A 59377-nucleotide genomic window follows, 5' to 3' on the forward strand; every position below is an offset into this window, starting at 1 on the left:
TGCATTTTTTCAGACACATGGCAATAAAATGAGTAATCATTTGTAAATGTAGCTGATAGTCACTGCATTTTTTTCACAATGCTATCTTCAATTTTGTTTATAAGTAATAAACAAAACGAATATTTAATTAATTTTGTGAACTATTTTTAGTTCTTAACATAAAATGAACTATTTGCGTTTTTATTTGAATATATTTTGCTGGTATTGTCATATTATCAATATAAATTATGGCAAAATGAATTTAGTAAACTTTGCGTTAAAAGGTAAAGGGAAGATGGTCTGGCCTTTTGCTTTTCGGAGAGTTCATATTTAAATGAAACTTGTAAAAACTATTTATTTGTCCGAAAACATACATTTTTTATTTATCGGAAAGATGTAATATTCGGCATAAAGGGTTTTTTGTCAGTCTATTGTACCACCAGATTTGTTCATGTAGTTACCTGTGTTATTTTCCGATGATTGTGTCATGGCTCTTGGAACGCTTTTATTTATAGCTAGGTTAGATGCGAACAGCTGATTTGTGTAGCTTTTTAAAGAGCTTTTGGGGAGAAATCTCTTTTTGGAGCATTTATATTTTATATGTCTGGTGGATTTAGTTAGAGTGCGTGGATCATACGATTGTTACTTTGTGTCTTTTTGGTTGGTGGCGGTATATGTTTAGCCAAAAGCATTGATCACCGAACAAGTTGTTACTAATTAATATTTTTACGTTATTACAGTGTTGTTGTTTTTATTTTAATAACATTACAAAAACAATACCACAATGTTGATGCAACAAGCAAGACGTATGTTCCTTGCCAACAGTATCTGCAATAAGAATATTTCCTTAAAGGTAAGTAAAAGAAAATCGTGCGTGATGGAATATAGATATACATTTATACATATCCAGTGCGTAATATTTTCTTGGTGAGGAAATGTGACAACGAAGACAAACATCCACAAGGGGGTAGGAAACTGAATTGAAAATTTGATTTGATTAGTCTATTGAAATCAATTACAGCATACAATGTTTTGGTGTTAAAAGGAGATACAAATGTTAAACGGCCAAATACACAATATAATAAAATTCCATAGAAAAAAAATTAACCAACTTAGATCCATTCCTATTTAACTTAGGTCTACAGGCCGTTCGATTATACTTGTATAGATTAAGAAAATATGCATAAGAAGGAATGTTGTTGCATAGTAAAGAGACCTCAGTTCTAATTTTTCATTTTCTTGTATTTTTGGAATATATTATAAACCTGTTCAGTTTGTTTTTGCAAATATCTTTTATTTTATCTATTTTTGTGATATTTGTAGAAGAATAACATCATTTATTAATGCATGATTATCTAAAAAGTTGTTTAATTTCCACGTGTGCTATATGAAAATAATCAACACATTTATTCCAATGAGAGAAAAAGCAAAAAAAAAAAAAAACTTGGGTGAATGTTAAATACAAAGTTAGATTTAAACAACAAACAAGTAAATATGCATATCAGGAGGTAGTCGACCTGTTGTAGTTACATAATAAAAAATATGCATTAGAATTTCTCGAATTAAATCTTATTATTACACCAACATTGAATGGAGTTACCTATATTATGTTTGTTTTTTTTTTTGGTAATTTTTATAGATATAATCTGGTAAGATTATACTTGATTTGTGTAAAATTTCCAGTCAATCAATATTATATTTTATAGGCTACAATTTTCACACATCTTTACTTATGATTTATTGTGGAAAGTGAAGTGCGTACGAGTGAATTGGAATAGTGAGGTCTATTGCAAGTGTGCAAAAGCAATGACTATTTATAGGGTCACCCAGTAAGTCCAGCTCGTAATCAAGTTTACTATCAAAATACATTAGCATAATTTGAATTCAAACATAAAAATATTTTTTATAGCGGAAAAAACGTAGAATACATTACTTTTATACCCTCCACCATAGTATGGAAGATGTATTTAATTTGACATTGCGTTTGTAACACCTCGAATTTTAGACCCAACAAAGTATATATTCTTCATCAGCATAAAATTCTGTGTCGATTTAGCGATGTTCGTCCGTCCGTCTGTGCAAACCAACCCAACTTCCGAACGAAATGAATTACGTTGATAAAATTATCTTGGCGAAGCGCTTGCTTGAGGTGATCGACACTTTGGTATTTTTTAGTGCTAACTTTGCTTTCCAAAATACTCCAGAACCTCATTTTGTAACCATTATTGGGTGGCGAGTGCTGAGTCTGCGGCCAAAATGTTTGCCTGCCCAAGGCCTTAAAACACCCTCCAGAATATTTTCGCGATAATATTCGGCATTTATTCTGATGCCACGGTCGATTAATACGAGCGGAGAGCGACCATTGGCTGTTGTGGCGGCCCACACCATCATCATGACCGGCGCTTTAGTTCTGGTGGCCAATCGAAGGTGCACATTTTTAGCTGACCTCTTTGACAAGTAAACCCATTCATTTTGTTTGTTTACAAACTGCTGCATCGGAGAAAACCAAATTCGGCAGTTCACTACTTTCTGCCAAGCGAAGCAACTCTTTAGCTCTTTTGAGTCTATTTTCTTTTTGTTGCGGTGTAAGTTCTTGCACTTTTTGGAATTTCAATGGCTTTACCCCGAGCTCATTTTTCAATATTTGCCCAATGGAATATTGCGATATGTTCAGCTCACGAGCCATTTTTTGGCCACTACGACGCGTGTTTCGACAAGGTTGCTTCTGTACTTTTCGAACCATTTCTGCTGATGTTGCTGTTTTCTTCCGTCCACTTCCTTGTATCACGGTAACGAGCGATGCTACGAGACACAAAATATTTATTAACATTTAAATGCTGGAGTGCTCTAACGATAGTCACTTGTGGTTTTCCAACCAAATGTAAAGAAATCACATTACCACGCTTGAATTCTATCACGAATAACTTTTTTTTCCTGAAAATTCTCACCAAAATTTTTTGTACGCTTGTAAACAAATAATTAGCTATCACTGGCATAATTTTAACAGCTGTCGGACGAGTGGCTTAGCAATGATAGCAGTCTGAAGTTGGTTGCAGTTTTTTATCTCACTCTGTACATTTTAGATATTCTTGATCAGCATAGAATTCTGTCCGTCTCTGGAAATCACTCTAGCTTTCAGACGAAATGAAGTAGGTTGATAAAGTTTTACTCAAATGTATATTATATCTGCAGAACTTTTGGTATTGAAAATGGGCCATGTTGGTCCACGTTTTGGCATAGCCTCCATATAATGATACCTCTCTATTTTCGATATTTTGGTGATTTAACCTACATTATTCACAGGAAATGTTTCAAATTTGGTATTTAAAGTTAATGGTAAAAGTAATGGATGCTACAACCTATGACAGAAAATTGTCTTTGCAGGTCCATGTTTTGTGGTAGACCCCATATAATAGTACCTCCCCATATTCGGTATTTTGATGATTTCAGCGACATTATTCACCGGAATTATTTCAAATTTTGGTATTTGAATATAGTAATGACTTATGACAAAAGCTGACTATGCAGGCCCACGTCATCGTATAGACCCTAATATAACGGCTATTTTTTTGAAATTTGCCAAATTCGTTGCAAATGCGTATTAAAAGTTCGGCCCGGATGAACTTACAGCTTTCTTACTTGTTTATTTTAATGTGGCAAATTCAAAGAATAGAATTTCGAATTGTGAGCATCAAGTTCAATATAATATTAAATGGTCTACAATTGTCAGATTAATAATTTGTTTGTGGAAATTGAGTCTTGTAATCTCCAACTGTGTGTCCTTATAAATAGTCAGGTCGCATTTATTGCCCGACCCAGATGAAACTTTGCACAAATTATTTGTTTGTCCCAAGGAAATTGGAGATAATTGGTCAACATTTAGATATAGCTCCCATATATATCTTTGTCCGATTTGCATTTTATTGTGCAACAAACGTGTAATATCAGCCCAAATAGTATGGAATTTTGCACATACGGTTAGGATGATTCACACTACCAGTGCGACGAAAGCATATGATTAGGCTGACATAAAGGAAGAACCTTTGTCTCCTTATGTAAATGGTCCAGTAAAGTCATGATCAGGCACGCTTTCGAAGTTATCAGGTCGGCGTACTGGCAGGTCTGAATAATTTTCCTTCACGTTACACTCGTATCCGCAGACCACAAACCAACCTATCGCTTTATAAAATGTCAACAAGATTTCCTTATCTGTACCTAAATGCTGCCGACTAGCGCCTTGAGGACATTGTTTCAACTTTGTGGCTAGCGCGGACGACCTCAACTTGCTGTCGAATGTGAACCTAAGAACTTTGAGGTAGTTAGTGATCGGCCCGTTGATTTAGTGGCGGATATTTTCATATTTCTTGCGTGGAAGTGGGCGACATGCTCCGCGAGATTGAATACTTAAAGATAGATGAGGTACTTGTTAATCGCGTATACGGTAGGTCTAACGTGTGGTGAGAATTATATTTTAATCTTTTCACAATAAGTTGGTGATGAAATGTTTTAGATACACTTGCCTAGTTGCGTTTTCTGCAGTCACAATAATTTTGTAAAAACCCTCAAACCCTAGCCGAATGTTACAACACATGTTATGTTTTGTGTTTTTATTGGCAGTGTTTATTTATATGATAATCCTGCCATAGTTTTGGGTCATTTTCAGTTTTGTTCCAGAGCCTGCAAGAATATACAATGACCGATTTTCCTTTTATAATAACTAAACTTGTTCAGAGGATTAATTTCGAAGCGAATAGGAAAAATGCAATAGACTCTTATTGTGACAAAAAGACTTTAAAAGACCTTAAAAGACGCACATGTTAACATTTTCTAAAAATTATCACATATGTCATGTAAAGTGAAGGAAGTTACCAATATACTCCAAACCTGGCACGTCGCAATATTTATATCGTATTTATTTAGGTCCGATACGAAATGGACAATATTGGCCCATTCCTTGAGAAATCACTCCATAGAGGGTAAACAGTTTGAATAATCATAACAGAAGTCAAAATATATTTAAATAGTCGAACATTGGCTGCGGGTATGCGTCTGTCGGCAGAACCGATTGATACTTTTTAACTCGTTTTATCCTAAATTTGTAGAATGTATTTCCTATATTGAATTTGATATATTTTCAAATTATTTTCCTTGTTATTAAAAACAATACAAACAAATATATACAAACTGTGTATATGTTTTGACAGAATAGGGACTTCAGCAGAAAAAAAAATAAAGATGCAGATTTAATCTACCTTCTGTTATTGTACCATTAATTCCACTCAGATATTTTTTGAATAAAATTCCTTCAATGGTGCCTGTTAATATTTTAATTTTTCAGTCTTAAAGATTACATTGAATTGTACAGAGTTGCTTTTATTTTTCTTTTTACAAATCAAGCCAAAAAATTACAGCTCTTTCTGCATATTCGTCGTACAAATTAAAGATAATAAATAAAATCGAAATTAGGAAAAAAATTAAGAGACCGGGATTGGAAAAATTATTTGTTTCCTGAAGTCACAACGACATGACTAAAAAACCAAAAACTCCTTCCAGCGAAAATCAGGATGCCGATGAAGTCAATAACAACCATGAAAATGTACTTATCGATAATAGCTTAAATTAAAAAATTCTCAATTCCTACACTAAAATGTAAAAAAAAAACAATACGTAGAAACCTTAACATTTTGTCTTGTTCTTTTTCGAAACTAATTCAGTAAAAAAAAAATTGGATTTTAATGAGAAATTTTAAATAAGACATTTTAAATGGAAATCATCTCAGTGCGGTGGGACTATAGAACGTGAATGTTAAATTGGTGATAAGAAAATTAAAAAAAACGATTCCCTTGAAAATATTATATACTAGCTGGCCCGGTCCGCGTTGCCGGCCCATAGTTTTTGTCTATTATGCATATTTGTCAAAGCATGATTATTCAAAGATATGAATGTTATAAATGTTCACGTACTGGTCGATTAGTTTTTAATTTTTAGTCAAATGAGCAGTAATTTGGAATTTACTGTACTTTGTACAACTCGTAATTGAGGGCTAATTGATTTAAGAATAGGCAAAGTTAATTACTTTTTTGAACCCATTAGCACCTCAGATTGTGCATTAGAGTCCTCATAAGGCCCCCTAACCATGTCGGTCTGTTTGTCCGCCAAAAGGTGGACTTGAGGGGGTACTATTACATGGAGAAAATTCTAAAATTTGTAGATATGTTGAAATTTTTGTGTAAGATTTTCACCCCCAAATACACATTTTTAGCCAAATCCTTTGAAATATGGTAAAATGCGAAACATCGACCTACATTGAAAACTTTCTTCACCCCTTATAATCCAGGATGACAAATAGAGGCCAAATCTAAAATATAGCAGAACAACATAGCATGTCAAACTGAAAAAAATCACGTGATTTAAATAAGTAAAAATAGTTTTATCCACCTCATAATTGAGGTCAGACTGATTTCAGAATAGTCAAATATAATTACTATTTTACATCCATTACCGTAAGATGGGAATTAATTTTATTTGCCATTTAAATTGTAAGTTGGAGTCCATATTTTTCATCATAGTATAATTTAATGACGATTCAACAAATATTCGGTCCCGTGCTACTTTCTTATATTTGTAATTTGTTCATGTTTTCACAATTTATTTCATATAGATGTATATCCCAAATCTACGTTCCCAACCAATATTCTCTTGGGGGTTACAAATTCAATAGAATACAAATTTTTCTTTTCTGACCACACATTAGTTGTGAAAGTGGACTTGGGGATACTCCAATGTGGGGACTTTACATGAATAAATTTCTATGTGGCAATTATCTGTACGATGGTTCCTTACCCCAGGGTAGCATAAATAAAATTTTTTAGTGGTCAAGACCAATATGGGCCCTACTCCGAAAATTTTATGCGAAGAGGTTCTCTACCCCCCTTAGAAACAAAGATGCCAAATAAGGGCCAAAAATAGAAGAAAATGGCGAAGACTCCAAAAATGGCTTAAATCATACGATGATTATTTATGATCGATATCATGACCTGCTAAAGCGATTTAAGGTATCTTAAATGTTCAGGCAGAATTTTTGGAAGGATAGAAATCCTTTTCTTACTAAAAGTCCCATTCGCTCTACTATTTTGAACCCTTTATATTTGGCATTTTACTGATTGTACTCCCAAAAATTTTTGCATTTTGAGCTCTCATTGGACGGATTATTGTCACATGAAAGAAGTAGGGCCACGCTTTGAAATAAGCCCCATTAGTCTTTTTCGGTCATTTTTGTTTGTTTAAATGTCTGCGCATCTTCCAGCTGATTCACGATGTAGGCCCTGGAGTTGAAAGGTAGATGTCAGTTACCATCGTATTTCGCACTTATTTAATTTTTTTGGTGAAAAATTGTATATAGTGAAAAATTATTCTTTATTTTGTTCACAAAAAATCCACTGAATTCAATATGTATTACAAATTGAAAAAAAATTGACAAAAGAAGAATAACAAATTGAAAAAATCTTTAACTTGTTCGCTGATTTTTTACAGCAACTGTTTAAAGATCCTTACAAAGTTTGTCAATAGAATGTACTTTTATTTTAAAATTCAATTCCATTGGAATTTTTTTTTCGATATTTTCCCGTTTTGAGAATTGTTGCAATGAGATCTCTTTTTTCGTGTTTCTTTTTAACGATTTTGAAAAAGTAATTTTCTTTTAACTTTGGTGTGACCGCATTAAATTATTTCGGTATCATCTATTCCGTTTCGCCACCACATAATTCGGTACTACACTTCCATGTAACCCGTTATCAATTTCAGTTCTCAAGAAATCAAGTCAATTAAATAAATTGGTATTAATATTCGAATTCAAAAATAAAATATAAAAAACACTACAAATGTACATTAGAAAAAAGTAAGCCAAAATGGAAAAAATCATGCAAAATAAAACATTACTATTGTACATTTCAAAAGTCAAAATGAAAATGTTAACATATCACATTTTTACGCGATTTTTTTGGATATTATCCTTTTCGGATAAGAGACAATTCCGAATTTGTATGAATCATTAAAATCAGTTCAGCGGTTCTTAAGTTATAAGCGTAGTAACTAACACAACATTCATTTATATATATAGATGTTGTTTATTTTGAAAGAATATCAATGACCTACTCAATAATTTGACTGGCAATAATCATTTTCGGGTACTTTGGAGTATTCCAGAAAGCAAACAAAACGTATGTACAATAGCCTACATAAGGTCGGTCAGGAAGACTTTTTTTGACAAAAAACTTCGTAGTTTTTTCCCTATTGTGATTTGGCTTTCTTTGAATTTCAAATCACAAATATGTTTTTAACAGAAACCGTCACGTTGCTCTGCGGTATTTTGACCCATTCCCGGCAAAGCGCTTGCTTGAGGTGATCGACTTTTTGGTATTTTTTAGTGCCAACGGAGATTTTGGTGGCCATTGTGCGCTGGAAACGAAGCGAGGAACCTCATTTTGTAACCAATTTTGGGTGGCGCGTGCTGAGTGCGATGGTGCTGAGTCCAGTTGGGATGTCCAAGGTTTGTTGCCAAGATGTTTGCGTGCCCAACGCTTTAATACACCCTCCAGAATATTTTTGCAATAATGTTCGGCATTTATTCTGATGATAATATTAATACGAGCGGAGAGCGACCATCATTTTGTTTGTTTACAAACTACTGGACAACGAATGTTTTCTCATCGGAGAAAACAAAATTCGGCAGTTCACCACTTTCTACCAAGCGAAACAACTCTTTAGCTCTTTTGAGTCTATTTTCTTTCTGTTGCGATGTAAATTCTTGCACTTTTTGGAATTTCAATGGCCTAGGGTAAGGCTCATTTTTCAATATTTGCCGAATGGAATATTGCGATATGTTCAGTTTCGATCAAGTCGCTTCTTTACTTTTCGAACCATTTCTGCTGATGTTTCTGTTTTCCTCCGTCCACTTCCTTGACGTCGGACTACGCTGCCAGTATCACGATAACGAACGATGGTACGATACACAAATGATTTATCACATTTAAATGCTGGAATGCTCTAACGATAGTCACTTGTGGTTTCCCAGCCAAATATAAAGGAATCACACTATCACGCTTTAATTCCATCACGAGTAACTTTTTTTTCTGGAAAATTCTCACCAAAATGCTTTTGTATGCTTGTAAACAATATAATGAGCTGTTACTGGACTAACAGCTGTCGGACGAGTGTCTTAGAAATGACTGCAGTCTGAAGTTGGTTGTAGTTTTTTCATCTCACCCTGTATATGATTTGCTTGTCTACAATATTTGGCTATATTCTTCAACGAAATCAGCATAAAAAGTCAGAAGTTCGCCTTTTGTGTATTTTGGATATTTTTAACGTTTCGGTAGAATGGAAATGTTGGTATTTTTTCACACAAAGTAGTGGTCCATTCTACCCGTAGTCCTAAACTCTAACTTCATGCGAGATTTTGTGTCCTTTGGTTTCTATTTGTGATAAAAATCACACGGCTGCAAAATCATGAACATTTTTAGTTGTTGGTCCATTTCACCCCCTAAATATATTGCGGACAAGATAGGGCTAACATTACCCTTTTGAAAATTTTCATGAGGATCGGACGATAATTGCAATCTGCATATAATAATCCCCACCTAAAAATTAAATAAAAAATAACAATAAAAAATATTACAAAAAAAAAAAAATACTATAAAATCAAATCAGTCAAAATAGGTCCAGCCATTCTTGAGATATAAGCATTCTGGCTAACACCCCTTGCCTTTATATATACACATTGCATATATTTCCCTAAATATATCCGATATATTTACGATCGGAATCTCCGTAAGGGTCAGAATTGACATTTTCGTCTATTTGTGATTTCGCCGGGATTAAAAATACTCGCGGTTTAATGGAAAATTTTACTTTTATTTTACACAAATGTTTTGGTCTATTTTACCAACTAAATATATCCGATGCCATTTTTATGCCAAGAAGGCATTCTAAATTGACAAAATTTGTCAAAATCGGTCCAGCCATTCTCGAGATATAAGCATTATAGCTAATACCCCTTGCCTTTGTATATACACATTGCATATATTTCCCTATATATATATCCGATATATATAGAATAGAATATATAGAATAGACCTTTTCGTCTATTTGTGATTTCGTCGGAATTAAAAATACTCGAGGTTTAATGGAAAATTGTACTTTTATTTAACACAAATGTTATGGTCTATTTCTCCAACTAAATACTACCCGATGACCATCCAAATTGGAAGGCTTCTGCCCAGTCCTAAGCTCTAGCCCATGCTAACTTCCGCGTCGATTGGTCTACATATAATATACTTTCCTATGTATTTCGAGGTGTTACATTATTTTTGACATAATCAAACTTATAATACCCTCAAACACTTATGTTGTAGGGTATACAAATTATAATTAATAAATATGTTATATCCACAAATAGTACTTCAGTAAATAGAACAGGAAAATTGCTTCCGTAATGTAAGGGATATCGTATAACACTTTGTTAATCATGTCCAATGTAATTTCTATAAAAGTTATAAAGTTATACTTACTCACACAGTTCCCCACCTGTCACAACAATGCATCTGATCTTTGCCTACAAATAACAGATAATGTATAGCGCGTGCAACTAAATTAATGATCGTGAAATTTGATTAATTCAAAAAAAAAAAAAAAAAAAAAACGTCTGGCGATGTTATCTACAATTGAACGAAGTATTATATTAATCTCAGCATATCAACAGTCGTAGATAAACTAGTGTGGAAAAATTTTGTGATAAGTCATTTAGACAAAAAAAGTTTAACATAATAGACAAACTATTCGTCAAAACGATTGATAAGGCCTTGATTTAACTATGTAGAATTGTGTTGGCGTTTTTTTTAGATATCAGTTATTTTGTTGTTGTTTTGAAAATTTTGAAATAACTTTTATTAATATGGGTGAAAATAACACAGATTATTAAGAAGCAGGCCACCCAGAGCGACTTTTTTCAACCAGTTGAGAAAATCGCTAGTTATAAATGCATTATTCTACCACTAACTACAAATTTATTGAAAAGTCATCTGGAGATTAAAAAGCGAAGTAAACACTACTGGATATTCAGATGACTTTTCAACCAATTTGTAGTTAGTTGTAGAATAATGCATTTATGAACTAACTATAAGTTGGTTGTAAAATCATCTAGAAGTCAATCAATTTGAATGGAAAAACAGGCCTAAAGAAACAAAGATGACTGGTTATATCAAACTACTTTGCAATAACTCGCATAATAAATTTCCAAAAATACTTCGATATAAATGCAACGTACAATAATACTTAAACAAACAACAGCGCAGCCAGGTTATCTGTAAATAGCACTCCTCCTTCAAATAGAAAATAAAAAATTTGATTATCAAAAAAAAAAAAAACAAGTAAGCAAAGGCTACAGTCGAGCGGGGCCGACCGTTGAATACCCTACAACACTATAGTAAACGATACAGTTTATATAGGCAAGATACTCGAAAGAATTCCACAAGATATTGTGACAATTAATAAAAGAAAACCACCACGTTTCGTTTTCTAATTTTCGAATAATAGCAACTTTAACTAATTTGCTCATTTCCTATTTATTGGTAGGTGTTGCACTTAAATGGTCTTCCTAGATCTGGAACCAATATTTCCCAAAGACCTATAATCTCTCAGAAGTGGCAAAAAATTAACATTTATTATTGCCTTTTGACTGAAACGCATCTATATGAGATACAGACATTTGACTATATTCTTCAACGAAATCAGCGTTAACGAAATAGTCAGAAGTGTGTCTTTCCTGTATTTGTGAATTCTCCAAAAAGTCACCGGAATGGACATTTTCGTATTTTGTCTACAAAAGTTGGCAAACTATTTCACACATTGAATATTTTTGGGATGACCATCCAAAACTGCTTGGTTTTGCAATGTCCGGTAACCCCCATAATTACGACCTGCTGACAATTTTGCAGTTTTTTGGTCCATTTCAACCCCTAAATATATGGCGATCATCTTCAAAAAGAATAGGCTTTTATTCTGACCCTCATCTTATCTCCATGCAAAATTTCGTAAGGATCGGGCCATAAATGCGATCTGTATATGATATCCTGATATTCTAACTACTTAGTTTTGTTAGCTGTAGAAATATTACCAAATGTTCAAATCAAAATGAAAATATGCCAAAAATATGACAAAATTGAAAAAATATGAGAAAATTTTACAAAATCAATATTTTCATCTTTAGCGAGATATTTTTATGCGATTTTTTTCGACGTTTTATGTTTCCTGCCAAGAGGTCATTCTGAATTAATGAGAACTGTCGAAATCAGTTCAGCCGTTCTCGACATATAAGAGATTTTTCAAGCATATCTTCTTTGGTAAACATATATATCGCACATATTTTGCTATATATCCGTTTTGTTGGATGTTAACATCAATATAAAGATCAGAAGTAACCTTGTCATGGCTTTGTGATTTCGCCGGGATTTAAAATATTAGCGGTTTAATGAAAAATTTTGAATTTTTTCAACAAAAAAGATATTGTCTATTTTACCCGCTAAATATTATCCGATGACCACCCAAATAGGTAGGCTTCTTGCCAGCCCTAAACTCTAGCTACATGCGAAATTCCGCGTCGATTGGTCTATAATTGCGACCTGTAGAGCAAGTGCAAAATCAGGATTTTTTTCAGTTTTTGGTCCATTTCAACCCCTAAATATTATGCGATCATCACCAAAAGAAATAGGGTTCTATTCTGACCATAGCCCCACCTCCATTTTAAATTTCGTGAAGATCGGACCATAATTGCGACCTGTAGAGTGATTACAAATTAACATGGACAGACGGACAGACGGACAGACGGACGGACGGACATACATAGCTAGATCGACTCAGCTCGGCGAGATAGGAAGATCCATATATACTTTCCTATGTGGGAAATCAATATTTCGTGGTGTTACATAATTTTTGGGCCAATCAAACTTATAATACCCCCAACACATAGTGTTGTAGGGTATAAAAATACATAAGTAAATAGATGAATAAATAAAAAAACTTTTTGAACTATTTGAACATATTTTTACCTGATTGAAAATCGGCTTAAAAGTAATTGGTTAATAGTTAATTTAAAAGTAACTAGTTTATATTTAGTTTCAAAGTAATGCAGGAATGGACAATTGTCCACTGCATAGCTCATCCCCACGTTAAAATAGTTAAATAGTTAGGCGTAAAGGAAATAAATAAAAAAATAACGAGTAGAGGTTTTTTTTAAACTAATTTTTACTTAGTTTTAAACCAATTTATTTCCCCGCAGGGCAGGGAAGTTTGTAATTTTGGAGCACGAGACCTTATCAACTCAACTTCGTTAAAAATCACATAACTTTGCGATAGTGAAAATGCGTGAAAAGAAAAGGATAGAGAGAGAGCGGAAAGGTGATAGATATTGGCAGAGAAAAAGGGTGGAGAAAAGCGTCGAATAGAGTCGTGTTTTAACTCCGGCGCCGCAATCAGTTACAGATGAAAATGGGATCCGTGTCTGAATGTTCATTGATATCATGAGTCGAATGTTCCCCCTTAGCTCGTAGTCTTTCCCTTGACAGGACTGTGTCATAATAGGTGTTCAATCGTTTCATTATCTTCCTCATCCTCACACAGTCTGCGGTATTCGACGTTAGAATTACAGAGTTACGAATGCTACGGTGGACTATTAATACCCCTATTGTTATCCGTAAGATAGGAGAGGCGGAAGAGTGGGGTGGGATCTTGTAAGCTCCCACTCAAAAACGAGGAAGATATATACTCACCCATATCCGAGTGACATTGGAAACTGATTTAAATTGCTTCCGGTCTATTCATCCCTGTTTAAAATCAGTATCTCATTTTTATACCCTCCACCATTGTACGGAGGGTATATTAAGTTTAGATCCCATAAAGTATAAGTGGGATAAAAAACTGTAACAAAATCAAACGCCATAATTTTTACATTTTTTTTAATTTTATTGAATGAAAGCAAAAAATGTTGGAAATAGCATCAAATTTTAGAAGTTTAGATTTGTTTGGAATGGTCACCTTTGGCACGAATTATGGCCTTCAAACGGCCAATGAAACTGTCACACGCTGCCCAAATATTGCTCTGCGGCATTTTGGCCTATTCCCGGCGAAGCGCTTGCTTGTGGTGATCGACACTTTGGTATTTTTTATTGCTAACCTTGCTTTCCAAAATGCTCCAGACACAATAGTCCAACGGGTTGGTATCCGGAGATTTTGGTGGCCATTGTGCGCTGGAAATGAAGCGAGGAACCTCATTTTGTAACTATTTTTGGGTGGCGCGTGCTGAGTGTCTAAGGTTTGCGGCCATTCTGAAGCCACGGTGAATTAATACGAGCGGAGAGCGTATGGAGGCCCACACCATCATCGGAGAAAATTAAAATCGGCAGTTCACCACTTTCGGCCAAGCGAAGCAACTCTTGAGTCTATTTTCTTTCTGTTGCGGTGTAAGTTCTTGCACGTTTTGAAATTTCAATGGCTTTACCCCGAGCTCATTTTTCAATATTTGTCGAATGGAATATTGCGATATGTTCAGGTCACTAGCCATTTTTCGGCCATTGCGACGCGGGTTTCGATCAAGTCGCTTCTTTACTTTTCGAACCATTTCTGCTGATGTTGCTGTTTTCTTCCGTCTACTTCCTTGACGTCGGGCTACGCTACCAGTATCACGGTAACGAGCGATGATACGAGACACAAACAATTTATTCACATTTAAATGCTGGAGTGCTCTAACGATAGCCACTTGTGGTTTTCCAGCCAAATATAAAGAAATCACACTATCACGCTTGAATTCAATCACGAATAAATTTTGTTCTGGAAAATTCTCACCAAAATGCTTTTGTACGCTTGTAAACAATATAATGATCTGTCACTGGAATAATTTTAACAGCTGTCGGACGAGTGGCTTTGAAATGACACATGTTTTTTTCGAACACAAAAATTCTTGATCTGTGTTCCAAAGCATTTTTAAAATGACATATGTATTTTCCCTCATTTTCAGCTTATTGCATGTTACTCCACCAGCGGTAGATCAGCAAGTAATAAAGTTTATAACTCGGCTGAAGAAGCTTTGGCTGATATGAAAGATGGCGCCCAAATTCTCTTTGGAGGTTTTGGTCTTTGCGGTATTCCCGAAAAACTAATTGAAGCCATCACAAAGATGAATGTGAAGAATCTTACAGCTGTTTCCAATAATGCCGGTAAGTAACGTCAATCACTACAACTTTAAAAAATAATTGGCAAATTTGTTTTTAATATTTTAGGCATTGATAACTGCGGTTTGGGCAAGCTGTTGAGAACACGACAACTCAGCAAGATGATTCTTTCATATTTAGGCGAAAATTCTGATTTGTCTAGTCAATATTTGGGAGGTGAATTGGCCATAGAAATAACACCACAAGGTACACTGGCTGAAAAAATTCGTGCTGCTGGTGCTGGCATTCCTGCGTTTTTCACTGCAACCGGCTATGGCACATTAATACAAGAAGGTGGTGCCCCCATTAAGTATGCTAAGGATGGTACCATTGAAATACCCAGTAAACCAAGGATTGTACAAGAGTTCAATGGCAGAAAATACGTAATGGAAGAGGCTCTTTATGCCGACTATGCTGTTGTTAAGGCACATGTTGCTGATACTATGGGCAATTTGAGTAGGTTATTTCCTGAAATTTCCATTATAGCAACAAAATTTTACTAATGCTGTTTTTTTTATTATTTTTAAATGTAGTTTTTAACAAAGCTGCCCGCAATTTCAACGCTCCAATGTGTCGTGCTGCTAAAATCACTGTTGCCGAGGTGGAAGAGATTGTTCCTGCTGGTTCTTTGAATCCTGATCATATTCATGTTCCCGGTATATATGTAAAACGCATCGTCAAGGGCACCAACTATGAAAAACCTATTGAAAAAGTACGCATCACAGAGAATGGTGATGAAAAATCGAAACCACCATCTGCCGCCCAGCTTATCCGTGAACGTATTGCCAAGCGTGTGGCCGTGGAATTCCGTGATGGCATGTATGCCAATTTGGGCATTGGCATTCCTGTACTCTCCTCCAATTATATTCCCAAGGGCATGAATGTTTTATTGCAGTCCGAAAATGGTATCTTGGGATTGGGACCATTCCCCACAAAAGACAAGATTGATCCTGATTTGATCAATGCTGGTAAAGAAACTGTAACTGTTGTACCTGGAGCTTCCTACTTTGGATCTGATGACAGTTTTGCCATGATTCGTGGTGGTCACATGGATTTGACAATTTTGGGTGCCATGGAAGTATCGGCTACCGGTGATTTAGCTAACTGGATGATTCCTGTAAGTAGATCTCGTTTGCCGAATAACAAAAATTATTAAACTTGCTTCAATATGTTCTAAAATAAAACATAAATTTACAAATTTTTAGGGTAAACTAGTTAAAGGCATGGGAGGTGCCATGGATTTGGTAGCATCCGGCAGTAAAGTCATTGTTTCCATGGAACATAATGCCCGTAATGGTTCTTCTAAAATCAAGGATACTTGCTCATTGCCTTTGACTGGCAAAGAGGTGGTCGATTTAATTATTACAGAAAAGGTAGGTTAAAAAAATGGGACATTGCAGATGATTCTCTACTAAAATTCTTTTTTTTATAGGCTGTTTTCGAAGTTGAAAAGGGTGTTGGCTTAACACTCATTGAAGTAGCTGAAGGTCTAACCGTCGATGATATTACCGCTTGTACTGAAGCTAAGTTCAAAGTTTCACCCAATGTTAAAAAGATGTCACAAATAGGAGAATAGAATAGATATGGAAGATAATCTTGTTGCGTTTAACAATATTAACCATTACCTCAGATCATTAATTACCTAATAACATTTATATGCAATTGTTTGTTTTTTTTAACATAATTGATTATTTTTATACAGCCAGACGTTGTAATGTGTACAAACTGAATCAAGACAAATTAATAATTCAGGTGGACAATGAATGATATCAAAATATTTAAGATGATTTAAGATATAACTAAAGTGATAGAGATGATTGCATTTATTTTTTTTAATATACATGTAATCTAATTAAAGAATATATATATTAACAAATGTTATGTTTTATTTGTTTGTCATGATAAAAGATTTATAGATTGGGGGAAATTTTATTAACTTTACGATTGTCACCAAAAGATTTCAGTAAAACCTATAATACTCTGGTCAAAATCCAATGCAATATGCGGGATCTAAAGTCAAATAATTATGTATATTGAGTCAAGAAATAATTCAAAGGCATTCTAGATCGTATATTCACAATAACTTCATGCATGGTACATTTTACCATAGCTATTTCCATGGTATAACTAAGAAGGTAAAGTCATGCAATTATATGTTTACAATTTTTTTTTCAAAATTATACCCTTGACATCTCATTGTCAAAATGTTTATTCATAAATACCTTGTATATACACAAATCAGAGATGGGAACCGATATTTTATTCAGTTAAATTTGACAAGGTAAATTACAGAAAATTTAGAGCTGGGAATGATTATTTGAAATAAGGTTACCTTGATTTCATTGTATTTATTGCATTTTAAAACTGATTCAAAACATAGTATGCCTTTAAATGCATTTCAATGAACACAAACTATCAATCAAGACAAGCAATGGAATGTAATAGATCATTATCTATGCCCAGATTTTCTATCTTCCACCTTCCAAATTGTTTACGTCTACTGTTTGATAAAATGGGACATCTGCAAAGTGGACGTTAAATCGCCTATACCTTGCTTCATCTTCACATAGTCTATAGTAGCCAGGGACACTGTTGTCCCATTTTGAGGTCAAATATCTCATACTGCAGTGATCAGTCGTATGCGATTCGTAGATCAGACCTGTTAAGTGATAGAAGGGAGCCTGCTCTTATTATCGGCCAGATAGTCTTAGTTTCTTTACAACCGATTTCCATGTGTCATCTTCTACCAGCTTCTTCGATGGAAGATTTTTAAGTTGTCATCTTGTAACCCCCCGTATAAATGGAGGTCCGCCATTATCCCAGGCGTCCCTAGCAGGTACCGTTGCGTCAATTGTTAATATTATTACCTTCACCTATTATATTCCGACTTATTGGCAGGTCCGATTTTTTGGTATTCGTGATGACCAAGGCGATGTCGATGCAGACTAATCTCTACCAGGCTTAGAACAGACTCCTTGTCCAAGTAACTTCTTCGCAACCCTATGCTTAGCAGCCCCCTTCAACTTCTTAGAAGTTCTCTCCCGTCTTCTCTGTGGTTACTTTGAGAAACACAGCGCAGTTTATAGTACTTAGATCAGCATTCTGCTTCTCAACAAGCTACAGGATCTCCTTTAACTTCATTCTAAAAGGTGGAATCAATTTCGCATGTGATCTCTGAGTCAAGCACTGTGGCGACCTTGTTGTCTTTCCAAAGTGATTTCAGACCAATAACTGTGGCAATTATGAAGTCTAAAAATTCCATAATGTCGCAAGTAAGAACCCTGGCTCTCCTGCAGCTCGCTGTTTCTGCTTTGGATTGCAAGGTTTGTGCGAAGTATTACCGACAGGATCAACTTTACCATTATTGTGCTTGACGCCACCCAAGCATACGTGATAGACTGTTTAACCGTCTGCATCGTCACCATATCCTTCGCCTTGGATTGATGCCCCTCAGTTGACCTCATCACAACCACTGGCTGAGACGGGGACTTGCCCGGCATTGAGGCCACTACATTCGGCGAGATAGGCTATATTGATTTGTAGGAAATAATTGACCGAAATTGACCCAATTGACCCTTGATTTGGAGGGTGATACCTAGGGTTTTGAAGCCTCATAGGACATTGCTCAAGGTGAGCAATGGTTTCCGGCAGTCTTTGCCTTTTTTGGGGATCCGGCTTATGGGAAGTTCTGTTGGGATATGTCCTCTCGAATTTCCCAACGAACTTCTGGTTTGCTCTGATTAGCTGCAATTTCTTATAAGTAAGTTTCGATGGATCCCCATCGACATGTCGACTATAGTAATTTACCGCTCCTCGATATGCATTTTTATTTCTTGCCTGCCTGGATTTTGTGCTTTTGGTGTCGACACTTCCATTTGATCAATGGAGATGCAGCTCTATGCTCTGCCTATCTCAAGTGCCTTCTGCTTGTCGGTGTTTGCCGGCGAATTGGTGTTAGGGCCGCTGGTACTACTCAGGTCGAATTTTATGGGAGTCAACCCCCGATTAGAGGTCGAATCATGGACTACAGTAGCATTCGTGTCCTTTGACTCAGATTTAATGGTCCCATATGTGCAATAATTTGGGAGATTGCTTACTCCTGTCGGTAGAACTCTGTTGCCTCCCAAACTTCTCGTCCGTGTCGTTCTGCTAGTTGAAGGCAAAAGTGTAAGTGTAAGTCGATTGTAAAACGAGGGCGTGTTGCATCTATTTCTTTTTCAGATGAAAGCCGCCGCCGATCATGTCGGCTCAAATTGGCTAAAGATTAGGGTACATAAAACGCTTTTTATACCCTCCACCATACTATGGAGGGTATATTAATTTTGTCATTCCGTTTGTAACTCCTCGAAATATTCATGTCAGACCCAACAAAGTATATATATTCTTGATCAGCGTAAAATTCTAAGACGATTTAGCCATGTCCGTCTGTCTGTCTGTCCGTCTGTCTGTTGTAATCACGCTATCTTTCGAACAAATTGAGATAGAAGGCTAAAATTTTGCACACATGTATTTTTTCCCAGTAGGCAGGTTAGGTTCGTAAATGGGCCATGTAGGTCCAAGTTATCATATAGCCCCCATATAACGGTACCTCCTGATATTCGGTATTTTGATGATTTTAGCGACATTATTCACCGGAATTATTTCAAATTTGGCATTTGAAGTTTGTAATGGATGCTACAGCCTAAGACAGAAAATTATCTGTGCAGGTCCACGTCTTCCTGTAGCCCCCATATAACGGTACCCCCCGATATTCGGTTTTTTGATGATTTTAGCGACATTGTTTACCGGAATCGTTTCAAATTTGGTATTTGAAGTTCGTAATGGATACTACATCCTAAATCAAAAAATGAGCCATGTAGGTCCACGTCTTCATATAGCCCCCATATAACGGTACCCCCCGATATTCGGTATTTTGATGATTTTAGCGACATTGTTTACCGGAATCGTTTCAAATTTGGTACTTGAAGTTCGTAATGGATACTTCATCCAAAGTCAAAGAATGAGCCATGTAGGTCCACGTCTTCCTGTAGCCCCCATATAACGGTACCCCCCGTTTTTTGATGATTTTAGCGACGTTATTTACAGGGATTGTTTCAAATTTCGTATGTGAAGTTCGTAATGGATACTTCAGCCCATGCCAGAAAATTGTCTGTGCAGGTCCACGTCTTCGTATAGCCCCCATATAACGGTACCCCCCATATTCGGTATTTTGACGATTTTAGCTACATTATAAACAGATTTTTCTTCAAGTTTCGCATTTAAATATTGTAATAATTTATGACAAAAGTTGCCTATGCAGGCCCACGTCGTCGTATAAGAATTCGGTATTTTTAAAATTTTAACAGAATTTTGAACGGGTTTTATTTTTTGGAAATTGCCAAATTTGTACCAAATGGTGGAGGGTATTAAAAGTTCGGCCCGGTCGAACTTACAGCTTTTTTACTTGTTTTGACTGGTTTCTTCGAAAAAGAACAAAGGAACGTGAGGCCAAAATTGAACTATGTCAATACAAAACTCCTTTGTTCCTCAACGAAGAAGCCAGCCCTTGACTAAAGCCAGTCAAAAAAGCGTTTTATGTATTCTCACCTTAAAAATTCATCCCTATGTTACTAGCCGTCTCCGAAAAAGTTGTTCCGCTTCGGTGTCTAGTGGAAGCTGACGATTCTGAATTGCTGTCCGAGTCTGACCTCAAGATCGTTTTAGATGTGTTGGGGGTAATCTTCGTAGTTATAGCTTTGTTTACTGAGGGTATCTAGGCGCCCATACCAGCATCAGTCGAAGTAGAATTGGTTATATTTTGTTGGTGTAGTTTCATAATTTATTGTCCATACGTCATTGCTTTATGAAGGGACTGAGATCGACCTTGACATAGCCTTCGTACCATGGGAAGGACTCGGTATCTAATCCTATAGGGTTGGGGTACATAAGCAGATTGGCATCATGGCTATGTATATTAATGCCAAATTATAAGGGAGATCGACAGTAGGAATCGTCACAAAATATGCTATGCGAAGACTTCACGCTGACTATGTACCTACACCTTAATATTCGTTAAGGCACATAGGTATCAACAAAACAGTAATACCGATGGGAAACATAGACGCATAGAACCCCAGCGTCTTCATGTTATTCGAACACAATGTCCCATGGCCTCTGCGCGAACACAGTAAAATTATAAAAATTAAATTAAACACACATTTTTCTTTTTATCATCCATTTATAATTTAATTTGTTTAAAAAATTGTTGCAAATTTGTTACAGATTTACATATCTTGTGCATTATTCGTACATAAACGGCATTTTGTCGGCATAGTTGTCGGCACTACACTACCCTCTTCCATTAACCAATTGCCTTTGAAACATTCTTTAATGTTTTCGATTGTCGTGCCAGCCGCATCTGCTTGTTAAGATGACGAAAAATGTTTGCCTCCATTTCCGACTCAGAACGACACCTAGCACAGAATTGTGAGGTCATGACATGCAGAGGACTGCGATAGTATATATCCTTGTTCATGTTGACACCGTTCTTAAAGTGGGCCCAGAAATGAAAGAAAATTTCCAATATCATCACAATGACAGCAGCATAAACATTGAAGAAGAATAAAGTCGGCAGCAATAACATGCGATAATTGGACTTGTTATAGCCCAATATGATGTCCTAGAAATAGAAATAATAACATAAATTATGTATAGAGATTGTATACACCAATACGAAGGCAATTTAATAAGATATAAGTGCAGTTTTACTTTTTTGTACAATCATTTGCTAGAATTCAATACGGTCCGTTCAATAATTTTGAAAAGTGTAATACAAATTTAAATTTTTTCGGTCGCAAATGCTAACCTTGTGTAATCATATAAACAGGGTGAAATAAAAAAAAAAACTGCAACCAAGTCAAACGCCGTAATTTTTACATTTTTTAAACATTTTTTGAATGAAAGCATAAATGTCGGAAATATCATCAAAGTTTAGAAAAAGTTTAGATTTGGCGCGAATTATGGCCTTCAAACGGCCAATGAAATCGTCACACGCTGCCCGAATGTTGCTCTGCGGTATTTTGGCCCATTCCCGGCGAAGCGCTTGCTTGAGGTGATCGACACTTTGGTATTTTTTAGTGCCAACCTTGCTTTCCAAAATACTGCAGACACAATAGTCCAACGGATTGGTATCCGGAGATTTTGGTGGCCATTTTGCGCTGGAGATAAAGCGAGGAACCTCATTTTCTTGGATGGCGCGTGCTGAGTGCTATGGTGCTGAGTCCTGTTGGAATGTCTAAGGTCTGCGGCCAAAATGTTTGCGTGCCCAAGGCATTTATTCTGATGCCACGGCTGTTTTGGCGGCCCACACAATCACCATGGTCGGCGCTTGAGTTCTGGTGGCCAACCGAAGGTGCACATTTTCAGCTGACCTCTTCGGCAAGTAAACACGATCATTTTGTTTGTTTACAAACTCGCATTTCTTGCACTTATTTCAATATTTGCCGAATGGAATATTGCGATATATTCAGCTTACGAGCCATTTTTTGGCCACTGCGACGCGCGTTTCGATCAAATCGATTCTTTACTTTTCGAACCATTTCTGTTTTCTTCCGTTCACTTTCTTGACGACGGGCTACGCTACCAGTATCACGGTAACAAGCGATGATACCAGACACACACACATTTAAATGCTGGAGTGCTCTGACGATAGCGACTTGTGGTTTTCCAGTCAAATATAGAGAAATCACACTATCACGCTTGAATTCCATCACAAATAACTTTTTTTCTGGAAAATTCTCAACAAAATGCTTTTGTACGCTTGTAAACAATACAATGGGCAGTCACTGGAATAATTTTGACAGCTGTCGGACGAGTGGCTTAGAAATCACAGCAGTCTAAAGTTGGTTGCAGTTTTTTTCATCTTACCCTGTATTTATAAGCATAGTACAATAAAGAGTCAGAAAAGCTTCGTAAAACTAGAAAAATGCAGCCCTGAGAATATGACTGCTTCATGTCAGAAATAAATTATATAAAGATTTATAAATGTAATTTTATAAGGTATAAGAGGCAGTAATACGCTCAGCCATGTGGCTAGAGAGGGTATATATCATTTGATACGCTCAAGACGTGCCTAGTCGAACTAACGGTTTTATACCCCAGGTCTCTTTGGATCAAATCCATTTTAGGACATTTGGAGTCGTTCTAGTGATGTCCGTCCATCTGTCTGCCTGGCTGGTGCGCACGATAATTTAGTCAAACTTAGATCAATTAGGATCAAATCCATTTCAGCACATTTGGAGTCGTTCTAGTGATGTCCATCCGACTGTCTGTCTGGCTGATGCGCTCGATGACTCTCGAAGGGGGTATCCGCTTTGATCCAAACATGGTATTTCGTAATATTTTTGTCAAACTTAGATCGAATTCGCAGATGGGCTACATCGGTCCACTCCTTCTGGTGCCACCCCAACAAAAGGTCGAAATTTAAAAAAAATGTATTATCTGCACAGAAAGAGAAACGATAATCCGATTTTACTCCAACTTTCCAAATCCTAATATTTGCGTCAGTACTAGGTCAGGTGGGAAAATGGACAATGTCGGTCCATTCCATCAAGTACCTCCCCCAAAGGGTGAAAATTTAAAATAATTTAAACTCTCGTAAAATGTGATGTAAGAGTCCGATTATAATTACACACATCACAATATTTTTATTAACCCAAGGTCTGGTGTGAAGATGAAATATATCGGCCCACTCCTTCTGGTACCTCCATCACAGAGAATCAAAAATTTGAATAACAAAAGACGATCATAAAATCCGACAACAATAAAATCCGGTTCTCTTCATATTTCACACATACCATCATTTCTACTAACACAAGATCAGCTGTGAAGATGGGATATATCGGTCCATTCCTTCTGGTACCTCCCCCACAAAGGGTGGAAGTTTTGAATATTTATGAAGCTCATAAAACATGAACTTAACATCCGATTCCATTCAGACTTGGCACATCTCAATATTTCCCTCAACACAAGTTCTGTTATAAAAATGGTAGAGATCGAACCATTCCTTTTGGTACCTTCCCCCATAGGGTTTAAGATTATGAAAATACACAAATCACAGATCGGAGATTTTCAATGAAGTTAAATTTGACAGGTCAAATACTGAAAATGCAGAGATGGAAATGCTTATTTGAAATAATGTTAATCTTTTCTAAGACAGTATGAGCTATCAATGTTTAACATGTGGTCTGTTCCAGAATTGCAATAATGTAAAAATGTTTACTACGATAAACCATTTTTCATTTACGTTATCGAAAAAACAAATTGCAAAATTATTAGATTTTTGCGGGTTTGGAGCAGAGTATGAGAAGGTAAAGTTATGCAATCATATGCTCACAATTTGTTCAAATGTATACCTTTGACAAAGAGCAAAGACGCTCAGTTGTAGAAGTGGAAAAATGTAAAAAAAATTCTACAATAACCGATTTTTCCTTTATGATATCGAAGAAAAAATTGCAAAACTAGAAGACCTATAGTTTCATCACCTACACAAATTTGTCGCGCTAAATCATTCTCCAAACTACTATCTTACTTCGCAAATACTGATTTAATTAAATACTCTTTCCTTCATTCCCTGCTTTTCTCCCATATATGTCACAGTTGTACATTCAAAAAAAAAAAAAAAAAAAAAAAAAAGAAAAATCAAGTTAAGAAGCAGTTTTTATTTATTTATTTAATCTATTAGTCTATGGATAATTCCTTACAGACTATATATGTACATAACAAATAATTGTATAATTAAAATTAAGAATTTAAAAACATTATTATTTTACTTTTTATAGTATTAATATCCATTGTAAAATCGATAAAATTATAAAACGCGTTAAAATCTTTTGAAATTCTTGTTAAAGGATCAGCGTTTGCATAGCTCATCCTGGAGAATTGAATTGCTAGTGGTGCATAGTGGCGGGTAGTACGTTGAGGAACATTGAAATTTATGTTGTTAACAAGAAAGCCAGCAGAAATATCACCCATAATCACATTATAAAGAAATGAGACATTTAGCATTTTTCTACGGCTTTCCAGAGTTGGCAGCTTGATCAGTGAGAGTCTATCAGTGTATGGTGGAAGATTATCATATGAAAAGTTCAAACTTCGTAGACAGAAAAGTAGGAATTGTTTTTGAACAGACTCGATGCGGTCGCTGTGTGTTTTATAAATTGGATCCCATATGACCGAAGAGTATTCCCAAATTGGGCGAACAATTGACATGTATAAATTTTTTGAAACATAAGGATCCTTAAACTCTTTACTCCAACGTTTCACAAAACCAAGAACTGATTTTGCTTTGTTTATAGAAACAGAAATATGAGATTTAAAGTTAAGTTTACAATCCAATACAACTCCAAGATCAACGAATGTATCAACTTTTTCCAGAGAATAATCACCGAGGGTGTAACAAGTATCCAATAATTTTTTTCTTGTGAATCTCATAAGTTTGCATTTCGAATAATTAATTTCCATAAGATTAATGTTGCACCAGTTAACAAACGAATTCAAATCATTTTGAAGCAGCTGATTCTTACATATCTCCGAAATGCTAAGAAACATTTTCACATCGTCGGCATACATCAAAATATTTGAAAATTTTATAGATGAAGGTAGATCATTTATAAATAAAGAAAATAGGATTGGTCCTAGATGACTTCCTTGTGGGACTCCAGAAGAAACCATAATACTCTTCGAAATGGCGTTTTTAAAACATACTTTTTGTGTTCTATTTTGTAGATATGAAAAAATCCATTCGGAACTTCTATTTGTAAATCCAATGTTTTTAAGTTTTAATCGTAATAATTTATGATTAACTTTATCTAATGCCTTGGAGTGGAATGATATACGATGTTTTCCAAACCTCAGGAAAAACAGCTTGAGTTATGGAAGCATTGAACAATATGGTAAGAGGATAAACAAAAGCATCGGCGCACTTCCTTAGGATGCAACTCGGGATATTATCTGGTCCAAAATCATAGCTATACTTTAAAGTTTTCAGTCCATTTAAAACCATAGAGCTGTTTAATAGTGAAATAGATATTGATTGATTAGTATTAATTTCGAAGGGGTAGTTGTTGCCGCTAAATGTTTTAGTAGAATATGTTGTACTGAAGAAGTCTGCAAACATGTTAGATATAACATTTATATCACAGGATTCAGCATCATCATACTTTAAATTTGGTGGAAAATCGGTGGATTTGCGCTTCGAATTGACAAATTTGAAGAAAGACTTCGGATTCTGTTTAAAGTTGTTTTTGAGTTTTGTCAGATAATTTGAATAGCAAATATTATTCATAGTAGTATATTCAGACCGTGCTACAGAATATCTTCCGTAGTCAATGGAAGATCCTGTCTTTTTGTATTTCTTATATTGTTTATTTTTCACATTTTTAGCCTTTGCCAAAGCTGTAGAGTTCCATGGTGGCCCAGAAAGCTTCTTAATTACATATTTCGGTACGCTAATATCAATAAAATCGTATAGCTTTTTGTAAAAAATATCGATAGCACCATTTAAATCGTAAGTGCTAGACAAAAGGATATCCCAGTCTGTGTTATGCATAAGTTCACGTAACTGCTCAAAGTTTGTTTTCGAAAAACATAAGGATTTCTCACTTTGAGTCACGGGTATGATTTGGTTTCCAGTAGGAAACGAAACATTAATTTTGATAGTTGGATGGTGCTGGTCTTCGGGAAATGTTAACGGATCAATTCGTTGAATGTAACATTCATCCACTTGATTTACAAATATCAGGTCCAATAACTTATTATAGGTGTTACGGATACAATTTATTTGAAAAATACCAAGATCAAAAAGTGTATCGAAGAATAATTCATAAAATTTGTGTATATTTTCGGGCAGCAGGTATTTATCCCCAGGTAAAAAATTCCACAACATGTTTGGTATATTAAAATCGCCAAGTATACAAATTAGATCCTCTGGCTTAGTTTTTTGTAAAACTGCTTTTAATGCATGGCTATGCTTTTCATAAATTATTTGCGGTGATGATGGAGGAATATATGAGCATGTTATAAACATTTTTTTCAAATTGTTTTTTACTTCGACAGCAATGAACTCAATATCAAGGGAAGAATCAAGATCCAGTAATTGGCACGAAAATATATTGGAAACAGCTATGAGCACTCCACCGCCGTTGCTTACACGGTCACGTCTAAAGATATTGTATTTATTTGACAGAATTTCCGAGTTTAAAATACGTTCATTTAACCAGGTCTCAGTCATTACTAAGATATGATGTTCAAAGGTAAAACTGTCAACATACAATTTCGATATTTTAGATCGAATACCGCGGACGTTTTGATAGGCAATAGATAATGTATCATTACAAAAAGTGTTTAGTTTTTTGAAAAGTTAACAGAGTTTTGATGAATGTAACCATTATTATTAGGCATTTGTCTTTCTCTATATACGTATTCACGAACTATAGTATGTTTCGGCCAGAACTCAGGATCAATAAGACGAGTATACATATCATCAGAGGTTGTAATTTTGAATGATGCAATTGAACGTTGTTGCGAAAAATTGAATTTATGTATGTTAATATCATTAAATTTTCCAATTTTAGATATGATGTAACGGTCAATTGTCTCAGTAGTGGTATCCGCTGGAAGTCTTGAAATGAAAATGCTTCTTTTTGGTGGGACGGCAGTAAGGATAACCTCAACAGGGGTTACGTTATAAGGAGAAGAAGGATTGACGACTGATTCAGGATCATGGTTTGTTAGGTGTTCAAGCCTGGTAGGAGGTACATCATTAACGGAAGTACTGTATGAACTAATTGGATTATTTGACGTAGAGGGATTGGATGAAGGAAGATTAGGTATAGGTGATGAATTGCTGGAAGTAGAATCAAGCAAAATACCCTCCACCATTTGGTACGAATTTGAAAATTTTCAAAAAATAAAATCCATTAAAAATTCTATTAAAATCTTAAAAATATCGAATATAATCGTTATATTGGGATCTGTACGACGTAGACCTACCTAGGCATTGTTTGTGATAACCATATTCAAATTCGAAACTTGAAATAAACAATTCCAATTTCACAGTGAATAAAGTCGCTAGAATCATCAAGATACCGAATATCGGGAGGTACCGTTTTATGGGGGCTATATGAAAACGTGGGCCTACATTCCTTCAATTCCTTCCATGCGTGATTACAACAGACAGACAAACAGATGGACATCGTCTGATTAAGAATATATATACTTTGTTGGGTCCGACATGAGTATTTCGAGGGGTTACAAACGGAATGACAAAGTTAATATACTCTCCGTAGTATGGTAGAGGGTATATAAATAAATAAAGAAAAAAACAAATATCCCATAATTTATTTATATTACTATGGAGATCGCATCCACTTACATTAGAAACACCTTCCATATTGATGAAGTCATCACGATTGTAGGTCTTTGTTTTACATTTCAATTTCGGTTTGACAGTTTGTACCGTTGATGCTGGTGGCTCTTTGCTAATACTGGCGCATGGTTCCTGATATATCTCTTCACTGCGACCGAGCATTTCCTTTTCGAATTCTTCGCATGGTGAGCCACGTAGCAGTTTTTTTGGTATCTGGAAGTTTTTTTGCTTAATGTAGCGCACCCTTATTTTTCCAATGATGGGTTCGCCCGTTTCGGCGTCATAGCTCAGTTGTTGGACTTTGTCGGCATCCGTTTGAATATAGCTAACCTCGCCGGTTTCTGAGTTCTAAAAAAAAGTCAGAGGGAGAGAACATGAATTAGAAAATACGGTTTTAAGATGGAATTGTCATCGATCGATAACAATGTGTGCATGCCAATTGTTTAGATAATAAAATAATAAAATAAAAATGGGCTGAGTATGATGAAAAAACATAGGGGTTTTTCGCAATTAACACTTCACTGCGAAGTACACGTACATACAGTTTGTTAAATAAATGTTTGCAAATGAGGACTTTTATAATCTTGAGTTATGAATATCAACTAAGGCCGAACTTTGAATACCCTCCACCATTTGAAAGGAACTTAAAAATAAATCAAAAAAAATTCCCAAAACTACCACTTAAATGAACAATTCCGGTAAATAATGTCGCTGAAATCATGAAAATACCGAATAACGTTGACCGTGAATATGGCTCATTTAAGAACTTAACCTGCATACTGGTAAAATATGCATGTATGCAAAATTGTAGCCTTCTATCTCAATTCTTTTAGCGTGATTCGATATTGTGATTACATATGATTCGATATCGTGATTACAACAGACAGACAGACGGTCATCGCAAGATCGTCTTAGAATTTTACGCTGATCAAGAATATACAGGGTGAGATAAAAACACTGCAACCAACTTCAGACTGCTGTCATTTCTAAGCCACTCGTCCGACAGCTGTAAACATTATTCCAGTGACAGCTTATGATATTGTTTACAAACGTACAAAAGCATTTTGGTGAGAATTTTCTAGCAAAAGTTATTCGTGAGTGGCTATCGTTAGAACACTCCAGCATTTAAATGTGAATACATTTTTTGTGTTTCGTACCATCGCTCGTTACCGTGATACAGGTAGCGTAGCCCCGACGTCGAGGAAGCGGACGGAAGAAAACAGCAACATCAGCTGAAATGGTTCGAAAAGTAAAGAAGCGTCTTGATCGAAACCCGTGTCGCAGTGGCCGAAAATGGCTCGTAAGCTGAACATATCGCAATATTCCATTCGGCAAATATTAAAAAATGAGCTCGGGGTAAAGCCATCGAAATTACAAAAAGTGCAAGAACTTGCACCGCAACTGAAAGAAAATAGAAAAGTGCTAAAGAGTTGCTTCGCTTGGCCGAAAGTGGTGAACTGCCTAACTTGGTTTTCTCCGATGAGGAAACACTAGTTGTCCAGCAGTTTGTAAACAAACAAAATGATCGTGTTTACTTGCCAAAGAGGTCAGATGAAAATGTGCACCTTTTGTTGGCCACCAGAACTCAAGCGCCGACCATGGTGATGGTGTGGGCCGCCAAAACAGCCGATGGTCGCTCTCCGCTTGTATTAATCGACCGTGGCATCATAAATGTCGAATATTACTGCGAAAATATTTGGAGGGTGTATTAAAGCTTTGGGCACGCAAACATATTGCCCGCAGACCCTGGACATACAAAAGGGCTCAGCAACATCGCACTCAGCATGCGCTACCCAAGAACGGTTACAAAATGAGGTTCCTCTCTTCATTTCCAGCTCACAATGGCCACCAAAATCTCCGGATACCAATCCGTTGGACTATTGTGTCTGGAGTATTTTAGAAAGCAAGGTTGGCACTAAAAAATACCAAAGTGTCGATCACCTCAAGCAAGCGCTTCGCCGGGAATGGGCCAAAATACTGCAGAGCAACATTCGGGCAGCGTGTGACGGTTTCACTTGCGTTTAAAGACCATAATTCGCCCAAAAGATGACCAATTCAAACAAATCTAAACTTATTCTAAAATTTGATGTTATTTCCGACATTTGTTCCTTTCATTTAATAAAATTTAGAAAAAATGTAAAAAATATGGAGTTTGACTTTGTTGTAGTTTTTTTATCTCACCCTGTATATACTTTGTAGGGTGTATTATGAATATTTCGAGGAATTACAAACGGAATGACAAAGCTAATATACCCTCCATAGAATGGTGGACAGTATACAAATTCTAAAAAATGAGAAAAAATGATGTACTGGATGTGTCGAAACCCTCGTCCTAGATAATAAAATTTTAGATCATACTATAAAGCTCGAAAACCTGACCGATTTGGTATGGGACTTTGAGTTCACTTTTTCACCAAAAAATTAAACAATTTTTGGCTTCATTCCTACAAACTGTAACGGTTTTAGACCCTACGTCTTAAGGGACAAAATCAGTTATATATATACTCCATCCGGGACCTACTGCACAGAAGTTAAAAAACTTGTAAAGAAATATTTCCAAGAATGAAAAAAAAAAACAAAATCAATTTTTTTAGGAACGCTTTAAATGAAATTACATCATATATTAATTTAATAACTTTCCAAAACGGCATTTCTTTTAATATTGTGTTAATTTTTCGTTTTGCAAAAAGTAGATGACAAACTGTAGGATTGTTTGCATTTATTGAGATTAGAAACAAACTGAGGACCTCCACGTCGATATGATACCGTTTGTTGAATGATTAGATAAGTTTTTTTTTTTTTTTTTTTTTAATTTTTTTTTGTAAAATTATGAGTCAGAGTAACTAGGCTGCACATGTATTTGATAAAAGATTTCATGTAAATGTTGACATTTGTATATGGAATGGATCAGTGTTTCAAAAACTTTTGGGGACATTTTTTTATCAAAATATATAAATTTAAATAGAAATGTTTATACAGGTAACCCTGATTATTGTGATTTATTAACTATCCGCATTTATTCAGCCAGATTTATCCAAGGTACATTTAATAAGGTAGAATAGTTGTTTTCCATTTGTTTGTTAATTAATTATAATAAAATATGTCAAAGATTTAACCATTTTGACAGAAGCCCATTATTTAAACTTTTTCAATGGCAAATTTAGTTTTATAACAATGTTGTTTTTGTTAAAATATTAGTTGTTCTAACTCAATAATATACCTTAAGGTAAGAGTACATAAAAGGCTATTTCGATAGGCTTAAGTCATCTACTGGCTTCTTCGTAGAGGTACAAAGCAAAGACCTAAAATGGTAAAGAATAGACAAATTGCATTCGCAACAACTGACCTAAAATGGTAAAGACTAGACAAAATGCATTCTGAGCAAATGGTTTGTGTCTATACTACCTAGAAAAATAGCTCAAGACAGAGGTATGTTAATATAAACAAGTAAAAAACATTAAGTTCGCACTTTCAATACTCACAATTTCAATACGAACTTTCAATACCCTCCACATTATGTTAAGGGAAACACTTTTTGTATAAAAGCGTGTTTCACTTTAAACTTCATACACCACTAAGACCGTTTCCATAATGCAGTAAAATTTATCAACAAAAAAAAAAAAAAAGCAATTAAGCAAAGGCTATAGTCGTGCGGGGCCCACTATGTGATACCCTACAACACTACAATATGATAGAAGCCCCCTTATGTCTAAATCCATTTTGGAATATTTCGTTTTTGTAATGGAGCACTGTCCACATATTACCTTAGCAACCAGAGATATTTGCCCAATAATTACGCACTCCTTCGTGCTGTTAGTTGTTGTGGTCAATTTACAGCTGAATATAATCCAATGGTCATCCAAAATGCTAGACTTTTTCCTGGCCTTTACTCTCTTCTCATGCAAACATTTGTGTCGATTGGTTTCAATTGTGTGATCAGGAACATTTTTCTGTTTTTGGTTCATTTGAACCCCTAAATATTTTGTGATCATCTCCAAAAGCAAGAGTCCCCTCTGTATCTCCAAATTTAGACTCATCTATATGATTTTCTTGTCTACGATATTTGGCTATATTCGTCAATGAAATCAGCATAAAAAAGCCAGAAGTTCGCCTTTTGTGTATTTCGGATATCGCCCGTTAGTAATGTTGGTTTTTTTCACACAAAAGTAGTGGTCCATTCTACGCGCTGTCCTAACTCTAACTTCAAGCGAGACTTCTCGTCCTTTGGTTTCTATTTTTAACCTTTATAACAGCTGCAAAATTAAACACATTATTAGTTGTTGGTCCATTTCAACCCCTAAATATATTGCGGACATCTTTGAAAACTATACGCCTAGCCCTTCTGAACCTAACCCTACCCGTGTGAAAATTTTCGTGAGGATCGGACGATAATTGCAATCTGTATATAATAATCCCAAACTGTGTTGTAAGTTGAAAAAATATAACAAAATATGCACTTCAATAGTATAAGTCCAAATGAAAAAATCGCAGGCGATAAAAAATATGAAAATATAAAAAATGTCACAAAATACTACAAAATCTATATACATCATTAATGACATATTTTTATGCAATTTTTTTTAGATTTTATACTTTTATGCCAAGAGGGCATTCTGAATTGACAAAATTTGTCAAAATCGGTCCAGCCATTCTTGAGATATAAGCATTCTAGCTAATATCCCCTTCCTTTGTATATATACATTGTATGAATGTCGCTATATATCCGATAGATTTACTATCGGCATCTATGTAACGGCCAGAATTGTCCTGTTCGTCTATTTGTGATTTCGCCTGGATTAAAAATATTCTCGGTTTAATCAAAAATTTGACTTTTATTTAACACAAATGTTATGGGCTATTCACCCACTAAACATTACCCGAAATTGGAAGGCTTCTGCCCAGCCCTAAGCTCTAACCTCATGCTTACTTCCGCGTCGATTGGTCTATAATTGCGACCTGTAGAGCAACTGCAAAATCAGGAAATTTTTCAGTGTTTGGTCCATTTTAACCCCTAAATAAAACACTAAAACATAAAATGGTAAACACTAGACAAAATGCATTCTGAGCAAATGCTTTGTGTCTATACTATCTAGAATAACAGCTTATGACATTACTATGTTAATATTAAAAACACATTTATAGAAACAAAATGACAAATAAAAGTTTGAAAAATCCAAAATTTGGGTTTTAAAATTCTGTTCCATAGATTTTCCCAATTAATTGCAAATTGCCTAATGTGGCGTTTCCACTGCACTTGATTCGCTCTCTATTCGTTGTTTGACCCTTAACTATGAAAAAACTACCTAATTCTTCACACAAAATTTCCTGAGCGAACACTTATATTTGTACGTTGTTCAAATCAAATCACTCTCAGAACAACGAAAAAATATGTCTCATCCCTAACAAATGAGAGCATTTATCGGAAAAATAAATTATGACATTTAAAAATTAAAAATAGGAAAATTTAATGAAATTTTAAAAATTTTTGGGAAGACTGAAAATTATGAATGAAAACTACAATGTTGAATGGCGTATGTACATTCAAACGAAAGTAAATTTTGTTTTCTCTCTCATTCGAGGTGCGCATTTTGTCCACGAGTTGAAATTTCCACAGAAAACTGCAAACAAAAGAGGCAATATTTTCAAAATGTTTCTATCGGCAGAAAAAATGTTTGACAAGTGTCTCTCCAGCAGAATTTAAAAATGGGAAAACACAAATATATGTTCAAAATGTCAACATTTACACAAAAAGTTGAAAACATGAATGAAAATTGTAAAATTAATAATAAAAAAAATCTTTGGGAGGAAAACAATAATTTCTTTTATTCATATAAGTGAGAATTTCATGTATTTTCGTATAAATTCCCATTAAAATCAACAAACAAAATTTTTGGAAAAAGGAATTATTTTACTATGAATTACGAATCGTGCCGTATGAACGGGTTAATTCGTGTACCTAATTCTGAGAGCGAACAGCGTTGTTAGGTTTCCAATGGAAACATGCTATAAGCTGTTCAAATCGCTTAACATTGCTAACTATGTTGTTACGATATCATAACAACAGAGGTATTTTCACAGGGTTGCCATATTTTGACTCTGTCTTGTCCCATCTTTACACTTCTATGTCTTTGAATGTACATTTTTTTAGCGGTTTAAATCAGTTAACATTGGTAACTATGTTGTTATCATATCATAACAACAGAGGTATTTTCACACGGTTGCCATATTTTGACTGTGGATTATCAAAATACCGAATATCGATGGATATAGTTATATTTACGCTTTAGAAAAACGTGGATCTGTTCTGCCACCGGGCTAAAACCCATTATGAACTGCAAACACCAATTTTTATCAAAATATCGAATATTGGGAAATACCGTTATATGGGGGCTATGCCAAAACGTGGACCTATACATACAATTTTTCCCCCACACGAGCTAGAACCCATTATGACCTATAAAAACCAATTTTTAGACAAATCCGTTGGAAAACGCGCAAAAATCATCAAAATACCGAATATCGGGATGTTCCGTTATATGGGGGATATGCCAAAACGTGGACCTATACATACAATTTTTCCCCACACGAGCTGAACCCATTATGACCTACAAAAACCAATTTTTAAACAAATCCGTTGGAAAAAGTGCAAAAATCATCAAAATACCGAATATCGGGAGGTGCCATTATGTGTGGGCTATACGAAAACGTGGACCTATACATGCAATGTTCTGCTTGTGAAATTAGAACCCATTATGACTTACATATACCAACTTTTAGACAAATCCGTGGAAAAAATGTGGGGGAAATCATCAAAATACCGAATATCGGGAGGTACCGTTATATGGCGGCTATAGCAAAACGTGAACCGATATATCTCATTTTTAATACTAACCATTCTAGATACAATACAAATTGTTCTGTCAAATTTTGAAGGTCTACGTCAAATAATGTGGGCTATATCATGATTTCAACAGGCAGACAGACGGACATTGTTAAATCGACTTAGAATTGTATGCTCATAATCAGCATACAATTCTAAGTCGATTTATATACTTTATGGGGTCAACGATGAATATTTAGGGATGTTACAAACGGAATGACAAAGTTAATATACCCGCCCGTTTTAAATTTCGTACTTCAAGTTCGGAATCGGTACTTCGTATAGCCCCCAAATAACGGTTTTCATTTAAATGGTATTTTTTACGATTTTTTTTTAAATTTTCAAGTTTCTTCTAAATGGTGGAGGGTATTAAAAGTTCGGCCCGGCTGAGCTGAGTCACCCTTTTTAATCCGGACATGACGATAAATCCTGAAAATATTTGTTAAACTATATAAAAAGTAATACATTTATGTGTCTCTATATTTTGACAGATTTCTTTCATTCAAATCAAAAAGATTTTACATCTACAAAATATTCATCTAAAATATAGTGTTGTATGGTATTAGAGGGTCTGCCCCGCCTCTCAATAGCCTTTGTTTACTCGTTTATTACATCAATTTGACTAAAAATAAGAGGTCATAAATATTAAATATTTGCAATTATTCAATGCTTTGATATATGAATTTATTTCCGAGGTCTATTCGAATTACAGCAAACACTTGAAGAGATGGTGGGCAAACTATCTCCACTTACCTAGTTGCAATGTGGTCAAAATAAAAATACACGACAAATTAAAAATTCACCTATGGCTATAAAAACTTCCTGATGCTATTGTTATACTCAAAAGTTCCTAAAATAATTGTTTTGTTCTTAAAAGATCTATTTACAGTATAAAATTACAATGCGTCTTTTAATCGCACTTCTATAAATTGATATTTTTTTTGTATTGAAAAATATGACAGTAAATACTTTACAACATTCTACCATTGTGATTATTATTATAAATCAAGATTCCGGATAATTACATATATTCGACGTCTAGTTTTAATGATGATGGGCTAATGCAAGCAATGGGTTGGTATAAAACTACAAGAGAAATATTATAAATTAATAAACATACAACTCTACTATTATTAGATATTGAATGTAATTGCTAAATGTACCTCGTAAAGGGTAACGAAAAAAACAAGTTTAATTGCATACAAATTACGTGTTACGTGTCGGCGAATCAAACACGAAATCTTTTTCAAATGTGAATTCTTAGAAGTCGCAAGCTATCTTAAATGTGTTATATTGTCTTGTGGGGAAATGGATGTACATTTATACGTACATATCCATGTATGTATGTTCATAAATGTAAGCTCAACTGGTTTTATTATACCTTCTACCAAAGTATTGAAGGGGTTGTTATGTTTGCCATTCCGTTTGTAACACCTCGTAATATACATTTTAGACCCCACAAAGTATATATATTCTTGATCAGCATAAAATTCTATGTCGATTTAGCGATGCCTGTTCGTCTGTGGAAATAATTGCAGCTTCCGAACGAAGTAGGTTGATAAAATTTTACTCAGATGTGTTTTGGTATGCAGAACTTTTGGTATTGAAAATAGGCTATGTAGGTCCATACAACTGTACCTCCCTATATTCGGTATTTCGATGATTTTAGCCACACTGTTCCCCGGAATACTTTCAAATTTCGTATTTCAAGTTCCTAATAGATACTACAGCCTGTGACAGAAATTTGTCTATTAAGGTTCGTATAGCCCCCATATATCGGTACCTCCCTACATTCGGTATTTTGATGATTTTAGCTACATTTTTCAGCGGAATCGTTTCAAATTTCGTAGTAGTACTTCGTAATGGGTACTTCAATCTGTGACAGAAAATTTCCTATGCAGGTCCACGTCTTTGTATAGCCCCCATATAACGGTATCTCCCTTTATTCGGTTTTGTATGGCATTAGCGACATTATTCGCCGGAATTGTTTTAAATGTCCTATTTGAAGTTCGGAATCGGTACTAGAGCGTATGACAAAAATTTACTTGTGCAGGTCCTCGTCTTCGTGTAGTCCCCACATAACGATTGTTGTGTTAAAGGGTATTTAAGGTTCGGCCCGGCCGAACTTAGTCACTTTTTTACCTGTTTATTTTAACAACGTCATGTTATCAACTTAATAATTTTCGGGAAAATGTAAACATATGCTTGCATGACTTTACCTCTTTAATTCCGCCAATTTAGGGTACCAACGGTAGTTTTTAGAGGGCTTATTATTAAAGATTTTTATGATTGGAAACGCATTACGAAATACAGGGTGAGATGAAAAAACCGACAGCTGTTAAAATTATTCCAGCGACAGTTAATTATATTGTTTACAAGCGTACAAAAGCATTTTGGTGAGAATTTCCCAGAAAAAAAGTTATTTGTGATGGCATTTAAGCGTGATAGTGTGATTCTTTACCGTGATAATAGTAGTGTAGCCCGACGTCAAGGAAGTGGACGGAAGAAAGCGACTTGATCGAAACCCGCGTCGCAGTGGCCGAAAAATGGCTCGTGAGCTGAACATATCGCCATATTCCATTCGGTAAATATTGAAAAATGAGCTCGGGGTAAAGCCATTGAAATTCCAAAAAGTGCAAGAACTTACACTGCAACAAAATGATGTTCCTCGCTTAAAAATTATGTTGTTTGACTACATACATAAAAAGCTATTTTTAATCGTTTGTCTTCTTCGTAAAAGACCATAGTAGTTTTAGGTTGACTCAGTTCAATTTCGGCCCATGATTTATACATGCTCCCCTACGCTCCTCTGATCTTTTACAAAGTAGCCAGCTGATGACTTAAGACAATCCAAAAAGTGTTTCTATGATTGTCTGTTGCTACCAGTTTTGGAATTTTTATACCCTCCACCATACTATGGAGGGTATATTAACTTTGTCATTCCGTTTGTAACTCCTCGAAACAAAGACATAGAAGTATAAAGATGGGACAAGACAGAGTCAAAATATGGCAACCCTGTGAAAAATACCTCTGTTGTTATGACATCGTAACAACATAGTTACCAATGTTAAGCAATTTAAACCGCTAAAGCAGTATGCAATTATTTGGGAAGGTATATGGAATAGAATTTTGAAACCAATATTTTGGATTATCCAAACTTTTACTTGTCATTCGTTCCTATAATTGTGTTTATATATTAACATGCCTCTGTAATGAGCTGTTATTCAAGGTAGTATAGCCACAAACCATTTGCTCAGAATGCATTTTGTCTAGTCTTTACCATTTTAGGTCTTTGCCTCGAAATACTCATGTCAGACCCAACAAAGTATACATATTGTTGATCAGCGTAAAACTCTAAGTCGATTTAGCGATGTCCGTCTGTCTGCCTGTCTGTCCGTCTGTCTGTTGTAATCACGCTATCTTTCAAACGAATTGAGATAGAAGACTAAAATTTTGCACACATGTTTATTTTTCGAGTAGACAGGTTAAGTTCGTAAATGGGCCATGTAGGTCCACGTTTTCATATAGCCCCCATATAACGGTACCTCCTGATATTAGGTATTTTGATGATTTTAGCGACATTATTCAACGGAATTGTTCCAAATTTGGTATTTGAAGTTCGAAATGGATACTGCACCCTAAGACAGAAATATATACAGTGGCGGACAAAAGTCTACGTACGACCCCCTTTTTTAATTTTTACCCAACTTAAAACATTTAAAAGAAAAGTAATGATGAGGTTTTGTTTAGAATTTAATTTTATTAGAAATAAAACAAAAATAGCGCATATTCAGCTTAAACTATAAAAGTTTTTAATAAAAAACATAAATAAGGCACTGACAAAAGTGTACGTACGAACTCAAAAATTAAAGAATATTCAAAGAATTTACTTATAAATAACAAAATTAATATTTAGTTGGGCCGCCGTTAGCATCGATGACTGCTTGGAGTCTTCTAGGCATTGAATCAGCTAAATTTTCTAGCTCTTCCACCGAGATGTTCTGCCACTCCTCCATCAGCTTCTCTTTGAGTAGTTCAGCACTAGTAATAGCGTGCTTTCGGATTTTTCGGTCCAAAATTTCCCAAACATGCTCAATAATATTTAAGTCCGGGCTTTGTGGGGGTGAATGCAGCTGTCGTGGGGCATAATACAGCAGCCAATCTTTAACAATTTTCGCCGTGTGCTTAGGATCATTGTCCTGTTGGAAGATCCAGCTCGCACCAAGGTTTAGTTTGTCCACGGATGGCTGCAGATTATGTCCCAATATGCGCTTGTATTGCAAGCGGTCCATATTACCTTCTACAAACACAAGGTTTCCTACTCCTGAGGCTGCAATCGCTCCCCAGACCATTACACTGCCACCACCGTGTTTTACCGTACTTACAATGTTCTTCGGTTGCAGGGCAGTATTTGGTTTTCTCCAAACTTTGGCTTTTCCATCATATCCAAAGACATTATACTTGGACTCATCTGTGAACAGCACCAATTTCCAGAATTCCAAACCCTTGTCCCGATGCTTGTTTGCAAACTCCAAGCGAAGCTTTCGGTTTTTCTCGCTTATAAGGGGTTTCTTGCGAGGAACTCGGCAACGGTATCCTTCATTATTAAGTGCCCTGGTTATTGTGCGTGGGTGGACAACAATTTGTGATCTTTCTGCCAGCTCCTGGGCCAAATTAGTGGCATGTATTTTGGGATTCTTCTCTACTTCATTGCGGATGAACGACACTTCCCTGCGATTTAATTTCTTAGGACGGCCACTGCGCGGTTTACTTTCAAAACAACTTGATTGTTTGAAATTATTAAATATGGTTTGCACCGTGGATTTGCTTAAATTTAATAATTTTGATATTTCGCCAAAAGATTTTTTATTATTCCTGTGCTCCACCACCAATTTTAGCAAATCTTTAGAAATTTCTGTGCGCGACGTCATTATCACGATCGGAATATTACTCAAGTGACACAATTCCAGGAATTAAAAAGAAAATGCAAAGAATAAGCGCTAAAGTAAATAAACGGTACTTTACCGTTAACTTATAGCAAAACAATGAATCAACAAAAAGGAAAATAAAAAACGTACGTACACTTTTGTCAGTGCCTTATTTATGTTTTTTATTAAAAACTTTTATAGTTTAAGCTGAATATGCGCTATTTTTGTTTTATTTCTAATATAATTAAATTCTAAACAAAACCGCATCATTACTTTTCTTTTAAATGTTTTAAGTTGGGTAAAAATCAAAAAAAGGGGGTCGTACGTAGACTTTTGTCCGCCACTGTAGGTACCTCCCGATATTCGGTGTTTTGATGATTTCAGCGACGTAATTAACCGGAATTGTATCAAATTTGGTATTCGAAGTTCGATGCAAAACCCACCGAAATTGTTTGAGATGTCGTATTTGAAGTTCGTAATGGATGCTACAGCCTATGACAGAAAATTGTCTATGCTGGTCAAAGTCTCCGCAAAGCTCCAATATAACGGTACCTCCACCGTTTATTTCAAGTTTCGAATTTGAATATGGTAATGGCTTATGACAAATATAATGGCTATATTCGGTATTTTTAAAATTTTGACAGAATTTTTTAGGGATTTAATTTTTTGAAAATTTTCAAATTTGTTAAAAATGGCGGAGGGTATTCAAAGTTCGGCCCGGCCGAACTTACTGCCTTTTAAAATAAAAAATCTTTATTTTCTTGCAGATCTGGAACAGAGCATATAGTTGCATGAGGAAATAATATTTAAGTTTATTTGTAGTTATTCTGAGGCAAAAGGGTAAAAAATAACTTCGCGAATACAGTTAAAATTGTTATTCAAACTGATTGATTGATTTATTTTGAACGTCTTTTAAATAAAAAAAATAGCAGTTGTGAACCACTGTTCGTTGTACCAGGTTCTTAATGTAGCCAACCACCACCACCAATTATATATGTCTATTGAGTGACTTAATGAAAATCGTATTTACCTGTACTGAGAAACCCATTGGTCGTTTTGCAATTCGTTTGTTGGTATTGTTTGTATTTTTATTTGCTGGTAAAAATTAGATTAAAGTTGTATATTTTTTCATTAATTCGTGTTTACATAACGAATTTTTTCGTTCTACTGCTTCAAAAAAGTGTAAAGTGTTGTTAATTTAAGTTGACGTTTGAGGAACTTAAAAACGAATTTTCCGAAGAAGAAATGAACTTTATTAAGATTACATACGAATTTTTTATTTATTATGCCCAACCCGACCCGCATGGAAAAAGTCGATTCAATGGAAATAAAAAATAGAAGAAAAAAAAAATAACACAACGATGTATTTTTTGCATTGTGGCACCTAGCAACCCAGCGAGTGATATTTACAGCCGTGTCTTTTTCTTCTTTGCAGGCAGGCAAAGTTCAATATGAGCGAAATACATATTACGTATGTGAGTGACTTAAACACCATATCGGTTGAAACATATATGGGAGCTATAGCCAAATTTGATGTACTTGCTTCTAGACTGTATTCGGTCGGAAGTGTCAAAATTCAGTTTATTTGGACTTATATTGGAAATTTGGTGCACAATTAACCCGAAATCGGTTGAAGATATATATAGGAGTTATATCTAAATTTGAAGCGGTTCTCACCAATTTCAATAGGGTTCATCCTTGAACCAAACATATGATGTTTGAAAGACTTCATCTCAATCGGATAATAAATGCGACCTGCATTTTCATCACAAAAATACATGGACAGATATCCATAAAAGGACTCAGATTGATGATGATTTTATGAAAATCCTCAAAAGTAACTATGGGTCTATCTCGCTAACTTCTCCATGTTACAAACAAATGCACAAAGACATAATACCTTTACCACTATGTGGTCTAGGCTATAATGACAAGGTCGAGTTCATCAGAAAAGGGTTGCCATATTGAATTAAGGAAATGAGTTTACTTCTATTGTTTTGCCATGGTAGTCTCATTGCAAATAATTATATCCAGCTGTACGTAATGTACAATATCAAATTTATTGAAAGCAGGGTCCTATCTCGATTTATAAATATAATTATAGGAAAAATTTTTTGAAAAAAAAATTATAAAAAATCTTATGTAATATTCTATTTAAAAATATAAATAAAAATTATATGTACTAATTTTCCCACTCGCTATTGTTTTATATTGATCAATATTCCATTACATGTGATATACTGTATATAAGTAAAGCCTGCATAGATGTGTTATTGTTAAAAAAAAATCTTGTGTCAAAAGGCGAGACAACAAATTACCATTATTTTTTTTTATAAATTATGCTAAATGAAAACGTCACACGCTGATAGAACTATTATCCACAAAATTTTGCAAAACTAAAGAGTACTAATTATATATGTATACATTTATAATTTTTTATAATAATATTAGAGCTCAGATTTGGCTGATTCTACTCGTGAGTAGGAGTGCTCGAAGAGTACGAGTTTTTTTGAAGTTACTCTGCACACTTTCGTTTTATGTGAGAGCTGTGACATGTCAATAGTGAAATGGAGCGTAAATGGAGGAACACCAAAAATACGAGATTATTTGTTATTTTTGTTAAATATGTCAATCGTCATACGTAAATATTTTAGGTATTCATTTTTTATACCTTCCACTATAGTATGCAAGGTATATTAAATTTGACATTCCATTTGTACCACCTCGAAATATAGATTTTAGACCCCACAAAGTATACATTTCTTGATCAGCATAAAGTTCTATGTCGATTTAGCGATGTTCCTCCGTTTGTCTGTCTGTCCGGCTGTGGAAATCATTCTAGCTTCCTATCGAAGGTTGATAAAATTTTACACAAATGTGTGTTTGGTCTTCAGAACTTTTGGTGTTAAAAATGAGCTATATAGGTCCACGTTTAGGTGTAGCCCCATATAACGGTACATCTCTATATTCGGTATTTTCATGATTTTAGCGCTATTATTCACAGGAATTGTTTCAAATTTCGTATTTGCACTTCGTAATGGGTACTACAGCCTCTGAAAAAAATTGTTTATGCAGGTCCACGTCTTTGTAACTCCCTATATTCGGTAGTTTTAAGATTTTAACAGAATTTTTAACGGATTTCATTTTTTGATAATTTCCAAATAAGTCCAAATTGGTGGAGGGTATTCAAAACCTTTTTAATTGTTTCTTTTTGGAAAATGACAAAAGTTTTGCCAAATTCTATATTCAAAGTTAGACTACATCTATTATTTTGCAATGGGGCTAACCTTCAATGCTATGAGCGCACCATTAAGGTGAGTCATTGGCTGGCTTCTTCGGAAATGAAAAAAGGAGCGTAGGGCCAAAATCGAACTATGTCAACCTAAAACTCCTTTGTTCAAAGACATAGGTCTTTGCTTTGTTTCTCTACGAAGAAGCCAGCCAATGAATTAAGCCAGTCAAAAAAGCGTTTTGTGTATTCTACCCATTAGGACTTTCTATATCCTAAATGTGCCCGACTTCTGCCAATTTTTTGTATGTACGTTCATATTTTATAAGAGTTATAATTATACGAAATTTTGACCTTTGTGGTGGACCAATATTGTGAATTTTAGCACCTGTCCTAGAACTGGCAAAAATATTGGGATGTACAAAGTTTGTTTAAAATCGAATGATCCTTTCTCTTTCTATGAGGTAATTATTTTCTTTGAAAATGTTGCCCTTTGGTGGGGGATGTATCTGAAGGAGTGGGATGATTTTGCCCTTCTTCGAACTCTGTTTGAGTTTGACCATTATATTACGATGCACTAAGTTTGAGAAGCGTTTTATGCACTCTCACCCTTAACCAGTATCGACATATAATTGAAAGATTGAACAGTTTGTATCATATTTTTTAGAGAAAATTCAGGCATTTCATTTTTATACCCTACACCACATAGTGGTAAGGTATTATGTCTCTGTGAATTTGTTTGTAACATGTAGAAGGAAGCGAGATAGGAACATTGTTACTTTTGAGGATCTTCATAGATTTATTTTCTGAGTCAATTTATGCATGTCACTCCGTCTGTCCGTCCATGTATTCTTGTGACAAAATGCAGATCGCTGTTATTATCCGATTGAGATGAAATTTTGCAAACAATATTTGTTTGGCCCAAGGACGAATCCTATTGAAGTTAGTGATAATCGGATCAGATTTAGATATAGCTCCCATATATCTTCAACCGATTTCGGGTTAATTTGGCACCAAATGGGCAGTATAAGTCCAAATGACCTGTATTTCGGTGCATCCCACCGAATTCAGTATAGCAGCAAGTATATAACATTTGGAGAGAATTGGTTCAGATATAGCTAAAGCTCCCATATATATGTTTCGTCCGATTTGGGGTTTTAAGTTCCTCACATGCGTAATATGCACTCCAGAGGAATGATCTTTGGTACCAGATGTCAAATACAGCTCTGAAATAAGTGTATCAAATTTTGTCAAGATCGGTTCAGATTTAGATATAGCTCCCATATATATCCTCAACCGATTTCGGGTTATTTGTGCACATAATGGCTAATATCAGCCCAAATTAACTGCATTTCGGCATATCCGACCGAATTCAATATGGAAACAAGTACATTAAATTTGGTGAAAATCGGTTCAGTCATAACTATAGCCCCCTTATATATGTTTGGTGTTTAAGTCCTTGATTTGGTGTTTAAGTCCCTCAAATTCGTAATATGCAATCGACAACAATGATATTTGGTATCAGATATCTTATAGAGCTCGGAAATACCTCTGCTAAATGTTACCAGGATCGGTTCAGATTTGAATATAGGTCCCATATATATCTTCAATATCTGTCAAAAAGTCCTCAATTTTTGTACATCTGATCGAATTCAGTCTAGAAGCAAGTGCATCAAATTTGGAGAAAATTGGTTCAGATATAGCTATAGTTCCCATATATATGTTTCATACGATTTGGTGTTTAAGTCCCTCACATATATATCCTTGATCCGATTTCAAGTTTATTGTGCAAATAATGGCTAATATCAGCTCAAATGGGATGCATTTCGGGACGTACGTTTCCATTCTGTGCTACTTGGCTCCGATATATATTTTTCAATTATTCCTTCTCCAAAAAATATCATGCACTCTGTAGCAAACTGTAACTGGTCCGAAGCCAAATGTTAATAGGTGGTAAGATATACTTGAAATAAATTCTTTTGTCACGGGAGCTGTACTAGATATGCATAGTGGTGTAGGGTATCATATAGTCGGCACTGCCTGCCTTTTGATTTTTCCTTACTGTTTTTTTTTAATGAGGAAAAATATCAATTAAGTGGAAACAAATATTTTTGAATAATTCTGACAGAGAGCAGACATAGATTTGGGGCTGTATTTCTGTAGTTTTACCTACTTATTGTACCATGACATGGAGGGTAAATTAAGTTAGTCATTCCGTTTGTAACTCATCAAAATAATCCTTTTAGGCCCTGCCGGCGTAAATTTTAGGTCGATTTAGATAAGTCCGACTGAATAATAATGTGATTGTGTGAAATTACTAAAATTTTCATTCACATAATTTTAGAAATATATTGTTGGCATAGAAATTAGTATTGAAGATTCGGAACGGGCGTACTGTGAGGTTGCATTTCTTACGTCAATAGAAAAATCGGAATAATGTTTTAATTAATTAAGCAAAACCGGTTCAATTTTATTTTCTTGCTGTTGAACGCTGTTTTTCAATTTGTATTCATATAGTTTTCACTTAACGGCAATTATGAATATTTAAAAAAAAAAAACTCCGAAATGATATTTCGTCACTTGATTTGGCTTAGCAAACTGTACACACGTTTGATGTTGAAAACGAGCTGTTAAAGAAGTTTTTTTTTTAAGATTTGTCTGGGGACCCAAGCACAGTGAGTCTTCCCATGGTCAAAACACAATGGTTATCACCTAGACCACAAAAGCTTTAAGTTTGCATTGCAAAAAAAAAAAAAAAAAAACACAGATCTCATCTAAAAAAAAAACAAAAACAAATATTAAATGACTTTCGAAGCCGTCGCGTTTTTTGTTTGTTTGGCATTTTGAAGTAGTAGGTAGGCATTTCTCGGCCACACAACAACAAACTAACATAAGTATTCATTTCAAATCGAATTTCTAATAGAATATCGTACGATGGCTCTTTTCTTGTCCAACTCTTGTTCTAAAAGAAAAATTATATTAAACGCGCTTCTGATGTTTTCCTTTGGTATTTTAGTTCCAATTCAGCAGATATGTACATTATTTAACATTTATTATTTGCCGAAGTTGGTCAGTATTTTTATTTTTCTTGTTTTGCTTTCATTTTTGGACTCTGATCTTCATTACATACAGATATATCTCACATTCCCGCCGTTTTATTGGCTTTGTTTATTTTTCACTTGATCGATATTTCGCTGAAATTCAACACGGATTTTCAGCTCGCAAAACAAAACAACTATTTTGTAAGTGGTGGTGGGTACGTTAAACTCGAATCTATCTTTTTACCGCACGCCACAACGTTTGACAAAAAACTAAAGGTGAGAGTTTCATAGATTTGGAATAAGGGGGCCGGCAATTTGTTTTAATCTTAACATTAAGTGAAATATGTTTGTATTGTTGGGCTCTCTCAATTACTCACTAAATGCTTTCTCATTCTAGGGTTGCCAGCATTTTTCAGTGTCTTTTCCCCCAAAATTGTATTCATTTGTCGCCATAATCAATTTCTATTTAATAAGTTCTCACAAGAGGCGATTTTAGGTGTTAAAGTACGTTTACGCATAAATCCCCTGCAGGCAATGATAATGGTGAATAACCAGTACTACTGAGCAAGTGTTGACAAGCAATGCTCTCCACCATAGTATAGAGGGTATATTAAGTCTGTATCGTGATTTCAACAGACTGACATCGTTAAATCGATTTAGAATTTTATACTGATTATAAATGTATATATACTTTATGGGGTCTACGACGAATATTTAGAGATGTTACAAACGGAATGACAATGTTTATATACCCTCCTTTTCAAGGAGAAGCACAGTTAATCGACTGTCATTTTTCATGCTTCTTCTTATTTGGAGAAAATTAAAACTTGAAGACAAAGTGTTGATAATATCTCATAATTTGTAGATAAAAGTGATGACATGGAGACACATAACCCCAGCAGAACAGAATGAATCACTGGGTTTTTTACATTGGTACTTCGGCGCACTCCAAAGTCGCATTGACTAAATTTTACATTCAGACAATGATTATATGTATGCGTACGTAAACAAACATCAGCTGATCGGCATTTTTATCCAATAGCCAATCTAGATTAGTCATTTAAATCGACTCGATTCTTAAATCTAACCTTCTTTAAGTATACATACAAGCTTTTTTATTTGTATATATGTAGATGTTTGATATAAAAGAGCTACGAAATTATGCGTTTTACGCCATTTGGTTGACGTATAATCAAAAGAAAATCTATCTCCAGTTATTATTGCACCATGTCATGATAAAATGATACAGGTAGGCGCATCAACACAGCTGCTGGTACAATGAACAGTCAAACTAATTTTGGAATTGAAATTTTTGAATGAAAAATATAGACATTTGTAAAAGTTATTGAAAAATGCATGTCCTCCGATTGGCGTCGTACATGAAACTTTTAAAATCCATTTATTTTTAGGAGATATTTTTAAAAATTTTTGACATATCAATGTTTGAGAGTGTTGATGCATCTACCTATATTCTTCTACCATGTACCATGCCCATACTTACCCTGCGTTTACAAAGGACAGCACAGCTGAGTTCATGTAATATTTTTCAAAATAAATTGTTTTGTCTCTATGACCATGGTAAAATTAACAAGTTAAAAAGCAGTAAGTTCGGCTTGGCCGAACTTTGAATACGCTCTACCATTTGGAAGGAATTTGGATATTTTCAAAAAAAAAAAAAAAAAAAAAAATCCGTTAAAAATTCTGTTAGAATTTAAAAATAGCGAATATATATATAAAAATTCTGTTAGAATTTAAAAATAGCGAATATAGCCGTTATATTGGGGTATATACGACGTGGACCTACATAGGCATTGTTTGTCATAAGCCGTTACCACATTCAAATTCAAAACTGTGAATAATGTAGGTAAAATCATCAAATATATAGGAAGGTACCGTTATATCGGAGCTATACAAAGACCTGGATCTGCATAGACAATTTTCTGTCACAGGCTGTAGCAACCATTACGAACTTCAAATGCCACATCTCAAACAATTTTGATGGTTATTGCACCTAAAATCGTCAAAATACCGAATATAGAGAGGTACTGATATATGGGGCCTATACGAAGACCTGGAGTTACATAGACAATTTTCTGTCACAGACTGTAGTTCCCATTACGATATCTGAATACGTAATTTGAAACTACTCCGGTGAATAATGACGCTAAGATCATCAAAATACCGAATATCGGGAGGTACCGTTATATGGGGGCTATACGAAGACGAGGAGCTGCATATAAAAATGTTGTCATAGGCTACCCATTATGAACTTCGAATACGAAATTTTAAATAATTTCGGTAAAATATGTCGCTAAAATCATGAAAATACAAAATATCGGGAGATACCCTTATATGGGGGCTATAATACGAAAACGTACGAACTTAACCTGCCTACTGATAAACTATGCATGTATGCAAAATTTCTTCTATCTTTCTTCAATTCGTTCGAAAGATAGCGTGATTACAACAGACGGACAGACATCGCTAGATCGTCTTAGAATTTTACGCTGAGCCATAATATATTTACTATGTTGGATCTATTATCTATTACAAACGGAATGACAAAGTTAATATACCCTCCATAGGATGGTGGAGGGTATAAAAAGGTAAAGTCATGAATAGGCCGTGAGGAAACAATAAGCTAACTACGGGTTGCCCATATTCGGCGGACCCCTCTGGCAACGCCATAACTTTTGACAGAGATGTCACATCGCTTAATGACATACCGCGTTTGAAGCGTCAGTCCAAGCAGATTTTTACCATGAACAAATACACGCCACGCGAGCGCTCTGAAATAGTTGAAATTTACAAGAAGTCAATTGTGAAAACTCAACGTGCTTTTAAAACATTAAAAAAAATGTGAGTAGTGCGCCTTCTAAGAACACCATTAAGCGTTTATACGAAAAATTGTCAACTGGTAAGGCTCTTTCTAATCCGAAGAGTCCATATAAAAGTCGACCAAGGCGCTCGGCCGAGAATATCGCTGCCGTACGAGCCAGTGTTGAGAGGTCCCCAAGAACATCCCAAAAACGCCGTTCTCAGCAGTTGGGCATGGCTCGGTCCACTTTACAACGGATTATTCGCATTGATTTGCATTTGTTCCCGTACGAGATTCAATTGACGCAAAGAATGTTGCCTGCGGGCAAGCCTCGTCGATTGGAATGAGCCCAAAGGGCCCAAAGGTCCGTCGAATATGGGCAACCCTATGTATGTGGCAGTAAAATACAACTCTGATTCAAGAGAATTTGTCCTGTGAAAGTACCAGGTAACCCAAAAATGAAAAAAAAATCTAAATTCAATGTGTTTTTTCAACGAAAAAAAAAAACTGACCAAACTTTTCAACTAACAAAACTGTTAGAATGTTTTTAGATGTTTCTCATCTACCTGTCATACAATTTCTGAAAACCCCCTTTCGCAGTAATTTTTTTTTGCCTAGTGGCCACATCGTTTGACTCTCTCGCCCAGTGTCCATATCAAGCTCATCGAATAGTATTTGTATTTGTAAACTCAATTGAAAAATTAGCCGGTAATGAGTCACCGTAACTTGTTGAAAACTCAAAAAACTGGGTAATTTCGTTGAACTCGTGTTTGACTCTTATGATACGGAGTAACATGTGTGTATGTATAGGAAAAAATCTAATGAGAGGCTTATGACATACACGTGTAAACACCCTCTACTATTGGTAGGAGGCTGTATTCTGTTTGTCAGTATTTTTGCAACAATTCAATGGTAATATTTAAGACCTTCCTATATTCATGATCGGCATTAGTATAAATTTTAGAGAAATAATTATATTATTAAATAATAATTGAAAAAATCACATGAGATAAAAAATATGAAAAAAATTTAAAAAAAATATGTAACAAAATACTACAAAATATATGTTAACATCATTATTTGCTTCTTTTTATGCGATTTTTTTAGATTATATTTTTTTATGCCAAGAGGGCATTCTGAATTAACAAAATCGGTCCAGCTATTCTTGAGATATAAGCATTCTAGCTAACATCCCCTTCCTTTGTTTATATACATTGTACATATTTCGCTATGTATACCCGATATATTTACTATCGGCATCCACGCAACGGTCAGAAGTGACCTTTTTAATCCAGGCGAAATCACAAATAGACGAACATTTATGATATTCGCGGTTTAATGGAAATTTTGACTTTAATTTAACACAAATGTTATAGTCTATTTCAACCACTAAATATTACCCGATGACCATCAAAATTGGAAGGCTACTGCCCAGCCCAAAGCTTTAGCTCCATGCTAAATTCCGCTTCGATTGGTCTATAATTGTGACCTGTGGAGCAGCTACAAAATCAGGAAATTTAATTTTTTGATCCATTTCAACCCCTAAATATTATGCGATCATCTCCAAAAGCAATATGGTTCTATTCTGATCTTAACCCCACCTCCATTTACAATTTCGTCAGGATCGGGAAATAATTGCGACCTGTAGAGTGATTACAAATAAACTTGGACAGACGGGCGGACTTACGTAGCTAGATCGACTCAGCTGTAATTTACCTTGTCAAACTTCATTGCCTAGAAAACAGGTGTCAATAATAAGAAGTTGCCCAATGAATAACTTTGAAAATTTTCCTTGTCAAATTTCACTGAATAAAAAAGAGTTCCCCATCTCTGATTTCTGTGTATACAATGGATTTAAAAACATAAATTTTGACAATGAGTTGTGTCAAATGAATAATTTCGAAAAAAAAAAATTGTAAACACATGATTGCATGACTTTACCTTATTAATTCTACCATGATATCTTGTAGTTTTAATAAAAATGTATGTTCCGTTCCTAAACCTGCAAGAATATAAAAATTTCTCTATGATAACCGGTGTTTTCTTTAAGATAACGAAAAAATTTTGAATACTTGTAGATTTTTGCATTTTTATACCCTCCATCATTTTATGGAGCGTATATTAACTTTTTCATTCCGGTTGTAACTCCTCGAAATACTCATGTCAGACACAAGTTCGGTCTGGCCGAATTTTGAATGCCCTCAACTATTTGAAACGAATTTGGAACTTAAAAAAAACCGTTAAAATTTTATTAAAATCTTAAAAAATCTATACTAAGACGTGGACCTGCATTGACAACTTTTGCCATAAGCCATTACAATATTCAAATACGAAACTTGAAAAAATCCGATAAATAACTTAGGTAAAAGGCTAAATCGTCTTAGAATATTACAATGATCAAGAATATACAGGGTGAGATAAAAAACTGCAAAAAAGTCAAACGCCATAGTTTTTAATTTTTTTTTTAAATGTTATTGAATAAAAGCAAAAAATGTCGGAAATAGCATCAAATTTTAGAATAAGTTTAGATTTGTTCGAATTGGTCATCTTTGGCCTTCAAACGGCCAATGAAACCATCACACGCTGCCCGAATGTTGCTCTGCGGTATTTTGGCCCATTCCCGGCGAAGCACTTGCTTGAGGTGAATGACATTTTGGTATTTTTTAGTGCCAACCTCGCTTTCCAAAATACTCCAGACACAATAATCCGAGGCTTTACCCCGAGCTCATTTTTCAATATTTGCCGAATGGAATATTGCGATATGTTCAGCTCATAAGCCATTTTTCGGCCACTGCTAGTGGGTTTCGATCAAGTCGCTTCTATATTTTTCGAACCATTTCTGCTGATGTTGCTGTTTTCTTCAGACCACTTTCTTGACGTCGGACGTTACCAGTATCACGCTACCAGTATCACGGTAACGAGCGATGGTACGAGACATAAAAGATTTATTCACATTTAAATGCTGGATAGCCACTTGTGGTTTTCCAGCCAAATATGAAGAAATCACTCTATCTCGCATTTATTCCATCACGAATAACTTTTTTTCTGGAAAATTTTCACCAAAATGCTTTTGTATGCTTGTAAACAATATAGTGAGTCATCACTGGAATCATTTTAATAGCTGTCGGACGAGTGGCTTAGAATTGGCTGCAGTCTGAAGTTGGTTGCAGTTTTTAATTCCACCCTGTATATCTTTATTCGATATCAGATTTATTGTGCACAAAATATAAGTCCAAATAATGAATTTCGGCTATTACGACGAATTTGGTATAAATCGGTTCAGATATAGCTATAGCTCCCATATATATGTTTTGTCTGATTTGGTGTTTTAAGTCCCCCACATGCGTGATATGCACTCTGCAACAATAATTTTTAGTACGAGCCAAATTTCATCCTCATCCGCTTTTACGGTTATTGCTTATCATACATGTAATATCAGCCCAAATTGAATAGATTTTTTCATATTCAACCGAATTTTACAATTTAGTGAAACTCTGTCCTCGGCCTCGTCCGACTTTTTACCTTTCCTTATTGGTTTAACCTTATTCCGATGGAAATTTGTTACACATCGATGTGGAAAAAAGCTTTGGGGTGACATCTGTTGGGAAGGTAAATGTCGTTTTCTGGATTGTCTCCATCTATTGGGTGTTTGTGACTATTACGCCAATTCCAATCAACTAATGGTTGCTGTCTATGATTCTTTTTATTATGCCAATGCTAATTTTTCTGGATATTAAGTTTAATCAAATATAGATGACGCAATAATAAAACAGAAAATCTCTTATTTATTGTCAATAAATGTGCGACAACACAATTTTTTTTAACCATACATCGCTCTAAATTTGCAGACATACAAGGTTTTTTCCTTTATCGGAAAAATTAATAGGAAAATGTTTACATTTATACCAAAAATGTTCAAAATGAAATGATTTCGAAGTTTAACAAGCAACAATCCGACAACCGGTACCGACATTATTGTAGCGACATTATTCAAGGAATTTATTCAAATTTCGTATTTGAAGTTCGGAATCGGCACTATAGCCTATGATAAACAAATAAAAAAGCAGTAAGTTCGGCCGGGCCGAACTTTAAATACCTTCCATCGTTTAGAACAAGTTTGGATATTTTCAAAAAAATAAAATTCGTTAAAAATTCTCTTAAAATCTTAAAAATACCGATTATAGCCGTTATATTGGGGTCTATACGAAGAAGAAGACCTGCATAGGCAACTTTTGTCATAAGCCATTACAATTTTGAAATACGAAACAAGTAAAAAAACATTAAGTTCGGCCGGGTCAAACTTTTAATACCCACCACCCTAGGGTAAAGGCAACATTAGAGCCCATTATGACCCACATATACCAATTTTTAGACATATTCATGGAAAAATGTGCCAAAAATCATCAAAATACCGAATATCGGGAAATACGGCTATATGGGGCTATACAAAAACGTGGACCTATGCATATAGTGTTTCGCCAAAAGAGCTAGAACCCATTAAGACCAACAGATACTAATTTCTAGACAAAATGTGGCAAAAACCATTAAAATGCCGAATATTGGAGGTACCGTTATATGGGGGCTATATCAAATCGTGTACCTATACATTCAATGTTTCGCCAAAGAAGCTAGAACCCATTATGACCTACAAATACCAATTTTTAGTCAAATCCAACAAGTAAAAAAACATTAAGTTCGGCTGGGCCAAACTTTTAATACCCTCCACCCTAGGGTAAAGGTAACATTAGAGCTCATTATGACCTACAAATACCAATTTTCTGCCAAATCCGTGAAAAAATGTGCCAAAAATCATCAAAATACCGAATATCGGGAGGTACCGTTATATGGGGGCTATATCAAACCGTGGACCGATATATCTCATTTTCAATACCAACCATCCTAGACAAAATACAAATTGCTCTGCTAAATTTTGGTCCACTATGTCAAATAATGTGTGCTGTATCGTGATGTTAAGAGACAGACAGACGGACAGACGGTCATCGTTAAATCGTCTTAGAATTGTATGTTGATTATGAATATATATACCTTATGTGGTCCAAGACGAATATTTAAGGATGTTACAAACGGAATGACAAAGTTAATATACCCTGCCTAAAAACTGAGAATAACGTAGCTGAAATCATCAAAATACCGAATATAGGGGCTATACGAAGACCTGGACGTACATAGACAATTTCTGTCACAGGCTGTAGTACCTATTAGGAACTTAAAATAAGAAATTTCAAACAACTCCGGTGAATAATGTCCCTAAAATCGTCAAAATATCGAATATCGGGGGGGTACCGTTATATGGGGACAATACCGTTATATGGGGACTTTACTTCTTTCAGGGAGTAAAGTACTCACAAGGAACTCCTTATGTGGAGTTTCAGACATTTCCATTGAAAAATGTGGGTAAAATCGTCAAAATACCGAATTTCGGCGGGTACAGTTATATGTGGCCCATACGACATGGTGGACCGATATAGCCCAGCTTCGAACTTGACCTGCCTGCAGACAAGAGAAAAATCTGTACAAATTTTTAGATTCTTATCTAATTTTGATTTGATTTGATTCTAGCGTGATTACAAAATATGGATAAATCGTCTTAGAATTCTTACGCTGTTCAAGAATATATTTACTTTGTTGGGTCTAAAATTATTATTTCGATGAGTTACAAAGAGAATGACGAACTTAATTTACCCTCCTTACTATGCATGGTGGAGGGTATAAAAAGGAAGATATTAGTAAAACCATTCCACGACGGACCCAAATCAAATTTTCTGTCCAAAACTATTTCCAAGTCTGCATATGCATAAACCCGAGAAAACAATAGTGACCTAAATATTAAAATTCACGATCTCAGCTCAATTGCTTTTAGTAATTTTCGAACAATTAAAGTACACATTTCCAAAACCACCTCCATATCTAAACTACAGACACCAACAGTGAGTGTCTAGAAGGGAGTATCCGATTTGGTTCAATCTTGGTACATCGTCATAATATTGTCAAACTTAGATCGAGTTCGGAGATGGTAATAAAGGTTCACTGCATCAAGTACTCCCCCACAAAGGGGAGGTATAATATGTGATGCAAGTGTCTGATTGTCTTTAAAAATTACACACATCATAATATTTTTATTAACCCAAGGTCTGGTTTAATGGAACATATCGGTCCACTCCTTCCGGTACTTCCCCCCCAAAGGGACAAAATTTTGAATATTCATGATGCTGATAAAACATGAAAACCGATTCCATTCAGACTTGCCACATTTCAATATTTCCATAAACACAAGATCTGTTATAAAGATGATTACGATCGGACCATTCCTTCTGGTACCTCCCCCTCCATGGTCAAAGTTTTAAATTACAAAAACGAACATAAAATCCGAAATAAGCATCCGGTTTCATCAAAGTACACCTATCACAGTATTTTTATTAAGCCAATAATAAAATGGGATATATCGGTCCACTCCTTCGGGCACCTCCCCGACATTATAATATTTTTATTAACCCAAGGTCTGGTTTATAGATGGAACATATCGGTCCACTCCTTCCGGTACTTCCCTCCCAAAGGGTCAAAATATTGAATATTCATAGAGCTAATAAAACATGAAAACCAATTCCATTCAGACTTGGCACATTTCAATATTTCCATAAAAACAAGATCTGTTATAAAGATAATAGCGATCGGACCATTCCTTCTGGTACCTCCCCCACAAATGGTCAAAGTTTTGAATTACAAAAACGAACATAAAATCCGAAGTAAGCATCCGGTTTCATGAAAGTACACACAACACAATATTTTTAATAAGCCTATAATAGAATGGGATACATCGGTCCACTCCTTTTGGTACCTCCCCCACAAAGGGTGAACATTTTGAATATCCATGAAGCTCATATAACGTGAAATTAACATCCGATTCCATTCAGACTTTGCACTGTTCAATATTTCCATCAACACAAGATCTGTTATAAAGATGGTACAGATCGGACCATTGATTCTGGTACCTCCCTCACATAGGGTTCATGATATGAGTCTTAAGTCAGATTGAATTGAATTGGTTAGATCGAATTGATCAATATTGGCCAAATGCTTCGGAACCTCCCCCATAAAGGGTCAACAGTTTGAATAATCATAACTCAAGGCTGGGGGTATACATCTGTTGGCAAAATCGATAGATACTATTTTACTTGCTTTTAGTACATTTTAGTACATTTCGTATCCTTCCAAGACGATATTGCTAACAATCGGACAAAAATAAATGTATGAAAAAAGCAATTATCTTTCAAAATTTGTAAGTGTTTTGTTCAATATTTTCTGCACGTAGTTGTCAACAAATAATATTTACCAAGCAAGTAGTTGTAGTATGCATTTGAGAAGCAATCAAAGTCGATGTCATCAAGCTTGTCGGATAAATAGGGGAAATAAAAATACCAAATACAACAAACACTTCATATCGTGTCCAGGTGCATTCTAGTAAACTGGAGCATACATGCAATGTGAAATGCCCCTCTTGACAAGTTTAGTTCAAAATAATTTTTATCAACTTTTGATATTATATAGAGGTTTAATGCTATTGTTGTTTGAATTTTGTTGACACGACTTGACGTGTTGACGACTTTTGGGTTTTTCCAAAGAATAGGACTAGACTAGGTCAGTTAAGAGGGTTTATTAGTTTTTTTATTTAATATACCCTCCTTTCCAAGGTGGAGGGTATAAAAACTGAGAATAATGTAGCTGAAATCATCAAAATAACGAATATAGGGGCTATACGAAGACCTGGACGTACATAGACAATTTCTGTCACAGGCTGTAGTACCTATTAGGAACTTAAAATAAGAAATTTCAAACAACTCCGGTGAATAATGTCCGTAAAATCGTCAAAATATCGAATATCGGGGGGGTACCGTTATATGGGGACAATACCGTTATATGGGGACTTTACTTCTTTCAGGGAGTAAAGTACTCACAAGGAACTCCTTATGTGGAGTTTCAGACATTTCCATTGAAAAATGTGGGTAAAATCGTCAAAATACCGAACTTCGGCGGGTACAGATATATGTGGCCCATACGATATCGTGGACCGATATAGCCCAGCTTCGAACTTGACCTGCCTGCAGACAAGAGAAAAATCTGTACAAATTTTTAGATTCTTATCTAATTTTGATTTGATTTGATTCTAGCGTGATTACAAAATATGGATAAATCGTCTTAGAATTCTTACGCTGTTCAAGAATATATTTACTTTGTTGGGTCTAAAATTATTATTTCGATGAGTTACAAAGAGAATGACGAACTTAATTTACCCTCCTTACTATGCATGGTGGAGGGTATAAAAAGGAAGATATTAGTAAAACCATTCCACGACGGACCCAAATCAAATTTTCTGTCCAAAACTATTTCCAAGTCTGCATATGCATAAACCCGAGAAAACAATAGTGACCTAAATATTAAAATTCACGATCTCAGCTCAATTGCTTTTAGTAATTTTCGAACAATTAAAGTACACATTTCCAAAACCACCTCCATATCTAAACTACAGACACCAACAGTGAGTGTCTAGAAGGGAGTATCCGATTTGGTTCAATCTTGGTACATCGTCATAATATTGTCAAACTTAGATCGAGTTCGGAGATGGTAATAAAGGTTCACTGCATCAAGTACTCCCCCACAAAGGGGAGGTATAATATGTGATGCAAGTGTCTGATTGTCTTTAAAAATTACACACATCATAATATTTTTATTAACCCAAGGTCTGGTTTAATGGAACATATCGGTCCACTCCTTCCGGTACTTCCCCCCCAAAGGGACAAAATTTTGAATATTCATGATGCTGATAAAACATGAAAACCGATTCCATTCAGACTTGCCACATTTCAATATTTCCATAAACACAAGATCTGTTATAAAGATGATTACGATCGGACCATTCCTTCTGGTACCTCCCCCTCCATGGTCAAAGTTTTGAATTACAAAAACGAACATAAAATCCGAAATAAGCATCCGGTTTCATCAAAGTACACTTATCACAGTATTTTTATTAAGTCAATAATAAAATGGGATATATCGGTCCACTCCTTCGGGCACCTCCCCCACATTATAATATTTTTATTAACCCAAGGTCTGGTTTATAGATGGAACATATCGGTCCACTCCTTCCGGTACTTCCCTCCCAAAGGGTCAAAATTTTGAATATTCATAGAGCTGATAAAACATGAAAACCAATTCCATTCAGACTTTGCACATTTCAATATTTCCATAAAAACAAGATCTGTTATAAAGATAATAGCGATCGGACCATTCCTTCTGGTACCTCCCCCACAAATGGTCAAAGTTTTGAATTACAAAAACGAACATAAAATCCGAAGTAAGCATCCGGTTTCATGAAAGTACACACAACACAATATTTTTAATAAGCCTATAATAGAATGGGATACATCGGTCCACTCCTTCTGGTACCTCCCCCACAAAGGGGAGAAGATTACAATGAAACTTGCCAATATTTGGATTCAGCTTGTCAAATGGATCGGCCAATTAAGCACATATCATTGAATGAAGTAGCAGATGAAATTAAAAGCTTAAAAACAGGAAAATCACCTGGGCATGATTTGATAGATGCTAATGCCATTAAAAATCTTTCCCGCAAATGCTTAATTTTTCTAACCAATATATTTAACGCGATCTTGCGATTGGACCACTTTCCAACAAATTGGAAAACCGTCGAGGTAATTATGATTCCGAAACCAGGTAAACCTGAACACATCCTGTCCTCATTCCGACCGATTTCACTTTTACCAATATTCTCGAAAATATGTGAGCGAATTTTTAAAAAAA

At 35.1% G+C, this 59377-nt stretch overlaps 2 protein-coding genes across 8 annotated transcripts; one reads left to right on the top strand and one right to left on the bottom strand.

The window, feature by feature from the left end:
• Nucleotides 1-544: 544 nt before the first annotated feature.
• On the top strand, nt 545-17115 carry LOC101888363 (succinyl-CoA:3-ketoacid-coenzyme A transferase, mitochondrial). 3 transcript variants are annotated; one of them, XM_005184652.4, is made up of 7 exons: nt 545-649; nt 720-832; nt 15047-15245; nt 15309-15695; nt 15773-16356; nt 16445-16612; nt 16672-17115. In XM_005184652.4, exons 2-7 carry the CDS (start codon nt 764-766, stop codon nt 16813-16815), a joined length of 1551 nt encoding a protein of 516 aa, XP_005184709.1. In that variant the 5' UTR covers nt 545-649; nt 720-763; the 3' UTR covers nt 16816-17115. The 3 variants fall into 3 exon arrangements, with proteins under 3 accessions (XP_005184709.1, XP_005184708.1, XP_005184710.1); XM_005184653.4 differs by having other exon boundaries at nt 590-639; XM_005184651.4 differs by having other exon boundaries at nt 584-832.
• Nucleotides 17116-21436: 4321 nt separating this feature from the next.
• Nucleotides 21437-47001, bottom strand: LOC101888947 (uncharacterized). 5 transcript variants are annotated; one of them, XM_059130584.1, is made up of 4 exons: nt 46812-47001; nt 41483-41547; nt 28651-28992; nt 21437-21897 (listed from the first exon to the last, which is right to left on the bottom strand). In XM_059130584.1, the coding sequence occupies exons 2-4, from the start codon at nt 41498-41500 to the stop codon at nt 21580-21582; spliced, it is 678 nt and encodes a 225-aa protein (XP_058986567.1). In that variant the 5' UTR covers nt 41501-41547; nt 46812-47001; the 3' UTR covers nt 21437-21579. The 5 variants fall into 5 exon arrangements, with proteins under 5 accessions (XP_058986567.1, XP_058986566.1, XP_058986563.1 ...); XM_059130583.1 differs by having other exon boundaries at nt 41483-41619; XM_059130580.1 differs by having other exon boundaries at nt 41483-41622.
• Between the last annotated feature and the right edge of the window lie 12376 nt (nt 47002-59377).

This window comes from Musca domestica, unplaced genomic scaffold, assembly GCF_030504385.1.
Source record: "Musca domestica strain aabys unplaced genomic scaffold, Musca_domestica.polishedcontigs.V.1.1 77, whole genome shotgun sequence".
NCBI classification, from domain to species: Eukaryota; Metazoa; Arthropoda; class Insecta; order Diptera; family Muscidae; genus Musca; species Musca domestica.

Coding starts and splice junctions, on each gene's coding strand:
- LOC101888363 (XM_005184652.4), top strand. CDS start 764: ATGTTGATGCAACAAGCAAGACGTATGTTCCTTGCCAACAGTATCTGC. Junction 833..15,046: donor ATAAGAATATTTCCTTAAAG/GTAAGTAAAAGA, acceptor CCTCATTTTCAG/CTTATTGCATGTTACTCCAC. Junction 15,696..15,772: donor TGATACTATGGGCAATTTGA/GTAGGTTATTTC, acceptor TTTTAAATGTAG/TTTTTAACAAAGCTGCCCGC.
- LOC101888947 (XM_059130579.1), bottom strand. Junction 28,993..41,482: donor CAATGGGTTTCTCAGTACAG/GTAAATACGATT, acceptor ACTTTTTTTTAG/AACTCAGAAACCGGCGAGGT. Junction 21,898..28,650: donor ATATGGAAGGTGTTTCTAAT/GTAAGTGGATGC, acceptor TTCTATTTCTAG/GACATCATATTGGGCTATAA.